Genomic DNA, 72,089 nt, shown 5'->3' on the forward strand with positions numbered 1-72,089 from the left:
ATAATCTGTCATTCGAAACAGTAACATTTATATTTTTATTTGTGTACATTCAAAATGACTTCAAAATGTCATGCCTTTGGAAAATAAAGAAAACAACATGATGCGCTGCTTTAGCGCGTCTCAGTCTCCTTGAACATCTTTCTGGCGCACACCACAAATGAACCAAACTAGAGTGAATAGCCTTCTGACGCGCCTACTTTTCAAAGTCAACATTTAGATTATTTGAAGTAAAATGCATTATATAGTCACATAAGAATAAAACACAGCGTGGTTCATGATATAAATAAATAAATAAATAAATAAACGTGACTTTACAGTTCGGAAATAGGAAAATAGCAAACCCCTGGCACTTGAGAACTCCTGGTCTACACAGAAGAAAGCCCTGTCTAGTGTTTCCCCAGTACGGGTTGTGTCGAGCCATGTTAGTCTGGTTATTTGATGAAAAAAAAAGATGAAATGTAGTTGCAATAAACGCGTTAAGAATCACAACGCGAGGACTCTTATTCTGCAGTGCAGAACTGAGGAAGAACTGATGACGGGACAGTTTGATGTTCGGCTGACAAATCAAAGGAAAGGGGCGTTTCATTCCCGCCTACATGTAAAATTCGAATATTCCAGCTCTTTATACATTTTTCTACCTCAGAACGAAAAACGAAAAATCAAGCTGAATTCTTGTTTTTCGTTGTTTTGGAAAAAATGAAAATCGAAAAAGGAACTGTTTTCTAATTTTTCTACTTTCAATATTAAATAAAAAAAGACTGAACGAATGATACACGGATTCACGTGACCCATTCACCTTTCATATTTCACTTCCAAAATATTCAAACTGTTTAAAAATACAACCTATAATATTCAACAGGCAATTTTCGGTCCATTTTATTTCGCTTTGCAAATTTGCTTCCACAAATTCAGTGGTTCAAATTCAACAGTAGATTCCACACTGACATGCTGGAAAAGCAGTTGAATTTCGTCAACAACATTTTTTCACAGACGAAACCGAGACGATAACTAAATAAAAACTAGTTTTGAATGACAAAAACTATGATGAAATCTATTGACATTTTCGTCAGCGAGTGAAACTAGACGAAAATGTTTGGTAGGGACGATTTGGGAAGCGATCCAGTCAGAACTGATGTTCTGCATTTGTGGTAGATGCGCACATTTGTACTGTAACGTGCTGATCTACCCAGCGGGACACGAGTTGGCATGCGCTGCATGTCTCATAAAACATTATACAATGTGAACATCTGGGAGAATGAGTAGAGCAGACATGTAGAAGAGTGATGACGCAAACTAAGAGCTCTATTCGGTACGGTTTTCTGTGCGCACACACCCGACCTGAAGCGTGCACCCCACTAACACAGAACGTTTAGGGAACGTTAGTTTATGGTTCTCTAAAGGTTAGTTCAAACCAATGTTTATTTAAACCAGCTCCATTTAAGTTTTTGACGTAGCATATAAAAGGTTTGCAGTCACTTGATTTAGATTCACTCAAAAATTATTGGTCTTGAAATCTAAGATAAACTGCATAGCAAGAGAATATATTTATTTTTAGGCTGATATCAATTTAGCTAAAAACAATACTTTTGTGCTTGATTTCGTTTTTTTAACTGTATTAGGTGAAAATACTTCAAACAAGAATCTATCAATAGAACAATTTTCACAACTAAGAAAATTCACTACAAATCCAACTGTTACACCCCCACGCCAGTAGGGGGAAGTGCCTCTGCTTTCAGGTGACCGATTGAAGTCCTGTCCTGACTTCCGTGTTGTGCTATTTACATACACCAAAGTCCTTCTGGATACACAGAACTTGCCTGGGAACCCGTCTTCTTTCCGTGGCTTTCAGGTAAATGGACGCTCGAGATAAACTGGTGTGTTTGAGCACAGGTATATTGGAGCCCTTAACGTTACAGACACGTTTTAGTGTCCTGATTTTCCTGATTGGCTGGAAGAAATGGATAAGTCTACGTAGAACCCAGTAGACCGTTCACTGTCAGGAAGTCTTGGAAAAACAACCAACGACCAACAACAACTTCACATTCTCACGAAAAAGTAAGTGAAATACGTTACAGTTTCATGATGTTGTGGTTGTAACGCAAGAGTTTGGGGTTTAACCTTAAGCACTTTCCCTCGTAGGGCTTTGTTATATTCCGGTACTGCGCATGCTCATATGACTGTTCTGGGTCCTGTATCTGTAATAATGGATATGGCTCCAGCTAATGGCTTTAATTCACCATGTGTTCTATTAATACATCCATGGTATTATCTTATGATACAGCCAAGGGATGTATGAATGCTGTAAAGCCTGTTACATGGATGTAACGTCATTAGCGTTTCCCAAAACTGCCGGGGCTATCTGTTCAAGCTAAATAATGGAGCTAGGCAGCTAACGTTAACGTTAACGTAATATCTTATATGTCCCTAAGAGCCGATGTGGGTTTAGGGTTTAACACTTACCTTACGATACATCCAAGGGCTGTATGCTGTAAAGCCTGTAATGGAGATATTGTAATGGATGTATTAACCTGTTAAGCTGCAACCCCACTTTTGAAAAATCCCCAGAAATGACATACCCAAACTGAAACAGATACAGTTCATGAACCCTTTGCATTAAAAGCACAAGTATGATCTCATTTGAAAGCTGACACCTGGCAGTTTATTGTAAATGTAGAATTAATTATTGTCATAATGACAAAAATTGTTATAAATAGCTTCAAAGTTTTGTAAAATTATTAGAAATTAATTTTTATGGAACATCCTCATGAAAATAAAATTGAAGTTGGCACTGGAGCAATCTAGAAATGCACTACAGCTAAAGCCATATGTCTAAACATTCTATGTTTAAAATCTGAAGATAATAAGTCCAAAACTCTGTATTTAGTGAAATGTTTTTCAAGACCATGTCATGTGACTTTATTTTGATTTGACGCTAAAATGCTACTGATGTTTATTGTCATCTTCTAACCATCTATCCAGTATATTGTCTCTATTGTTTTGTGGTGCAGACGATCCCCATTCAGTCTCAGTTTCCCCCTGCACACATTCACACCTCTCCAGCCTGGTTATGGCTCGAAATATGCATTTCTTTTGTCTGCATTATAGCTACTAACGACTGGCTATTGACAGGCTATTCATAGGGTTTCAGTCCCTAATTTCTTTTCTCAAAGTTTACCACACATTTTAAACTGTATCAAATGCATTTCTTGAATAAAGACACATTTCAGGTAGCATTAAAAAAATAATACAAGTATAACTTCTAGGTAGCAGGTGCACCTAGGGCTAGCTAGCATGTTAGCTTAGCACACCATCAATACACGACAATTTATGAGATTAAAACCATGTTTGTGCTCTAAACTTACTTTTTAACGCACGTTGAGTATTTTAAATAATCTTCTGTGATCTAATTTGGCTTCAGATAAAAAAAATCAGACAGAAAATATACTATTGGATAGTGTTCTGCACAATGATAGTCTATATAGATTAGCATTACATTATAAATATAATCTATTATTATGAAAATACCTGGCATGGCTTGAAAAACACAGGTAACTCAAATATCAGTGCAATCATGTTTATTGTCTTCAAAACATCTGTATCTGCATGTTACAGCGCGATCTCTTGTTAGCTTTGTGTGTATCAGTCAGGTATCAGTGACGTCCTGGAATGTCACATGATCATGGCTCTTCTTCATGTTCCATATATGGACTATTATTGTGCATATAGCGCCCTCAGGCTATTGGTATGAATTAAAAAACACAGTATCGGAATACCAAATGCTCATAAAGATTACATCGACGCATTTGGGTATAAATTCAATAAATATTATTCCTGTCTATAGAAATATGATGTAAATCTATGAGAATCTATCAATATTTCTCCAAATCTGCACAGTTTTGAGCTAAAGCCCTGAAGGACGTTGTTTTGTGTATCGCTGTCATGACGACAGCACGGAGTTTTTTATGAATGAAAGCGGCTGACGCGCATAATTCATATTAAAGGTATCGACTCATTTTTTCATTTCATAACTCCTGACACAAATTAAGACATAACTGTCACTATGAGTTTCTCAGAATACAATAGTGGTCAAATACTGAAACTTGAGTATTATATCTTTTTAACTATGTATAGTTTGTCAAGGTATAACATTAAATCTGATAGTAATTTTGAATTAAATAAATAAATAACGCTTCAGTGCGCGGGCGCACTGGCAACGGTTAACAGGTTAAGAGAAGCTCTGTTCATGAAACTGCAGGTTAACCTACTAGCTAGCTAGTAACACGACTGATCGTCACCGCTGAGGGAGCAGCACTGGCACGCACACACAAACACAATTGCATACATACCCATTCACTCTCCATTCCCGTCCTCACCTGTGGTTTTGCCATCGGCAACGCGGGTGCACACTCCGGTCCAATGGCTCACGGACATTTCTCCACACCACATTTCCCTTCCGTCCAGTAGCATACCCGATCATTTCACACACACACACACACATCGTCCGTGTCTTGTGTTTTGTTTGCGTGTCTTCAATCATTTGTTTGTTTGTTGTATGGGAGTAGTCGGGCTTTCGGCGGGTTAACCAAGCAGACGAAGAGCGGATACTTATGACATAATAGTGGCGTTTAAAATGGATTGCCGGTGAAACCATTGTCTTGTGATTAGGGGGGATTATATGTGAATTAAGTGTTTTGTATTTATGTGTTTCGGTGTTGTTAATAATGATGTATTATTACAATGTATTTATTTGATAATTACCAGTGAGAAATATTGTTTAATGTTGATTGATGAACATTTTGGTGGGTATAATGTAACTGGTAAGAATTTAAATATATATCTTTACCTCTCAATGGGTGTTTCCAAAGAAGGCGGAGTCTGGCCTATAAAAAGGGAGGCCAGACTCACAATCAGGACTTGTTAACCAAGTCAGAGCGAGAGTGCAACTGCGGTGCCTCAAGCAAACCTTTTTACTGTGGATACGTTTTGGAGAGTTTTTCGTCTTTATTTTTATTTTATTTATTTTTGGTACTTTTTAGGTTTTTGTGTGGTCACCTTGCACGAGAGTGCTCTGCGAGTAAGCCTTCATTTTGTTTACATCCTCACGGACCCAAGTTACCTTTATTCCCTTCCCCGGAAGCGAGCAGTGGCACTCGCTTCATCACAACGACAAAGATTACATCTCCTTGGTTGTCTAAATACATCCATCGTTTATTTAGATAAGCAGATTAGTTATAAGTTAGTGGTCTATTATCCCCCCTCCCTCTTTCTGATTCATGTAATTGTGTTACAGTTGCTTGCTTTTTTATTGTGTTAGGATATGTATTGTTTAAAACGTTGTGTGGTGTTATGATTTGTATGTGTTTATGTGATGCAGTGGCTATATTTTGAGTCCAAGACAAATTTCTAATCAGTGATTCTCAATTTTCAAAAAATAATAAAATAATTATGTATGCTATTTATGTTCATTGTCCATTTTTTATTTTAGATTTAATCCTGCAATACAGGATTTGTTTCTACACGACAGTTTCACACATATGGCCCTTTTGGCCTTCCATATTAACACCTAGAGTCTAACACCTGTTGCCAACCCTTGACCTAAACCAAGTCTTCGCGATCCTGATGCGTCAGTATTAAACTTTGCAAGTTACAACCTATAATTAGAACTGTCTGGAATGAAAGTAGGCTATACATTTTTAAATGATAATAACATGGGCTAATTGAGAATATCACGGAATGTTCAATAGTATTTATTAATTAATGGGCTGTATAAGAATATTTAAGTAAACTTGGGGTTGGTAAGATGCTTTTTTAACGTTTTTGAAAGAAGTCTCTTATTCTTAAGGCAAATACATTTATTTGATCAAAAATACATTAAAAGCAGTAATGTGAAATATCATTACAATAAAAAGTAAAATTCTACCTGCAAAACCTTTTGAATGGCAGTGTAGGCTATATACAAAACTGAGAACAAATTTCCAAAAGCGTACTCTCAAAACCTTTTTTTTGAAAACATAAATAGCCTAGGACATAAAGTAAGCCATAACCTTTTGACCACCGCTTTTTTTTTTCTTTTTTTTTCTTTTTTATTGCTGGATACTAATTTTTAAGACTGCATGTACAAAGAGCTTTTTCTATCCAATAAAATATTTTGAGCATAGCTAGAAAAAAAAGTAGTTTCACTATGTACATTTATGTTTAAAGACAACTTGTCCAGCCATGAAAATCACAATTTTAACATTCTGTGATATTTCCATGACCATGGGAAGCTGTACAAATACATTTAAAATCAAGGATACAGAAATAAAAAAAGGGAACTCGGTCCCTTACTCAACAGTCAGAAAAGAAATAGCCTTACAGTGAATATTATGTTCCCTCAGTTATCAAATGATAAGCTGCTGCTGCTGGTATTAACAAATATAAAAACACATGTGCAGTACTAAACAATACTAGCTTATTTCTAATGAATAATCAGCTCAATGCTTTTCAAATATTAACATGCATAGTCCCTGAAGCACATGAAGGCTTACTAATGCTACAAAAAGTTCTGGTAAATCCACTGTCTTGATGATCTTGGTCTTTCACTTCTCAGCCAACAGTAAACTCATCAGAGTCCTGGGATTGAAAGTTTCTCCTCCGGGCATCTTTTTAAACCTGAGCATACGTCACATCACTAGATCCAGCATCTGAAAATATATCAGTGAATTCAAAATGCACATTTATAATTTTTATATACAGGTTTTAAATTACTTTCTTAGATTCTCAATAATGCATGTACATTTTCAGTGGTTGTTTTTATTTTGACACTCACTTTAATCCGTTTCCAGCTTCAGTTTAGAGTAAATGTCGTCACTCTCAGTGTTATTGCCTAGAAGATGCCAACAGTTCATATCACTAGTGCTTACTGTATGTCCGTCAGTGGTATAAAATATGGCATTATAACATGCTAATTAACACATATTATTTAGTGTTCTATTATAATTTTACAGAGAGGATCATTTTATTTTAAAATAAAATGACCAAATTACCTCAAAATAAACAATTTGCATGCAATGTCCTTTTTGGATCAGATCTGTTTCACAGTGCACAGCAACAAAACCACATCATAAAATCATAAGAGCAGAGACTTTTATTTCCATTTACCGTTGTTTGCTTTCTTTTTCTTCTGTTTCTTTGTAGATTTGAGTTCAATCTCAGCATATGTGATCTCAGGCGGCACACTTACAACAGTCTACAATGAACAACAGAGAAAGAAATAAGACACTTGGTTTAACTCGATTTGCTCTAAAAAATGACTGTGATACAAAAAAAAGATGGATTTGATTTCCAATTTATTTAGAAAAGAATACTGACCTCATCATAATGACATAAAACACCTTGACATCATTAATTACCTGTGCTTATTTCTTTATTAGTATTTGTATCAACAGAGTCATAAATATGTGAAGTTCCTGTAATAAATGAATACATGAATTAATTTTCAATAATACATACATTTTAAAATAGTATTATCTTATATATGAAATCGTATAAATTCAGTTCCACAGAAAAATACAATTTCATGCTGACACAAAAAATAAATAAATAAAGCACTAGTGTCAGGGTTCTGTCTGGGTTATATTCTGGTTGGTGACAGAGCTCTGACATTCCCAGTTTGTCCTGTGTTTGTTTAGTTTGGTTTATTGTGAGCACATGGCTTGTCTTGTATTCCTTGTGCCATCGTTACCTGATAATTGATTAATCTTCCCCACCTGCTTTGTTCATTACCCTCTTTTGTTTGCTCCCTATTTAGTCTCCCTGTGTTTGCAGTCCTGTGCTGGTTTGTTGTCCATGTTTCCCTTGTGTTTCCTGTTCCCGCCTGAGATCTCTCTTGTTTCCCCCCACAGGGTAGTTTTTGTTTGTAGTTTTGGTTTTGCCTTTTATTTACTTAATAAACATCCTTATTTCCGCACTTGTATCCTCGCTTCACTTTTGACAATTCCGTGACAGAACGAACCAGCCAACATGAGGATACAGCGGAGTGAGGTTTCTCTACCTGGAGGAGAGTCAGGGTCTCATATGACCTTGTTTGAGTATTTTGCCATGTGTGCTCGAAGGACTGAGGAGGCCATAGCAGCCAGCTGTCAAGTTGGAAGAGGAAGGTCCAATACTGCTACTAGCAGCTCCCCTGAACCCCTTTCCGTCAGCACAACGGATACCTGTTCAGCTAACACTCCTTTCTACAAAAAATCATTTGAGGGAACCCGCCTAGCCATATTCCCTGGGACCTGTGGAGGCCGCAGGAGAGGACATGGTCGATATGGACCCAGACTCCATTCCCCACTTCAACCTCTCTTCAGCCCTGAACCAGTGCTGTCTAGTGGCTCCGAACCCGTGATGTCCAGCGGTCCCGAGTCTGAGTCGGGGGACTCAAGTCCGGTGGTCCGGGAGGACCCGACTTCGGGGGTCTCAAGTCCGGTGGTCCGGGAGGACCCGACTTCGGGGGTCTCAAGTCCGGTGGTCCGGGAGGACCCGACTTCGGGGGTCTCAAGTCCGGTGGTCCGGGAGGATCCGACTTCGGTGGTCCCAAGCCCGGTGGTCCGGGAGGACCCGACTTTGAGGGTCTAAAGTCCGGTGGTCCGGGCGATTCTGACTTAGGTGGTCCCAAGCCCGGTGGTCCGGGAGGACCCGACTTCGAGGGTCTCAAGTCTGGTGGTCCAGGAGAATCAGACTTCGGGGGTCTCAAGTCCGGTGGTCCGGGAGGATCCAACTTCGGTGGTCCTAAGCCCGGTGGTCCCAGAACTGTCAACTTTCCCTTTCTCAGACACTGAGGCTGTTCCCGTCAGTCCAGCATTCGCCAAGAGGGTGATTGTCACCTTTTATGCAGCCATTGTCCTGCGTGCCTGGGCAGCACACACCTCAAAGATGGCTGCCTCCAGTTCTGTTGGCAGAAACCTTCTTAGTCTCCCTGTGTTTGCAGTCCTGTGCTGGTTCGTTGTCCATGTTACCCTGCTGTTTCCTGTTCCTGCCTGAGATCTCTCTTGTTTTCCCCCACGGGGTAGTTTTTGTTTGTAGTTTTTGTTTAGCCTTTTATTTACTTAGTAAACATCCTTATTTCCGCACTTGTATCCTCGCTTCACTTTTGACCATTCCGTGACAACTAGACATAATATTTCATACAGAAAATAAAATATATTTTGTTATGCAGTTTTTGGTCAAATAAAACCAAATGACAAGTTCAATATATTATTATGTAAGACCCAAAATATCAGCTCAAACTTTAGAAGAGTGAAATATTATCTAGTTGTGAAATATGTCCTGTTAGTTAAAAGTTACACCTAAGTGTCTTTTATCTCAGCTTGTAAAGATGTATGTATTAATGGGTAATGAGTAAAGACTGACCAGACAGCAGCGTCATGTCTCCGGCTTCACTCTGGTTCTGCTGTTGACTGACAGGAGACGGAGACTCAGATCTTACACCTAGTCAGACACAAAATATGTGTGTATAATCTCTTTCATATATACATGTTTAAGAATGACAAAGTGTTTAGTTTTTATTTCTTTTTCACATTATGGTTGTGTCCAAAACATTAATTTGCCTCACTGCCTGCTGTCTTCATAGGCAGAAAATAAAACCTGATAAATGACTAATTTGGAGAGTTTTACACATGCAGTAACTCTGTATATCAAACAACTAGTGGACAAGATGGAGGACTTGCAGTTTCAATGAGTTTCAATATAGATTACATAAATATTTATCAATGCTTTTCAGTATTGAAGTAACAAATTATGGTTTCCCTGACCAGCTGAAATCTGCCCAGAAACCTTCTGAAACCAGCAAACATACCAGCTTTACCAGGTTTGGAAACCAGCGAGGACCAGAAAACAAGCTTAGACTGATGTTTGGCAGCTCACAAGCGTTATGAACAAAGCTAGTGTCTGAAAATCTGTCACTGAATTTTAATATGTCAGATGATGAACCTTTGTTGTTTCTGTAGCGCCACAGGAGGACAATGAAGACAATAATCAAAACTGCAACAGTCAGTCCTGCAGTCACTCCAATTATCACGAGATTGAGACCATTAGATCCTGAGTCTGGAGAAACTGATCCTGAAACTGAAACTGAGATATATATACACATATATATTTAACATCTGCGTGTAAATTGTACAGGAACATTTCACCTATGTTTATAGTTTTACTCTCACCTCTGACTGAGATCCAGCTCTTGGGAGACTCTCCTCTCGCTGGGTGTTTGCAGTAGTAGAAACCCTCATGTGACTTTGAGACAGTAGGGATGATCATCTCTGTAGTTTGATTCTGGATGAGTGATCCATCTTTATAGAAATCAGCACTGAGGTTTGATAGGGTTGTATATTTATATAAACAGTGTAGATTCAGATTATCTCCTTCAGGCACAGGATGAACAGGACTCTCCAGAATCACACCAGCTACAGAAACACAGGAGACATTTCAACAACGTGATGAAATAATACAATTTAAAAATGTATATATTAATATGAGGATGTTTGGAGTTGTTTTGTAAGCTTTGATTATAAACTGCCAGTGAAATGAATAAAAACAGAAACCCAGACTCACAGTGTACAGTGATATTAACAGGATGATAGGGCTCTCCAGATTCAGACTGACACCAGTAAACTCCAGTGTCTGATGGGACAGTGGAGTTGATTGTACATGTAGATCCTGTTTGTGATCCCCAAACTGATGATGAACAATCTTCCAGCCGCCCGCTGTCTGTGTATCTTCTCACTGTCCATCCATCAGAGTTACTCTGGTCCTCACAGCTCAGAGAGAGAGAGTCAGATGTGAAGTGTTGAGTTCTGCTGGGACTGATGATCAGAGACACTGGAGGAGAAACGCCTGACAAGACAATTACAGCTATCATTTGGAAACTGTCTTTATTAAAGATCATTTAAACTATATATGTGAACTCACCAGTGACCCACAGTGGTTGTGTGTTGCTGTATGTTGTGTTAACGGCTGTGTTATCTCTCTCTGCTCTGCACACATACACTCCTGTGTGTTTTAGATCAGCAGAACTGACGGTGTGTTTTCCTCCAGCTCCTCTGCTGCTGTCTGAGAGGAGGTCGTAATCATTCCTGCTCCCTGTAGAAAGTGAGAATGTGTAGATTTCACTTTACATTACATTTTTAACTAAACTTGAACCTGAATACACTGGTTTACATTGGTGTAACTCGAATTACTCATTGTGTTTAGGTTGTTTTATTCAGGGTTTGATCAACGGCTCTTATGTTGTTACAGAGCAGTGACTGTAAATGAGGGATTGGGATCTCAAAGTAGGTTTCACTGCTTGGTGCCCATGGAAGTGTTGCCCTTAATACCCAGTCTGTGTCTGGTTTCAGACATATTAAATTATATATATAACCAGTTAATTCAGATGAAGCACATCATAACTGACCTGAGACAGTTACAGTGAACCAGCTGAATGTCCAGCCTGTAGAGGAGCCGTTAACCTCACAGATCAGAGTCACTGGATCTCCTTCAGTCAACCACTTCTGAGGAGAAACACTTAAAACTGCTCTGGGAACTGAAATAGAGACATCGCTCATTAATAACATGTTAAACTTGTGTGTGTTTATGAAGAGATGATCAAACTCACCTGATACTGTCAGTGTAACTTCATCACTGTGCGTCAGACTCAGTAACAGAACTGAATGTGTGTTGCTGTCCTTCACTGAAAACACTGGTTGAACCGTCTTTATACCAGTTGTACCTCCAGCTAGTGACTCCTCCATCATCTATGTCACATCTATATGAGGAGTTCAAACCCACATCCTTTAGGTTAGTAGCCCTGAGCTCAACACAGGGTTTCACACCACCTGCATCCACACCAGCAGTCAGAGACACACATCACTTACCACAGGGTTACAAATGGTCATTGTTGTTCACATGACTTTGTTGTTGCAGGTCCAGCAACTCTAATCATTTTTATTAAATCTGTAGACAAATGTCAAAACATATTTTATAAATTGTGCATAAAAACGTTTTCATATGAGCGAATGTTTTTGTCACACCTCAGAACCGTCTGTTTGGTGTTACAACACATGAATCATTTATATAACTTATTTAAAAAGCTGTATTCATAATCATGACACTCATTTCATTGCTGGTGTCACAAGATGAAGAAGAGGGAAGACGGACTGAAGACGAGGTTATCAAATATAAACAGGTTTTTGATTACAAGGAGGCAAGCAGGAGTAACAGTGTGCAGAGGAGGATAAACCTAACAAACACTACCATACACGAACATCAGCCGACAACTAAAGACTGAACACAGAGGAACTAAATACACAGAGGTAACGGAAGAAATGACGAACAGCTGTGATGAATGAATGTCCATGGTAACTGATGAGTGGAGGGAGAAAACAAACAAAGGAAAACTGAAAGTCCATGAAAACGAGGCTAAAGGTGAATAAGTGCAGATGACTGTGACAGCTGGGGCCGGATCCACGAAAATCTTTTTAAAAAAGTTAAGAAAGTTCTTAAGATAAATTCCAAGAAGTTTGTAATCTTCCTTTGGGGATTTAAGACAGGTTGGAGGTTATCCTGACTTTAAGAAGTTATTTAAGATGATTTAATATATATATATATATTTTTTTTTTTTTTTTTTTTCTGGAATATGAATAGGATAATTATTAAATTATTAAACACTTTATTTTAAGGTGACGTAGTTACATGTTACTGCATGTGCTTTCTATAGTAATAACAGTAAATTATGTATAATTACATGCAAATGATTAATAATAATTACACTGTAACAATGACACCTTAAAATTTTGTCTTAAGAACAATCGTAAAAAGAAAGATAAGAACATTCTTAAGAAAAGTTTTTGGCAATACAAAATATTCTTATCTTTTTTTTTCTTAAGTTAGAAAATAGCAGCAGTTAAGAAGATTTTTATTTCTAAGATTGTTTTGTGAATCCGGCCACTGGTTTGTAACAGAATCACACATTTGTAATGAAATTTATTAATCAAATTCACTCACCTTGAGTGTGTCCAGAGTGGATGTTTGAAATCAGCACTGAAAACACAAAGTAAAAAAGAAAGAAAACTCATGAAAGATTGTGTATTTTAATTGTTATTTTATGTATAAGAGAAATCGACTACACTGGCAAGCCACCAAAGTGACAGTTCAGCCAAATACAGGAAAATCTGACAATTATTACACTGTGAACATGGAGCTGATCAACTTTCTATTATACTTTAAACATTTTATAAATGCATATTCTTTCTTTGCTTGTGAAACAGCATAATTTCACTCTCAGTCGTTTCTCAGCTTCACAACACAGAAATGTTTAATTTCTCTTTAAGTCTTTCTTCTAATTTGTCTAGATCTAGTGGCTCCTGAATGAGTGTTTCTGTAAAAACCTTTCTAGAGTCTGAAATCAGTGACAATAATAACAATGAACTCATATAAACTCTTACTAACTGCATACTAGTGAACATCTAAAGACTAACTAGTGAATATCTACCTAGTGCATAAAGGACAGCAAACTGTAAAAAAAACATGAAAAAAAAAATAAAAAAAAATCCAGGAACACAGACCTATTCACAATACAAGTGCAATTATTTTGAGAGAAATAATACTCACAGAGCAGAAGAGGAAGTTGACTGAGCTCCATACTGACTGAATAATGACAGACGGTTAAAGACAGACTGAGTTAACCCTCTGATGGTCTTCGTTTAGCAGTCACACTGGGGGCCTTCCCGGTCAGAAGTGACCGGACACCTAAAAATGAAACTTCCTCCATCCCAGTAAAAACCAATGCAATTTATTTTTGTTCTATAATATTTATTCTTTTTAATTTAGAATTTTGAGACAATTTGATTGAACTTATTAATATTTATGCAATATTTATAGTCCATTTTTTGCCATTGAAAATAATGTTTTTTTTAAAAAAAAACACAATAATTTCTATGCAGTATTTTCGGGTAAAATAGAGACTAGGCTTTCAGAGAAAAAAAAAAAAAAAAAAAAAAAAAAATTATTAAACATAAAATTAAATAAAACATGTTGTTGCATGGGTTTACCACTAGATGCCTGTATAGCTCTAAATGGAGATGTTTGTGAATTCTAGTTGTTTTTGGACCAAATTACTTACTTTTAAGATTTGGATTGAATGTATTTTTTTAGAAATTCTCAAATAATACTTTTTGCCAAGGTTTATAACATTTTATTAATTATTATTTTAATAATTTTAATAATTATTATATTAATTATATATACATATATTAATTATAATTATTAATTATGTTATGTTTTTCACTCTTGATGTTTTAGAGTTTCACCCCTTCATTGCTGAGCACTTTTTTTCTGCATCGTGGCCGATTTGTAGAGAATTTTTGTGTTTTTGTCAATTTCCCATTCATTTCCTATGGGGGTCATTTTGACCGAAGACCAAAATCGTGACTAATTTTTTTACGAACACTTAGCATGCTCGGATCATGAACTCAATTTTTTTGTGTGTTCACATACCTAATGCCAGAAAAGTCACCAAGTTTCGTAACATTCTGATGAAGCCGTGATTTTTAAAAATTCAAAACAGATTTTTGTAATCTGAATTTATTGGTGTGTATGTGTATAAACGTGTGTTTGTATGTGTGTGTGTGTGGGTGGGTGTGAATTTTTTGCACTCTTGATGTTGTAGAGTGTCACCCCTTTACTGCGGTGTACTTTTTTTTAGAATCGTGTCCGATTTGTAGATTGTACAGACAAAAATTCAGAGAATTTTTGTGTTTTTGTAAATTTCCCATTCATTTCCTATGGGTCGGTCATTTTTGACCGAAGACCAGGAGTGTGACTATTTTTTTTATGACCACTTAGCATGCTCGGATCATGACCTCAATTTTTGTTTGTATTCACATACCTAATGCCAGAAAAGTCACCAAGTATCATAACCTTCAGATGAAGCTGTGATTTTTAGAAATTCAAAACAGAAAATTATTCGGTCAGAAATGGCCGAGGACCATCAGAGGGTTAAAGCCTCAAGACTTCCTGATACATAGTCAGATCATTAGGAACATAATGACAGATGAAAGAAGACATACAAATGTACCTCATGTGTTTTACAGAAAACCTTTTGATAATCTTGTAACTCATTTTCAAAAATGTCACGCAAGTTTCCTACTGAAATGTTGTCAGGACTTAATCCATATCAAAGTGAACAGCATAAATTTGCCATTATGAGAAGTAATGTTCTTGTGTTTAATGGAAAAGGAATCATAACTTTGATGGATCTTTATTGTAATAATGGTATTCGATGTATTTATAACTTTATAAGTTAAGAAGCAGAAACTGGTGAACAGCTGTTGTTCCTCCCACACTGGTTAATGTCACTGATCTGAAAGAGAAGAAACCAAACCACAACTATGAGCTCATCTCGATCTATTTCTAATCTATCAGGCCTCTAACAATAAAGGTGTCGAGTTTGGCACTGATATATTTGTACATGTGAAAAGTTTTATATTCATACACCAAGACAAGGGGTAACGACTTTAATGCTTGTTCCTCTTAATTTAGTGAATTCAGCTTCTGTACGACTCAAATAACAATTTTGTTAGTACTTTTGAGAAAGTAACTTTTGAAAAAAAAAGAAAATAAATATAATTCTTGTCTTACTGTTCTCAGCATTTCAATTCTTGCCAAAGGTCATAAGTCTTATTGTCATTTGCACATTTTTCATATGGTGGAAACCGGAAGACTGAAATTTGTAAGACAGGCTATGAACGCAAACAAATGTAATAAGTTAGCTCAAATGGGAAATATTAATAATAACTCATAATTATCAGTTATGATTAATTATTAATATTTGGGTCAGTTAATTGGATTAACTTGAGGTAGGTAAATTAATATTACAATCAACAGAGGTGAGTAGTAACGAAGTACATTTACTTCGTTACATTTACTTGAGTATTTTTTGGGAAAATTTTTACTTTTAAGAGTAGATTTGAATGTGGGTACTTTTACTTTAACTCGAGTACATTTCTAATGAAAAAACTGTACTTTTACTTCGTTACGTTGGGCGACGTTCCTCTCGTTACTTTATTTTAACCCCCTGGGGTCGGCTATCTTTATCAGTGCAAAAAAGAATCAAAATACTAATATTAATTTTTATCTTATATGCTTGTGTTATACATCAATCGATCCTGTTAAGTGTGTATTATTTTTGTGTATACTCATAATAAAAACAAAGTGTTGTGCTTTTTGCCAAATAAAGAAAAATAAACATGATGCGAGTTCTGCCTCCTCTCCATCAGTGAAGTCCATTCTGAAATGCGTCCGAAAATTAACCATAACTCAGCGAATACTTCTCACACAGACACGTGAGATATGTTTTTATGAAGCTTGAATTCTCTTCTTTTAAGTGAAGTAATTAATATAAAAAACAAATGTTTTCAACTCATGTAATCCGTTTGAAAGCAGTACCGTTTTTCCCTTCTCCCTTCATTATCTCTAATGAGCTGAGGCCGCCCCGCCCCCGGCACTATTCACATGGTAAATAGTTTAGGTGATCTATGCTTCGCTCCCGCCCCCCGATCAATGCCTTGAAAACACGAAGTTTCATCAGATCAGATTCACTGATAGTTCATCGCGTTTAGAGAGGATGGCTCGCTTCTCCGGTAAAGACGCCCTTCAGATGATTCTGGACAGCGAGGAAGAATTCACCTTTTCCTCAGAGGAAGATTGTAACTCAGACGACGAACGGCAGCATTTTCAAGAGCGAATTGATCACGCCGAGGATAAAAGTTCGGAGTAAGTTGTTTACTGTTATATAATTGCTTTTGTGATAATATATAACTTTATATATATTTAATTTCTGAATTTTCAGTCTATATTTTCCCTAGTTTTGGCTAGCTTTTGACACCTTACAGGAACGATTGCCTTACAATATCCCTAACATTCGTGTAACTTATATGCTAAAGTGTAAACTTTTTTAAATGTGATATTGCTCTTTAAACATATTTGTATATTAAATATATTTCACTCAGTTTTGATTAGCTTATGACACTGAATCATGCTAAAATACTGCCTTATGCGTAATGTAGATCAGTGGTTCTCAACTCCAGTCCTCGGGACCCAGTGCTCTGCACATTTTGTATGTCTCCCTTATTTAACACACCTGAATCAGATCATCAGCTCATTAGGAGAGACTCCATGAACTGAACTGAGTGTGTCAGATAAGAGAGACAGTGGGTCCTGAGGACTGGAGTTGAGAACCACTGATGTAGATTGTTTGTGAATATCTGCTTATAGGTTATATAATGTGGTTTAGTGCAAATATATTTCAGCCTCCGGTAAAATATGTGATACTGTCTAAATACATTATATTTTTATATAAATGTTCTGGTTTTGGTTGGCCTATGACAGTATTTATCATGCTGCCTTATGCACAGATGTTTGTGAATACAGACTGTGTAAATGTTTTAGTGATGTGTCGTTCGCGAACGATCCGTTTATTGCGTGCGTCACTAAATGCGTGCAGTCTTTATGGCCCATCAATACTCGCGGTGACGCGGTCTATGGCTCATAAATAGATATTTCTCCGTCCTATCGCCCATCAACAGACATTGTGCGCCCATAACCATCAATTGCTCATCAGTTTACTTTGAATAATGTATGCTAAGAACATTTAGTTCCTCCACATAGAGGAATAACAATAAAGCAGATTGAAAAACAAAACCTTTGAATATCCTCTACTTCTTTGTTCAGGCTGCCTCACTTGATGGGCCGTTAGCCATTGGGGGAGTGTCTGTCACACCCCTGGTCTGAATCTCATTAATATTGATAGGCCATTACCACTCCCATGCATAAACCTCTTCTGACAAAAAAACTGTTTTACAAAGTGTAAATCAATGTATTGTTTTATGACAACGACTAGGCAGGATGATTTTCACATCATTTTGAAGCCAGAACTCGAAGCAACAACATTCATTAGTCAAAAGTCTTGTTGACACATATTTAGTATGTGTTTTGTGGTCTTATTTTAGCAACTTTCATTTTTATTTTTTTCAATAACCACGCATAAACATTATTCTCTTAAAAATTCAAACATATACATGTTGATCACATATTATGGTAGCCCTGTTTGTGCTATATAGAGTGAATTTACACCTTTGCCATTAAAGCTATAGTAGGTAATCCTGTTCAGAAACACTTTTTTTTATACTGGGTGAAATGGTCCTTCCATCCTGAGAGTAGTCAATACATTATGTGTTCAGAAAAAGGAATGAAAACAATCAGACCTCTGTAGCAGCTGCAGGACAGTAAAAACTCTGACCAATCACTGCCATTCGGTGCGAATGTAAAGAACCAATCAGATGCCTTCAGAGCCAGGAGGAGTGTCTTAGCAGTGTCAATCAAGTTCGCGTACGCGCTGATCGCCCCTCTCTTGCACAGCGCGTACCGTCATTCAAAATCAAGATTGCCGGTGTGCCGAGCAGCTGTGCTAATGGCGGACAAACAACCAAAACTGCCAATTTCTCGAGTGGAACCTGCTCATACAACAAAGACAGGTAAACGGAAAAAGACCGATGATGATAAACAAGCCCGTTGGAGCCCATTGACTCACACTGTGAGAAATGTCACGCACTGTGCAAAGCAACAATTGAAACCTGCTAACCTTATATCTAGCGACCTTATCCGTCGTCATCGGTGACCCTGCATGTTTACTAGCCTGCGGCAGGCTCCGCTGTGGTGGGAACTTTACATAACAAAATACATGTTTAACAGCTAGTAGGCCTAACGTTATATGTTATCAATCTTACACGAAATTCATCTTCATCACAGTGCAACTAATGGAAATGGAAAAACGTGTATCAATGCAACCTGTTTTTAGCTTTGCCTTATAGTTATAACTAGCTCGTTAGCGAATCAAAAAATATATATTTTAAACTTTACCAATATCGATATGATAGCTTAATAGTGAGTAGGCTACTAAAATACATCTTATTTGTTTATATTCATAATGATAAAGTTAGATTTTTTTATTACATGTGATTCTGACATGATGCTACATGCACTGCACTCCTTCCTCTCCGCTCGTCTCAGGTAAATAATGCGTCTTCCAGCTCAGCTGTCGGAGTCGCGCGTTCATGTGTTTTGGGGGCGTGGCTTTGGAAGGACCCCAGAAGGGAGAGGGTGGACTGAATGGAAATAATGAGCTGTCTTTAAAACAGTCGTTAGAGGTCTACATACACTCGATTTTTATACTTTCTTTTTCAGAATACTTACATTTTAATTATGTATTGATATATACATAAAGTTTAAACAAATATGAAAAATAAGTTTTTTAGACCATTCTTACCTACCCCAGCTTTAACATGTTTATAAATAACTGAAAAAAGCACAAATGTCAGAGCATGTCAGAACACCTCCAGGGCCCAGAAAACCCCTCAGACCCCAGAGGGTTAATGCAATTATGTGTTGTTAAATGCGTAGTTTATTCCAAGCGCGCTGTATCTTTTTTCTGGGCTTGAGCGATGCTCAATTCACAAATGAATCACTCTTTTGAGTCGATTCTGTTCAAAGACTTCATCAAACAAGTTGGCAGATCTGTCTAAATCGGTTTGCGAATCAGATTGAATGATCTGTTCAGTTCCTGCACGCACTGAATCGTCTGAAGCAATTTCAATTCACACTCGACTCGGAGTCGTAACAGGAAGATTTAACAACATCAAGAGCATTGGATGAAGTGGCCGTGGACCTACAGTACAGTCAAGTGAGAGCAAATCTGCTAAGTGAGCTCATTTATAGTTAAACACAAATAATAATAATAATCATAATCATAATCATAATTATTATTATTATTATAATTATTATTACATTTTAGGCTACATATTTAGAAGACGCTTTTGTCCAAAACTTACAAAAAAAGGAACAAAGCAATTCGTCAAATATCAGTCATAGTACAGGTTAGACAATAATACTAAAGTGCTAAGATTATCTTTTTTTTTTTTTTTTTAAGTGCTAAGATTATCATAACTAAACAAAAGATTTTGATGCACGTCATTCATATTAAATCGTATATTCCACCCCATACCCGCTACAATTGAGAATCAGTTTAAACATGCAGACACAGTTAAGACAATTTGATGTATTCCACTTAATACACAATAAAACAATATACAATAAGATTCGTTAGCAACGTACCTCCTGGTGTTCTTCTAAAATGAGGGCGAGCCACAAATCCATGAGTACAGTTTACAAACCTGTGGGAATGGATTGCGAAAGCGTGGGCACGGTTTATGAATTTGTGGATTGCAAAAACTGAAGGCACGGTTTACAAGTCTGAGAGCGCGGATTAGAAACTCGTGGGTACGGTTTATTAATCTGTGGGCACGATTTGTTAAACCAAGGGAACAGTTTGAGAATTCGTGAGTACGGTTTATAAACTGAGTGGACGGATTGCAAAACCGTCGCCACGGATTGTTTTTTTTTCTCCCCACAGGTGACTTCCCGGGCTCTGTATTAACCCTCTGGGGTCTGAGGTGTTTTTGGGGTCCTTGAGATGTTCTGACATGCCCTGACATTTGTGCTTTTTTCAGTTGCTTATAAACATAGTAATGGCAAAAAAAAATTACACACTATTTAGCACAAACAGGGCTACCATAATATGTGAGCAACAAGAATGTACATGTCTGCATTTTTGAGAGAATAATGTTTATGCGTGGTTATTGAAAAAACTAAAAACTAAAGTTTCTGAAATAAGACCACAAAACACACACTAAATATGTGCCAATAAGACTTTTGTCTAATGGATGTCATCGCCTAGTGTTTTTTCTTCAAAATTATGTGAAAATCACCCTGCCTAATCCTTCACATAACACAATACATTGATTTGAATTTTGCAAAGCACTTTCTGTTTGGAAAGGCCATATGCGGAGTGGGCGTCACAGATCATGCATATGTAGTGGTTCACACCTGAGGACCGCATACTTAATGAGCCATTCATTCAGGTGAGTCACTGAGCCACAAGAATGCAAGAGCAACAGTTGGAAGCATCTCAATTCTTTTTTATTTTTCCACATATTGTGCTTGCAATTTGGCCTATATATATCCAAGGAAAACATGTAATTGTGCCGTTAATTCTCATACTGTATTTTCAGTTTTGGAATATTTATCCTCTCCCCAAATTTGTCACTAATAAAACACAATAAAAATTATTTAAAGAAAAGGCTTATATTTACCTTTTAATAGTTTGTTTACATCTACCTTGTAAATATTTAAATAAACAACAATTCAAGTGTAATCTTTCTTTGTACAAACTAAAGTATACATTTTATCATACATATTTCAAAGTTAAGGATTTGATTGATTATTTGATTATTTTTGCCAAAAAAATTGGCAAATAAAAGCTTATTTGAGGTGGCAGATATTTTACAGTAAAAATGTATAATCTATCCAAAACTAATCAACGAAATGTTGTCTTTCATATGTCTGTAACATAGGTCTTTCATTTTTATTATAAGGAATATAAATGCTAATTTGCAGTTTAATACGTTGCTTATACAAATATATATATGTGCATACACACACACACATATACATGTGTATATATTTATACACAAAAATAAATTTTATTTATATTTTTTATATACATTTTTTTTTTCACAAATTGTGCTTGTAAATTGTATAATATCCAAGGTAAACATGTCTAGTAATTGTGCAGTAAATTCTCATACTGTATTTTCAGTTTTGGAATATTTATCCTCTCCCCAAATTTGTTACTAATAAAACACAATAAAAATTATTTAAAGAAAAAAAAATTATATTTACCTTTTAATAGTTTGTTTACATCTACCTTTTGAGGGACATTTTCCCTTATTATTATTATTCCTCACAGCGCTGCGAGACGGTGTAAACAAGTAATGATCTGAATAAACTTGTTTTCTTGAGCTGATATGGGGCTCGAGAAAACACAGCCCCTCACAGGTTTGCGCCGTGGATTCCCGCGAGTCAGACGCGGATACTGTGTTTGTTTTAGGCTCGCGCAGTCTTCACTCGGACGCGCGCTTCAATCCGTTGTGGAGACTCTCTTTTCGTTCCAGTGAAATTACAAAACAAAATACACACACACACATGTCTCTGCCTGATATACAACCACTGATAAACATAATCTGATTTGACAAAAAAAAAAAAAAAACTATGAGTGCAGATTCGAACTCAGAACCTCTGACACGCTAGGCAAATGTTCTACCACTAGACCACTTGAGTTCACGTATTTACTCACTTGAAAACTCGGTGTTTACTCGGCGTGATCAATTCACTCTTGAACATGCTGCCGTTCGTCTGAGTTACAATCTTCCTCATCATTCATGATGATCTCCAGTTCAAGCACCTTATGTTGTGATTGCTAGCCTATTTACTTTTTATGTATTAAATCCAGGAAATTTGTTAATGAAAATAATATTAAAATTAAGATACAATTAAAACAAAACGAAATTCGTTTTAAAGAATGGATTTGTGCTTTCTGTTTTGAAGTCTCTGTGAAAGTTTGAAAGTCTTTTAGTGCTGCTTCAGAGCGCTCGCGTCCATAATGGAGAACTGTCACGTAATATTGTTTTTTCCTCATAAATGCGAACATGTGTCAACTAATGCAAGTAAATTTAAAAAGACTTACCCGAAATATTATCCACGGCTGGATCAAGTCGCTCAACGTTCGTCGCTCAAAATACAAACGTTCGTCGTCAGAGTCCTGCTCTTCTTCTGAGCAAAATTTGAACTCGTGTCATCTTCCAACAGCACAGGAAAGTGAATAAATGAAACTTGCTGGTTTTAAGGCATTTCAGGGGGCGTTTACCTTATTTTCCATAGATCACCTCAGCTCATTATCTTATGAATAGCGCGCTCTGCGAGTGGGTGTGAACTCATTACCGATAATTAGGTGAGACGGGAGAAACTGTACTTCTCTTTAGTTTCTTACAGATTACATTGCAGGAGAATATTTGTTTTGAATGTGAATTGTTTTATTTAAAAGTAGAAATTTAAAGCTTTCTTTAGACGCATGTTTCATGGTTGTGTGATAAGTATTAGCTGAGTTTCAGTTCATTTTCCAGACTTGTTTCAAAAAGATTTTTGCGGAGACAGAGTGAGCTGAAAGCGCACCCTGTTTATTTTATTTATTTAAAAATAAAAACAAGGTTTTGATGTTAATGTGAGTGTACACAAAAAAAGAAGACCCTCTATAGTTTATAATCATGTATTTATTTTATTAATATGACCGTAAATGACGGACTTTTTTAAGTTTATGTTGCTTCTATGTGAAAAAAATCCAGCAAAACGCGGGGGCGCGTTTGCCGACCTCAGAGGGTTAAAGGAGAACTCGGTAACTCTAGCGAACTCTACTCACTTCTTCGCTGATTTTCCCTTTTGTTGTCGCATGTTTTCCCCACGAGCTCCCCCTACAGCTGTGGGGGGGCGTATATTTCACAACACGGTCGTAAAAAACTCACTTGCGGCGGCCTCCCCCCCCTCTCTACCGCTGCTCATGTGCGTTTGTTTTGATCGGAGCAAGCCAACTGTATCGTGTGGAGCTATCTCTACAGAGGTGGGTAGTCTGGTAATACATCATACATGCGTGTTTGTTTATGTCGAATTGCCGTAAAGCAATTTGTGTTTCGCGCTCGTTCTCATTCTCGTTCTCGCTTCTCACGAGACTTCCAATTTCTATCTTGCCGGGACGGTAGTCCCCAAGTTGCAAGGTTGGTTTTCCGCCTGGGAACGCTGGGGGGAGCGGGGAAAGTCACCAATATCACCAGAACAGGTTGTTTAACCATCCAAATGATTTCTAGACAGTTTTATTACGTTAAAAAAGTTACCAAGTTCTCCTTTAATCTGAGGTTTTATGTGGCTGAAATCGGTAAAAAAGAATCTGTTCGATCTGACAACATGCCTTCAATGCAGTTGACTGTTAAATGTTATGTGTTTCGTGAACAAACAGCGTTGTCGTTCATTGATCAGAGAGCTGTCCATTGTGCTGATTTTGTTCGAGATGATGTGCATCTCCTTCAAATGTGCCTTAAAGCCCAGACACACCGTGCCGATTTCAGCCATCAGGTGTCGTCGACGGTAGCTTTGGCGCCGATTGCACGTTAAGCATGTTGACTTGTGGTTAGGCCTACTGATGTTCAGTGATTTTAAAAGTAGCCTCAATTAGGCCTGCATGAAGTTGGAAATGATTTGCTGTTGCAAAGAATCGTTTATGAATGCACTTTTAACAAAGTTGTGGAAATAAAAGAATATTTACATTTGATCAGTTGTTATTGAAACTCATCATTGCCTGGAACACACAAAAGATGGCATTTACTTTAGAGGTGTGTGTGGGTTAGGGCAGGCGGACGGGATTTTGGGGAAGGGGGGGCTCGGCTGTCCTTACCTACTCTAAGGGGAGGCTCACATTCACCCAATTTGAAAACCCCTGTCTTAGGGTATTGAACAAATCTTTGAGGAGATTCAAGTTCAAAATGCTTACTATACCTATGATCGTTCAACAAATCAGATCTGAGGACTGGTTTGTAACGATATATCTTAAGGATGCATATTTTCATATTTCCATCATCCCACATCATAGGAGGTTCCTTAGATTCGCTTTTGGGGGAAAAGCTTATCAATATAGGTTTCTTCCTTTCGGCCTAGCCTTATCTAGGGCTGTCACGATGTTAGATTTTTCACACCATGGTTATTGTGGCCAAAAGAATTCACGATATCGATATATCGCGATATCTGTAGAATCTATGGGGGGGGGTTCCTGAAGAACTGAAAAGCTCTTAAACCTGTTGTTGCACTGGCGCCAATAAAGTCATGCAGATAGCAGATTTGAATAAAAAAATCAAGTGCAAATACAAATACAAAAATAAGATGAGTAAAGAAAACGGGGTTCTTAATTTTAATAATCACCCTTTATTAAATATATGAACACAGAAACCCCCTGTTAACAGTTAATGTCACGTTTCCCATTCCATGATGACTAGTAAAATAATAGCCGCGTCGCGTCTATGACAACTCGAGGTATTGCACACCGGACACGCACTTTCTCAGTTTATGGCCAGCAATATCATTATGTTTAAGGACATTATGGAATTGAGATAATGTCTGTACTATGTTATGATTATACTGTACAATTAAATACAATAGTTGCTGAGTCTGTGATCTGAACACTTTTTTCTGCGCTCTGTGTCGCGGCAGGATTTTGAACAAGGTCCTGAGCCGTTGCTGCACGCCGCGGACAGACGCCGAATAGAACCGCGCTGTGCTTCTCGTCCGGTGTGTGTACACTCATACAGAATGTGTTCGAATTTTAAAGACGTGGAGCTGCGCTTCTCGTCCGGTGTGCGACCACCTCTAAGGTGCTGTTTTCGTTGAAGCCGAATAACTCTGTTGTTAATACTGGCGAGCTCAGCTTACTTTTTTCGGGTGTGGACAGAGTGTTACACTCTAGCTGCGCAGGCGCGGACGAGCGCTGCGTCTAGAAAACGCCAATATCACCAATCCCGGTATATTGTATTGCTCTAAATTAACACGATGTTGATATTTCATGCTTTGAATATCACGATTATCGTCAGTACCGGTATATTGCAACACCCCTAGCCTTATCCCCTCGCACCTTCACTAAATGTATGGACGCGGCCCTTGCTCCATTGAGACTTCAGGGGGTCCGTATCTTAAATTATATAGATGACTGGCTCATTTTGGCTCAGTCGAAAGAACTGGCAATTCAACATTGCGATGTTGTTTTGTGTCATCTGAGGTGCTTGGGGTTGAGACTCAATGTGAAGAAAAGTTCCTTAACTCCTCTTCAGAGGACTACGTTCCTGGGAGTAGAGGTGGGACTCAGTCACGATGCGGGCACAATTGTCTCCTACTCGTATAAATACTATCTTAAACACAATGAAGAGTATTAGGTTAGGCCAGGCCATCATTGTCAAACACTTTCAAAGAGTTTTGGGCCTTATGGCTGCAGCTTCCACGGTAGTGCCTTTTGGTCTGCTACATATGAGGGCCTTGCAGTGGTGGCTCAGGACCAAGGGGTTTTCTCCACTGGGGAACCCCTTTCGCATGATCAGAGTTACGCGCAGATGCCTTCGTTCTCTTGTCATGTGGAAGAAACCATGGTTCCTGTCTCAAGGCCCGGTTCTGGGAGCACCATGTCAGAAAAAGACTTTGACTACGGATGCGTCCTTCACGTGCTGGGGTGCGGTTATGGAGGGCCGTTACACCCGAGGTACTTGGAAGGACCATCATCTCTCATGGCATATTTATCGCTTGTAGATGTTGGCTGTATTTTTTGCACTGAAGCACTTCCTTGTAGACCTCAGAGGCCATCATGTTCTTATTAGGACAGACAATATGTTGGTGGTCTCTTATCTCAACCGCCAAGGAGGCTTGAAATCACGCCCTCTTTCTAGACTGGCGCATCAGATTCTTCTTTGGTCCCAGGATAAATTACTCTCTGTTAGATCTATTTATATTCCTGGGGTTGATAATTTGGGAGCAGACATCCTGTCGAGGCAGGGGCTGAGGCCCGGGGGAATGGCGGCTTCACCCTGAAGTGGTTGAGCTCATATGGAGAGAGTTTGGCCGGGCGGAGGTTGACTTGTTCGCTTCTCATGAGAACTCTCATTGCCCGCTCTGGTACTCTCTCTCACATCCGGCTCCTTTGGGCTTGGATGCCATGGTACAGATGTGGCTGAGGTCACGTCTGTACGCTTTTCCCTGATCGCTCTGCTCCCTGGGGTTCTAGAAGGGGTCAGGAGGTACGGTGTGAGATTACTCCTTGTAGCTCCGTACTGGCCGGCCCGAATTTGGTTCTCGGACCTTATTAGTCTCTTGGAGAGTCCTCCCTGGCAAGTCCCTATTAGGAGAGATCTTCTTCTCAGGCCGGTGGTACAATATTTAATCCACGGCCGGAGTGATGGAGACTATGGGTCTGGCCCCTGAGGGGGATCAACCCATAAATAGGTTGCCCTTTCCACTGAGGTGGTCAGGTCATCCACTCTAGAATCCCACTCTACTAGGAACTAAAAATGTAAAGTTAGGGACGGCATTGAACCCAGTTAATTACTGCCCACTGGCTTCAGTACTGGTGTTCCATCCTGTTCTTTAACGGGATCTCCCGTTCATGCTTACGGCTTCTGTGGCGGCCCCGGTGCCCTCTGCAAGCCTCTAAGGGTGTGCACGTAGGGACATTCCCACTAAAACTCCATGTTCCTGTAGATTGGAGGATGAATCCTGTCATCCAGCCTATTGGCATCAGGCTGATGGGCTATCCCTGGCACCCATCATGTCCTGTGGATGAGATATATAAGTATATATAAGAATCTATTGAGTCTGCTTCCTGCTCGTCTTACTCCCTGGAAGAGTGGTGGTGCTGCCCTCTCTTACTTGCTAGCGTGGGAGCCACTCTACATTATTTTTGCCCCGGTACTGAGGTGCCTGTAGGCAATATCATGATTCTTCAGGTATTCCATCCTCCATCGCATGTGTCGGATGGTCAAGGTCTTAGCCTTGGAGGTTCCTATGTTAGGCCTCAGGCTGGGAAGAGTCTATCCATCTAGTTATGTATCAAGGGTTAGGAGCTATTCCCCTTTATCAATTAGACAGTTGGTTATCTGCAGAAACCTCTCATATCTGAAGTACGAGGTGCGCTTTTGCCTTCACCCCTCATCTAATACTTTCTACTGTCTGGGGTTCTCATCCATGAGGTCAGTTGAGCCTCGGGCTCCAGACCTCCCCTTCTTACACCAAATCTTATGACAAGCTAGGTTGGATCGGCCCTCTACTCATTCCTATCGTCCGTGAGTGTGCCATATGCTTCACATCAGGGCGTATTTCTCTCAGTGTGGCGGCGTGGGTATTCGTTCCCCAAAGTGTCGAGACTATCGATGCAGCGGGAGTTCCCTTACAAAAGGGAACGTCTCGGGTTACTATTGTAGGGAACGAGACGCTGAGTAGGGCTACTCCCTAAGTAGGGAACGAGACGCTGCATCCCTCGGCCACACTTTTCGCGCTCCTGAGAACGATTTGCTTTGACCAATCAGAAGCTAACATTTCCTGGTTCCTGTGACCCTTTATAGATTGGATTACTTAATAGTATTTTAGATACTTCAGACGCTTCATGCCGAAGGCATTCCCCAAAGCGTTGAGTATCGATGCAGCATCTCGTTCCCTACTCAGGGAACGAGGGTTACAATAGAAACCCGAGACGTTCTTTTCTCTCCATATAAATATAATCATTTCTGTAGATTACAGTAGTTTTAGGCTGAAAAATCCAAACTATTGAGAGATTAAAACATGATTCATTATAGTCAGAGGTCACGATTCTTCTGCTTTTATTGTGACACAGCAAGACAAAGCATAAGATCCAGAATATAAAGCTGTGTTTCTTTATTAAAAAAGTAAACAAACATAAAATATGAAATATTTCAGCAATACAAATCAGGAGACTTACACTAAAATAAGGAATAGCTTACAAATGACAGTGTGTTCGTGTAGTTATAATGTGAAACATGCAAATATCACACAAGCCTTACATTGTAAAAAATTGCAATGTATTAAAGCAGGACAAAATAAAATAAAAATTAAACTTTCACTTATAAATAAAAATTGAAAAGCTACTGAAATGTAAGCTAATATATATAAAACTTTATAAACAGATAGTCACTGTCTTGTCAGGCTTTATTTTAATTAAAGCAATATATAAAGAGGAAAATAAGTTGTCAAATGGGATTGTGGGAAGTAAACTGTGAGTGGGACAGGGATGTACTTGTGATACTAAAGCTTAAAGGTTTGGTCTATATTAACAATAATATTTTATTGGTCAAAAACAGCAAAAACCAAACGTGTTAACAGGATAACATCTATGTACCTTGTTAAAGTCAATCTGAAACCAAAATGCACCCTTTCTTAGCTATTCCAAAGTTAAAACTGCTTTTACCATCAATTCCTGGTGGATAAATTATACATGTTAAAAACATGTTGACTTTAACATGTAACATGACTTTAACAACTGTAACATGACAAACGAAGTGACTTCTGTATAAGACACAAACACAGCAATAATAAAGGTGATTCATTCCTGCATTTAAATTTAACCAAATTTGACAGTTCAGTATTTGTAAAGCAGATTTCACGACAGTGTTTTTAAAGCAACTTTACAAAGATCAAACCCTCATTGAGCAAAGCCAAATGTGACATCACATAACATTAATGATTATTTTGACTGATTTGTTGGTCAGTTAAAAATAATGATAATAATGACTTCTAATAAATCACTCAGGTGTTTTCCCTCTCATTCTGCAGCATTTGTAAATCAGCACGACCGTCACTATCAGATATGGACAAGCTGCCAGTACAGAACTGAGTATGTGGAGGTCATAGATCTGAGAGTCTGAATGAGACCCTGAAAAAGAGACACACAAGCACTTTATCATGCACTATATCACTATAACGAGGGCATATGCAGAAATAAATCAGCTCACAGTTTCATTGACTCTCACCTCTGACTGAGATCCAGCTCTTGGGAGACTCTCCTCTCGCTGGGTGTTTGCAGTAGTAGAAACCCTCATGTGACTTTGAGACAGTAGGGATGATCATCTCTGTAGTTTGATTCTGGATGAGTGATCCATCTTTATAGAAATCAGCACTGAGGTTTGATAGGGTTGTATATTTATATAAACAGCGTAGAGTCAGATTATCTCCTTCAGTCACAGGATGAACAGGACTCTCCAGAATCACACCAGCTACAGAAACACAGGAGACATTTCAACAACGTGATGAAATAATCAAATAAAAAAATGTATATATTAATACGAGGATGTTTGGAGTTGTTTAGTAAGCTTTGATTATAAACTGCCAGTGAAATGAATAAAAACAGAAACCCAGACTCACAGTGTACAGTGATATTAACAGGATGATAGGGCTCTCCAGATTCAGACTGACACCAGTAAACTCCAGTGTCTGATGGGACAGTGGAGTTGATTGTACATGTAGATCCTGTTTGTGATCCCCACACTGATGATGAACAATCTTCCAGCCGCCCGCTGTCTGTGTATCTTCTCACTGTCCATCCATCAGAGTTACTCTGGTCCTCACAGCTCAGAGAGAGAGAGACAGATGTGAAGTGTTGAGTTCTGCTGGGCCTGATGATCAGAGACACTGGAGGAGAAACGCCTGACAAGACAATTACAGCTATCATTTGGAAACTGTCTTTATTAAAGATGATTTAAACTATATATGTGAACTCACCAGTGACCCACAGTGGTTGTGTGTTGCTGTATGTTGTGTTAACGGCTGTGTTATCTCTCTCTGCTCTGCACACATACACTCCTGTGTGTTTTAGATCAGCAGAACTGACGGTGTGTTTTCCTCCAGCTCCTCTGCTGCTGTCTGAGAGGAGGTCGTAATCATTCCTGCTCCCTGTAGAAAGTGAGAATGTGTAGATTTCACTTTAAATTACATTTTTAACTAAACTTGAACCTGAATACACTGGTTTACATTGGTGTAACTCGAATTACTCATTGTGTTTAGGTTGTTTTATTCAGGGTTTGATCAATGGCTCTTATGTTGTTACAGAGCAGTGACTGTAAATGAGGGACTGGGATCTCAAAGTAGGTTTCACTGCTTGGTGCCCATGGAAGTGTTGCCCTTAATACCCAGTCTGTGTCTGGTTTCAGACATATTAAATTATATATATAACCAGTTAATTCAGATGAAGCACATCATAACTGACCTGAGACAGTTACAGTGAACCAGCTGAATGTCCAGCCTGTAGAGGAGCCGTTAACCTCACAGATCAGAGTCACTGGATCTCCTTCAGTCAACCACTTCTGAGGAGAAACACTTAAAACTGCTCTGGGAACTGAAATAGAGACATCACTCATTAATAACATGTTAAACTTGTGTGTGTTTATGAAGAGATGATCAAACTCACCTGATACTGGCAGTGTTACTCTATCACTGCGTTGTGATCTGCGTGATCCTTCAGTCTCTGTCCCATAACAGGAGTATTTACCTGCGTCAGACTCAGTAACAGAACTGAATGTGTGTTGCTGTCCTTCACTGAAAACACTGGTTGAACCGTCTTTATACCAGTTGTAGCTCCAGCTAGTGACTCCTCCATCATCTATGTCACATCTGAGAGTGACTGTCTCTCCTCTGAATACATGATGATGATCAGGTGTAATGGTCACTCTGGGTTTTGGTGTTTCTGTAGAACAACAACAATAAACATTGAAAATAATGTGATAAATAATATAATAAAATAAATACAAATAATAAAATGTGCTGTTTTTTATTGTACGAGCAGTTACAAAACACTAAATCAAGTTAAAGGAGCTGTATGTAAGAAATGTATTTCAATTAATCATAAAGTGGCCCTGATATGTCACTAGACATTAAGAAATCATGTTCATTTCAAATACTTATATCACTGACAACGGTAGTCCGGCCAGGATATTGTCATTTAAAAAGTGAAGTTGCAGCCCTCAACTGATGTTGATGTTGTCATCTGTTGTTTTGGCCTGAAGCGCCACCCTCCACCTATCTACCAATCACGAAGTCAGTAGTGTTTCAGCATCGGGGTTGCCAGCTCAGCTCTAGTTACCACAGCTACGTAGCAGCCTACGTTCCTGCTGGATCCTGCAGCCTATCTGGCAACCTCGAGTCAGGGGGAGGGGGAGGGGGAGGGGGAGGGGATACACCAATCTACAGTAATTTGAAAGTGATTGCAGTACCAGTTTTGGCCACAATCTTACATACGGCTCCTTTAAACTGAAGTGTTGTTCTCTATGTTTATTTAGTGTCTTATAAATCATTTTCATATAGTGTTCTCAGAGCAGTTCATTATGAGAGGAAAAACACTTGCCATGTATTGTCACTGCTACTGGTTCACTGTAATGTGTGTTATATCCTCCTCTTCTTGCTCTGCATCTGTACTCTCCTCCATCAGAGACTTTCACAGAATAAATTGTTTTAGTTTCATCTTCAGGAGATTCAGTGTTTGAGTCTTTACTCCAGAGAAACTCCCATCCATCCCATGACTGATCCAGCTCACATCTCAGAGTAACTGAGTCTCCAGTGAACACTGGACTCTGTGGCCGTACAGTCAGAGTTGGTTTGGGAACATCTGTCAATATAAAGTCAGTGGGAGCATGAGATGTGAACGTTTTTCAGCAGATCTCATTCTCTCACTGGTAAATTATTCATATATTTTGATTTCATAGACAATGTAAGAAAAAAGGTCAACATTATGGGACAATGCAAAAACTTAAAAGACAATAGAGGTTCAAAGCCACAATCTTTGTGTTAATAATCCAGAGCTCGACTCACAGTGCCACACCACCACCATCTACACCAGCAGTCAAAGAAACACACCATTCAACAAAGTTGTGTGCAGGTGCAGCAGTTCACATGAATATTTAAAATGATACAGTAGCTGATAGTGCTGGATAAACTGGTATAGTTTCTGACCAGTAGGTGGTGCTGTAACCAAACCTGCATCTGCTCAGATAAATGGACCTGCAAAGATATATTCAATATATCAATTCAAAGATAATCTTTGGTTTTGGAGGATATTTGGTCAATGATATAAAGAGATATTTGTTCAATGTTGCACATGATGGATAAAAAGGGCTGTTTTTGGAGTTATAGTGATTTCTTCACCCAATTCAATTTTAATTGTGAGAAAGTTATTATAAGTATTCTTTTACTGATGATTAGAATGGTAAAAGTTATATCTTCTATTTCCCCTTCTACCTAAACGTAAAAATGTGCATTTTAAAATGATGTGTGATATTTATCCAGCTAAGGAATTTCTAAGATTAAAATTTAATGTGGATTCAAACACTTGCCAAATTTGTAATAATAATATTGAAACTTTTGATCATTAATTTTTAAAATGAATTGTAATTCATTTAAAATGTAATTTGGTTAAAACCTTTTGGACTAAGGTATTTACTTGGTTAATATAAAACAAAAAATAAAAAAAATTCCATCTATTACTTGGGATATGGTGAAAGTTGGAATACATTGTTGATAACTAGCCTACTCATGTTAAAATATTTTATTCACAAATGCAAAGTTTTGAAAACAGCACCAACCACAAATATACTGAGGCCTTAAAATTATGAGAAGTTATAAAGCCAGGAAATGAAATTTTGTCTTAAAATTTGAATTTGTTCAACCCTACAGTGTATATGTATGTATGTAGCCGTCAAGGGGGCGAAAGCAGAGTATAAAAGAGAGATTGAGGACCACTTCACCCACAACGACCCACAACGACTCTGACTCTTTACTAACCTTAAACTAACAGTCTACTAATACTCAAATGAAAGTTAGTTGACATGTAGGTGCTGTTTCACTCAGTCCACAGAATGTCTAAAATCTGTAAGCGATTGTAGTGAAGTGCCGCTGTTGGGTAGCGTCCTCTCTGCGTGTGTTGACTCCGCCCTAGATGTGGGCAGGTAATCAGCGTCTCATTCCTACAGGTATATTAAGGTGGCTGTTTTACCACCGGACATGGTGTCAATGTGCGACCGCCTCTTTAGTGCGTCATTATTCTGCCGTCGGTATGGTGTTCTGGCTGGAGGTGAGTGCGACGGCTGTTTGTGATTGTTGCTCGAACCTACCGGACTTTAAACGGTTAACAGTGTTACTCTTGTCAGGTGCTGGGCTGTTTGCGGATAAGCACACGTTGTGCTGAGGGTTTGCAGCCATTGGCAATGCGCGCCGTTTGCCGGATACCAACGCATGTTATATATATTGCACTAAGCGTTGCCGGTGTATTGCTGCTTGGCTTCCTGGTAGGTCTCTTTCTGGCTCTTGTAGCCGTATTTATTTTAAGTAATGTATAGTTATGGGGTTTATCTGTGTATTCCAGCTCGTCTTTGTAAACTTTGTTCATCTGTTGCTGCCGGACGAATGACGTGATACATGTTTGGTATGTGCGATCATTGTATAACAATGATGAGTTAATACTATGTATATTTTAACTTACATTCTGGCTTTTGCAGGTGAATTAATCTGCCTGTATAAGGGCACTTGAAGACTGTGCTGCTCGGATTAGGACTTTCATCGCTGCTGTTTTGTTCCTACTATGTTGTGTTTTATTGCACACCGCTCAACAGCAATGTTGTGTTTTATTGCGCACCGCTCAACAGCGCCCCCTTGAACGGGGTCTGAAAACTTGGTCCATATATCAAACACGCTTGCATGAATTAATATGAAACTCGGTACACATGTAGATCTCATCGGGCCGAACAACTTTCCCTCGGTCAAGTTTTACGCCAGCCCAACAAGAGGTCGGCTATTATGGGTTGTTTGGAAAACGTTTGCTGTGGAATTTGAAATACTCCTCCTAGAGAGCATGATCTTGATGAAACTGATCTTGATGAAACTTCAGCAGTGTGTTCGTGGTAAGAGGCCGATCAGATGGATGCGACTATTGTGAGTCAAAGTTATAGCGCCACCAACTGGCAGCAGGAAGTGTGTCACTTTCAAAATGCTTTTGACAAAAGTTAGTTTTACCTACAGTTACAAAAATCAGTACGTATATTAGTCTCATCGAGCCGGACAACTTTCTAATTTACAGTCATTAGCTCCGACCAACAGGAAGTCAGATATTTTGGTTTCCTAAGTGGTTTATTTTATTCACACCAAACTTTTTCAACACGATGAAACTACATTAAAGATGCTAAATTGTGAACGGATATTAAATATCTCAAACGGTTTTGCTCTAGTGAGGGATTAAAGTAATGTCCAAAAAAGAAACACTAAAAGCCTCATATCTTCTAAAAATTTAATTATACACCATTTATTTCTATATAAAAGTATACAAATATCACAACTAAACCCATTTTATTCTTTTTTTTTTCAATTTAAGAATTATAAGTTTAAAAACAGTAATAGTAAAAAAAAAAAAAAAAATCAAGTCATACATAGGGCTATTCTGCCCTCTTGTGTTTAAAATCAGGTAGGCCAATTGTATCTATATAAAAATATACTAGGTATGTGACAGTGAGAAAATTTCCCCACCGGTTAATCAACGTGTGACAACGCTGGGGGCTTTTGAATCGCTAACTTAAAAACGAAAGTAAAATATGTTCGTCCACACGGACATTGATAATGGTGCAGAGCGAGCGTTTTCAATGAATTCCTATGGAAGTATGAATGAACTAAAAAACGTTGACTCTGTTCTGCCCGTTCCTCGCCGTGGACGCGCACCGTTATGAATGCCCGTACGGCCGTGAGCATTTTAGTTTAATTTTAAAATTAGCGCCTTTCGGGGGCGGATTGCTTGAATTTATTTTACAAAAGCACAATGTTGTGTTTTATTGCGACTGTACACAAATATAAGTTAACACTTTGCAGTTTGAATGATGTCCTGTATGAACAAAATGACGGAGTATGTTTTTATGTGTCCACTGTTCGATCGCGCGCGCCACACACACATACATACACACACACACACACACACACACACACACACACACACACACACACACACACACACACACACACACACACACACACACACACACACACACACACACACACACACACACACACACACACACACACATTCCAGCATTGCAATCTTGACATCACAGCCTGTTCATTATAGCCTTAATAAAATATAATAATAAAATAGTCAACCTAACATATAAAAATTACACTGCTCTGTTTAGTCAGTAGTACAATTCATACATTCACAGTAATCACCGCACCACTGTGATGTTTCCAAGCACATTTTTGCGCGTGTGAAGAGGATGATTTTTTCCGTCGATATTGGAACATGAGTGAAGTACAAAGCCTATAATAAAGAATAGTTTAGCATCCAAATACATCGCAAATGTTGAAACATTTTGATTCTAATGAGAGAGTTACGTGAGCATAACACTGCTTACATTCGTTTTCATTTTTATTTTATTTCGTTGTGGCTTGTTTATAGTTTTTTTTTTTTTCTTGTTCCGTTCTGAATATCATTAAATTTAAAGGATTTGTTGTGGAATATTTTTAGTGTATCATGAAATCAGAATAATTCTCTCGTTTTAATGATTCCCTAGTCATTTATTTTATTTTATGTTTTTCATTGTTCTAATCAGGTCAGGCAAGTAAAATTCTCTGTCTTGTCCCTTAAATTTTTATACAGTATATATATATATATGTACACATATACACACATACACACACACACACATATACATATCTATATATATATCCAGGGCTTGACATTAACTTTTTTCCTCACTAGCCAATGTGGCTAGTGGTTTTCCAAAGTTACTAGCCACACAGCATTTTTACTAGCCACATTTTTGTTGTTGTGAAATTACCTGATAAAAGTGGACTATGGCGTGCTAAAATTTACTTGAACTAGATTTACAACCCTTTTAAATGTAAAACCAAACTTACATCCACCCAAATCAAGACTACATAAATATATAACAATACAGATCATTATCATTAGCTCTGATAAGGTTGTGTGTAAAGCTCCTTTTTTAAAATAAAACCATGTATTATGTATTATATGTTGCCACATTGCTACACCGGCATACGAGATAACTCCAGCAGGGCAGCTAGCTGTCTCTTCGATTCTTTGTTGTAGGTCACTAGCGACAATACTCATTAGGGCTGTCAAAATTGCTCAAAAATGACCTTCGAATATTCCCTCTAAAAAAAAACACATAGCTTATCTTCGAACTATTCGAACATCTGGTTGCACATTTTGTCAATGACGCGCATTACGTCAATAACAGGACAAATTAATACAAAGAGACATAACTACTTGTATAGGTAGTTTATTTAAGTTTAAACATATTTGACAACATATTACCTACACGAAAACAAGTAAATCAACTAATGGCCAAGACCGCAGACCTCACTCACTCTCGCTCGCTCACTCGCAGGCACTCTTTCTCTCTCTCGCCCTCCCTCAAGATGCGTTCACACCAAACGCGAATAGAGCGTCTGGCGCGAGTGTAAAGACGCGTTTACGCGTGTCTGGAGGTCTTGCGGCATGAATGAGGCGTCACGCGCTCTGTGCAGTTTAAATGAACAACAACAATAAGCAAATGTTGAGTGCTGATCAAGAGTTTTGTACAAGCAATTTAAGGTCGCGACTCTTATATAGCAGGCTTCATTCAGTGATTGAAACAAATATTATTAACATTAATTGAAGTTTTACAGTAGCCTATATAGAACCGACATTGAACGCTCCGAGCGAGCTGTGCTGTGGTAAACATGGAACTTTTCCTTGACATGAAACGGTAAATAATCAAACCAGTGGAAGCCTGCAGTGCATGAAACTGCTGTATCTACCTTATTCATGCAATATCTATTCAGTCAGTACAGTAGCCTACACTTCAGAAATGTTTCTGTTTAACGTTAAATAAAATGATCCCTCAGGCAGCGCGCCCACTCGCAAAGCAGACAGCCGCGCCTCTGCTACCGCGGGCATTTTTCCACATTCGAATATTAATTTTCACCTTCGAAATTCTGTTTTTTAAAACTATTCGAATATATATTCGAATTTAGAATATTCGTTGACAGCCCTATGGGATTTGTAGTGTCGTAGTGTCACACTTATTTCAGATGCCTTTTGAAAAGACTACAATTATTCAACCCGCCAAAGTGGCTAGTTGGAGTGACTGCGTTACCCGCCACGAGCAAAATCCACCCGCATTTGGCGGGTTGGCGGGTGTTAATGTCAAGCCCTGTATATATCTATATCTATATATATCTATATATATATATATATATATATATATATAGCATATATATATAAATATAGCTGCGAGCAGCGATGACGGGCCCAAGACGGTGTATATATATGTACACATATACACACACACACACACATATATATATATATATATATAGCATATATATATATATATATATATATATATATATATATATATATATATATAGCTGCGAGCAGCGATGACGGGCCCAAGACGGTGTATATATATGTACACATATACACACATACACACACACACACACACACATATATATATATATATATATATATATAGCTGCGAGCAGCGATGACGGGCCCAAGACGGTGTATATATATGTACACATATACACACATACACACACACACACACACACACATATATATATATATATATATATATATATAGCTGCGAGCAGCGATGACGGGCCCAAGATGGTGGCGCCGCCACCCCGGTGCCTTTCGTTCACATAATGTTTGCAAAACGGAATGTTCCCTTAGGGAGTTATTTCTGTCATCAAACCTACTGCTCTTCGCCACATTTGGCGTAGTCGACTCTCTTCCTCCTTTGCTCTCTCTCTCTCTTCTTGCTTTGTCTCCCTGTCTTTTCCAAGTCTTCCTCTGTCATCAAACCTACTGCTTGCCACACACTTATAGTTGATTTTTTTTTAATAAAAATAAAAACAAAAATCTGGCTACTACAAAAAATACTACTTTTTAGGGTGTTATTTGGTAATGGAAAATCCAAAAATCAGCCAACTTTGAGACTAGGTTTGAAGATCATGTGAGATCATTTTGGTTTAAAAATGTATCTTAATGTGAAGAACCAAATCGCTCATTAATAACATGTTAAACTAGTTTGTTTTTATGAAGAGATGATCAAACTCACCTGATACTGTCAGTGTAACTTCATCACTGTGATGTGATCTGTGTGATCCTTCAGTCTCTGTCCCATAACAGGAGTATTTACCTGCGTCAGACTCAGTAACAGAACTGAATGTGTGTTGCTGTCGTTCACTGAAAACACTGGTTGAACCGTCTTTATACCAGTTGTACCTCCAGCTAGTGACTCCTCCATCATCTATGTCACATCTGAGAGTGACTGTCTCTCCTCTGAATACATGATGATGATCAGGTGTAATGGTCACTCTGGGTTTTGGTGTTTCTGTACAAAGACAACAATTAACATTGAAAATAATGTGATAAAATTAATAAAAACAATAAATTGTGCTGTTTTAGTGTGTGAACAGTTTTATTGTAAAACACATCATCAGGTTATATTGAAGTTTTGTTCTCCAGCTGTTACAGTAATTTATTCTGTCTTATCAAATTATTTGTGCAATATAAAAGCAAAATACTGCACAGTCAGAGTTGGTTTGGAAATATCTGTCAGTATAAAACTAGCAAAAAGCTTGAGTTGTGAAGGTTTTTTAGCAGACGATCTCGTCCTCTTATTGTTCAATCCACTGTCCCGAAGTGCAGCAGTTTACATGAAAAAGAGCTGCAGAGATAAATTACATTATGGTAACTTTGTTAGGGTGTAATATGATTATGGTTAACTTGAAAAATGATAATGGTGAAAATAAAAATCCAAGCAATAACTTTTGAGAGGCTTGGTATAACAATCAAAAGAACCAATTTTGTCACAAAAAAGGAGAAGCGAAGAGAAAAAATTGAATATATTTTACAATATTTGACTATTGAGATTTCAGAAATTTAAATAATCTTTTTCAATTTGAGATCAGGATAAGTATCTTGTTTTTTTAGTTTCCAAGGGTTCAAAGTTATAAGTGTGGCCCTGTCCCAAATGACACCCTAAGCACTTGCAGTCTTCCTACGAGTCCTCACTTCGAGGGCGCATATCGACCGCAAAGGGAAATTTCTGAAATTTAAAATGACAAATTGGACACCCGGCCTACGGTCTCTCATGGACTTAACAGACATGTGTACGTGGCAGCCATTGTAAGTCCACGAGACTAAAAGTGCATATGAAGTGTGTGTTGTATATGAAGTTGTATGGGGGCGGAGCCTGATTATTCCCAACACCTGAGGCCTCTGCCTATTTAACAGCTGCTGGTGCCACTTCACCTGGACCTTCAGGAACCAGTAGTGGTTTTGGAGTTTGTTTTTCTTCTGTACAGGATGGTGAGTTGGTTCTTTTGTGTTTGTTATTTTTCTTGGGAGTTAGGAAAGTTTTATCTCTGAGCTGCAGTTTAGATTAGTTAGCTCACCTGTCCTTATTTAACTTGTGTATGTTTACATTTTACTAACACAAAAATAACTAACACAAAAGTATCTTCTGGGTCGGCTTACTTGCCTATGTATTACTCCCTCTATTCTAATAAAACTAAACAAACTAAAACTCACCCTCCTGTACCGAAGAAAAACAAACTCTAAAACCACCAACAACTGTTTTCCTGACAGCTCTTAAAGGGATAGTTCACCCCAAAATTTTAATTCTGTCATTAATTACTAACCCTCATGTCGTTCCAAACCTGCTAGACCTTCGTTTATCTTCAGAACACAAATGAAGATATTTTTAATGAAATCTGAGAGCTTTCTGACCCCTTCAGAAACAGCAACGCAATGACCACTTTTTAATGCCCAGAATGGTAGTAAAGATATTGTTAGAATTGTCCATGTGACTACAGTTGTTCAACCTTAAGTTTATCAAGCGACGAGAATACTTTTTATGTGCAAAAAACAACCACATAAATAAGAGATCAGCGCTTTGGCCGTGAGCAGTGAGCAGCACGACTCATGCGTGTGATTCTGACTCACAGGAGCTGGCCAATGAAGAGGCGGCGTTCTGACGTAGGACCCGGAAGCGCTGCACTGTGTTTACTATGTGAACAGCGTTAGAGTCTGACACAGATGAGAAGAAATTGTTGAATAAAGTCATTATTTTTGTTTTGTTTTTGCACACAACAAGTATTCTCATCGCTTCATAACATTAAGGTTGAACCACATGGACTATTTTAATGATATCTTTACTACCTTTCAGGACCTTGAAAGTGGTCATTGCGTTGCTGTTTTTGGAGGGGTCAGAAAGCTCTCGGATTTCATCAAAAATATCTTATTTTGTGTTCCGAAGATGAACGAAGAAAATTGGAGCCACACATGTTTGCTTGACCTATAAAAATCTGAACACTTCTGTGTCATAATCAACCACTTCTGAGGTGAAACACTTAAAACTGCTCTGGGAACTGAAATAGAGACATCACTCATTAATAACATGTTAAACTTGTGTGTGTTTATGAAGAGATGATCAAACTCACCTGATACTGTCAGTGTAACTCCATCACTGTGATGTGATCTGCGTGATCCTTCAGTCTCTCTCCCATAACAGGAGTATTTACCTGCGTCAGACTCAGTAACAGAACTGAATGTGTGTTGCTGTCCTTCACTGAAAACACTGGTTGAACCGTCTTTATACCAGTTGTACCTCCAGCTAGTGACTCCTCCATCATCTATGTCACATCTGAGAGTGACTGTCTCTCCTCTGAGTACATGATGATGATCAGGTGTAATGGTCACTCTGGGTTTTGGTCTTTCTGTACAAAGACAACAATTAACATTGAAAATAATGTGATAAATAATATAATAAAATAAATACAAATAATAAAATGTGCTGTTTTTTATTGTACGAGCAGTTACAAAACACTAAATCAAGTTAAACTGAAGTGTTGTTCTCTATGTTTATTTAGTGTCTTATAAATCATTTTCATATAGTGTTCTCAGAGCAGTTCATTATGAGAGGTAAAACACTTGCCATGTATTGTCACTGCTACTGGTTCACTGTAATGTGTGTGATATCCTCCTCTTCTTGCTCTGCATCTGTACTCTCCTCCATCAGAGACTTTCACAGAATCAAGTGTTTTAGTTTCAGCTTCAGGAGATTCAGTGTTTGAGTCTTTACTCCAGAGAAACTCCCATCCATCCCATGACTGATCCAGCTCACATCTCAGAGTAACTGAGTCTCCAGTGAACACTGGACTCTGTGGCCGTACAGTCAGAGTTGGTTTGGGAACATCTGTCAATATAAAGTCAGTGGGAGCATGAGATGTGAACGGTTTCCAGCAGATCTCATTCTCTCACTGGTAAATTAGTGCATTTTTATTTCACAAACAATGTAATAGAGCCGCCGGCAGCAATCACTGGAGCAAACAAGGTGAACAATCACTCAGCGCAATGCAGAGAGTTAAAGGACAACAAAGGTGTGAAGCCCCCCCTATGAGGAGTTCAAACCCACATCCTTTAGGTTAGTAGCCCTGAGCTCAACACAGGGTTTCACACCACCTGCATCCACACCAGCAGCCAGAGACACACATCACTTACCACAGGGTTACAAATGGTCATTGTTGTTCACATGACTTTGTTGTTGCAGGTCCAGCAACTCTAATCATTTTTATTAAATCTGTAGACAAATGTCAAAACATATTTTATATTTCTAAATTCTGCATAAAAACGTTTTCATATGAGCGAATGTTTTTGTCACACCTCAGAACCGTCTGTCTGGTGTTACAACACATGAATCATTTATATAACTTATTTAAAAAGCTGTATTCATAATCATGACACTCATTTCATTGCTGGTGTCACAAGATGAAGAAGAGGGAAGACGGACTGAAGACGAGGTTATCAAATATAAACAGGTTTTTGATTAAAGGAGGCAAGCAGGAGTAACAGTGTGCAGAGGAGTATAAACCTAACAAACACTACCATACACGAACATCAGCCGACAACTAACGACTGAACACAGAGGAACTAAATACACAGAGGTAACGGAAGAAATGACCAACAGCTGTGATGAATGAATGTCCATGGTAACTGATGAGTGGAGGGAGAAAACAAACAAAGGAAAACGTGATGAATGAAAAAAAACAAAAGTCCATGAAAATCTGACCTGAAAACCTGAAACCGGATCCACAAAAATCTTTTTTTAAAAGTTAAGAAAGTTCTTAAGATAAATTCCAAGAAGTTTGTAATCTTCCTTTGGGGATTTAAGACAGGTTGGAGGTTATCCTGACTTTAAGAAGTTATTTAAGATGATTATATATATATATATATATATATATATATATATATATATATATTCAGGAATATGAATAGGATAATTATTAAATTATTAAACACTTTATTTTAAGGTGACATAGTTACATGTTACTGCATGTGCTTTCTATAGTAATAACAGTAAATTATGTATAATTACATGCAAATTATTCAGAATAATTACACTGTAACAATGGCACCTTAAAATTTTGTCTTAAGAACAATCGTAAGAAGAAAGATAAGAACATTCTTAAGAAAAGTTTTTGGCAATACAAAATATTCTTTTCTTTTTTTTCTTTTTTTTCTTAAGTTAGAAAATAGCAGCAGTTAAGAAGATTTTTATTCCTAAGATTGTTTTGTGAATCCGGCCCCTGGTTTGTAACAGAATCACACATTTGTAATGAAATTTATTAATCAAATTCACTCACCTTGAGTGTGTCCAGAGTGGATGTTTGAAATCAGCACTGAAACACAAAGTAAAAAAGAAAGAAAACTCATGAAAGATTGTGTATTTTAATTGTTATTTTATGTATAAGAGAAATCGACTACACTGTCAAGCCACCAAAGTGACAGTTCAGCCAAATATAGGAAAATCTGACAATTATTACACTGTGAACATGGAGCTGATCAACTTTCTATTATACTTTAAACATTTTACAAATGCATGTTCTTTCTTTGCTTGTGAAACAGCATAATTTCACTCTCAGACGTTTCTCAGCTTCACAACACAGAAATGTTTAATTTCTCTTTAAGTCTTTCTTCTAATTTGTCTAGATCTAGTGGCTCCTGAATGAGTGTTTCTGTAAAAACCTTTCTAGAGTCTGAAATCAGTGACAATAATAACAATTAACTCACATAAACTCTTACTAACTGCATACTAGTGAACATCTAAAGACTAACTAGTGAATATCTACCTAGTGCATCATGGACAGCAAACTGTAAAAAAATCCAGGAACACAGTCCTATTCACAATACAAGTGCAATTATTTTGAGAGAAATAATACTCACAGAGCAGAAGAGGAAGTTGACTGAGCTCCATACTGACTGAATAATGACAGACGGTTAAAGAAAGACTGAGTTAAAGCCTCAAGACTTCCTGATACATAGTCAGATCTTTAGGAACATAATGACAGATGAAAGAAGACATACAAATGTACCTCATGTGTTTTACAGAAAACCTTTTGATAATCTTGTAACACATTTTTAAAAATGTGACAGTTCCCTCCATCCACCCCACTCCCACCAAGATGGTCCCTTCCTATACCTCGCAGGGGGTCGGCTGCGCCCCTGCCTTCGTCTTCAGGCAGGATATGCAGATCCGGACCCTCGGATTGCAAGCTACGGACAGGGCCTACGCCAAAGAACTTGATTGCTTGTTGGGATGTTAATAAATGTTAATTGTTACAGTATTTATTTCTGGTAGAAATGTTGTCAGGACTTAATCCATATCAAAGTGAACAGCATAAATTTTCCATTATGAGAAGGAATGTTCTCGTGTTTAATGGAAAAGGACTCATAACTTTGATGGATCTTTATTGTAATAATGGTATTCGATGTATTTATAACTTTATAAGTTAAGAAACAGAAACTGGTGAACAGCTGCTGTTCCTCCCACACTGGATAATGTCACTGATCTGAAAGAGAAGAAACCAAACCACAACTATGAGCTCATCTCGATCTATTTCTAATCTATCAGGCCTCTAACAATAAAGGTGTCGAGTTTGGCACTGATATATACCTGTGACAAGTTTAGTATTCATACACCAAGACAAGGGATGTTACAATATTTATGCCTGTTCTTCTTAACCCTCTGGGGTCTGGGGTGTTTTTGGGGTCCTTGAGATGTTCTGACATGCCCTGACATTTGTGCTTTTTTCAGTTGCTTATAAACATATTAATGGCGTAAATTCACTCTATATAGCACAAACAGGACTACAATAATATGTGAGCCACATGTGTTTTCATTTTTGAGAGAATAATGTTTAAATGCATGGTTATCGAAAAAACTAAAAAGTTTCTGAAATAAGGCCACAAAACACATACTAAATATGTGGCAATAAGACTTTTGACTAATGGATGTCGTCGCCTAGGGTTTTTTCTTCAAAATGATGTGAAAATCATCCTGCCTAATCATTCACATAAAACGATACATTGATTTAAGTTTTTTGAAACACTTTTAGTTTGGAAAGCCAATATGCGGATGGGGCGTAAACGCTCCAACAGCATCATGCATATTTAGTAGTTCACACCTGATGTCCCTGCATACTTAATGAGCCATTCATTCAGGTGTGTCACCTATAGCTAACTTAAATATACAAGCTTCATAAAAATGATCATTCTAGAAGAAAATTTCAGATGGCATTTAGAGGCTTTTGCATCTGAACTCTTCATACACACACACACACACACACACACACACACATATATATATATAATATATACATATACACATACACACACACACATATATATATATGCATACACATACATACTTTATAATCTATTCAAAACTAGTCAACGTCTTTCAAAACTATACATTTCAAAGTATACATTTTATCATACGTATTTCAAAGTAAAGGATTCATTAGTTAGTTGATGACTTTATTTTTGACAAAACACATACTCCTCATCTCAGTATAGCAATAGAGTTTGCTAAAAGCTGTTCATTCAATACAGCAGTATTTGAAAATCGATAATATTTTGTAAAATTACATTTATATTTGCATTTATGTCAAAACCTAGACACTTTTAAACATCAAAAGGACATATTTATTAATATGTATTCGTGTCAAAATGACAAATAAACAGATTTTCCTATTCAATTTTGCATGGAAACGCTTCCAAGACGCTTGCGTGTCGCGTGAAAAATAGGCGTCGGTTCTATTTCTAGCATGTGTAACCCGTATTTAGTTAAGACTTTTATTTTGGCGGGCCCACTTCCTGCGGCTCCCGCGAACTTCCAACTTCCTTAAAGTTACGGGTTACGGAGTTCACTTCCTCTCTCTGTCTCCACTGTGGCTGTGGTATGGTCTGTTTGGCGTCCCCAAACAAACCTACAAAGTGCTTTAACCTTAGCGATTCAAGCTCTGAATACTCGGTGAGTCTTTTGCCATCCGTTAATTGACTGTAATATGTTTAGTTCAGCCGTATGCTTGCTCACTGAAGTATTATTTTGACTATAGTTGCTACCGCTTTCTAATCAGAGCCTCTGTATGATTTCGCTCTGTTTAGACGCGTTAGTCATTCCGATTTCAAAGGTAAACATTTGACCTGTTATATTATGAATGCATTGATTTAATAAGTTAGCAAGGTTGCTAGTTTAGAGCATTTTTGCTGTGTTGAGCGTGTTTTGTCACTGTTGTGACTACTGCTGAAATGGCTACATGTATTGGTGGTCATTGAAGCCTATTGATTTTAACGTAGCTACGTATTTTCCTTTTTGATATTGCGCAATACTTTTCATTTTTTTTCATATCAAACTCTGCTTTAGTGTTTTGGGTAATTTGGAGATTCATATTTTTTGTTTATTGGATTTTGAAGGTGCACTTTGTATTATTATTTTGAATGTTAATTTTGAGTATATGTTTTGATTTTGAAAATGATTACATTTAGATTAGTTCACTATGAAATTCAAGTTATGATGAAATATCATGGAACATGAGATTTAATTATTTTACTTTATTATACTTCTATGTAAGTATAATACAATTATTGTAGATGCATTTTGTAGATGTATTTATTTACTGAAATGCCTTGCATTAAGTGGGTATGGTTATGCATATATTGACTTACTTTAGTATTTGTTATGGTTACTTTCTTTTTGAATGGAATTTTTAATTTGTATTTTTGGCCTTCTTAGGTCAGGTTTTTTTTCTGGATCAACTAATTTCCATTCTCCAATTATTGACTCTTGAACTCTCGACCGTCCCAACTCAAGGACTCCGATCGAGATGGCGAGCTAAGAGAACTTGGACATATATGTGGTAGGATAAGCGAACCACACATCCATCGTGACTGAACTTTTCCCTATTTGGATTATCTATTGCTCAACCCGTAATTAACTGACATCTCACCGGACTCTGTCTCGACCGTGGAACACATTGCGTCGGGGTTGTTTTTTTTTCTTCCTCTTCTTTTCCTGTTTTCTTTTCCATTAGCTGGCAGTGCATTAATCTGCCATCGAACTGAACTTTAAGTAGAATTATGTCTTGTATGTGTCATTGAAGGTACTTTGTTTATGTTGTTTGTTTTGTTTATGTTGTTTATGTTTAGTTTGTTGTTTTGTTAATTACTGAATACACACACTCAAGCTAAAATCTATGACTCCGGTGTACTCATTCACAACCCAGGCTCCGTGACGATCCATCTTCTGTTGCCAGGTAGCATCCGCAGTTATTTGCCTAGCCCATATTTGTTACACATGCACACGTTTTCCACGCGGCTCGTGCCGCGCCTGAGATGCGCGTCTAACACAGGCAGTGTGCATACTCTAAACTGTTAACATGGGAGCCGAAATAAAAACGGACACACCATGCAGCTGAGTCGCTTACACCACGCATTAGAGTTCTCAACGGGCCTGAAAATGACAACCCGACCCGACCCGGCCCGTGGCTTTTAAAGCCCGGACCCGATGTAACCCGACACATAAACATGAATTATCTGCCCGAACCCGGCCCGCGGCCCGATGCTGCGTCGGATTTTTTTTCTCTCTCATACACGTATTATCATGACCAGCAGACGGGAAATCAAATCAGCCTTTAATGTTCACGCCTTTTAACAATACAAACAACTGAAACAATAAACTTTAAATATATAAATAGGCTGTAGTAGCGACGGTGAATTCACCTGCGGCAAGTTTACTTCTCACCAACTCCATCTTCTTCTCCAGGCTATAATAAAGGCGCGCACGCAGCGCGCGTCAGGTCTGCCCCCGCCCCTCTCCATGATGCACGTTACGCAGCAGCCAGACTTTCTTTACGGTGAACAGCAGCGATGATTAATAAATGTTTTTTTTTTTTTTTTTTACTGAGCGGATTAAGCCCGAGGTCCGACCCGACCCGAGTCATTTGATTATATTTTCGACCCAAACCCGGCCCGAACCCGCGGGTCCCGTCGGGTTTGTCGGGCCTACCCGACCCGTTGAGAACTCTACCACGCATCCAGTGTTTCACCGGCCTTATCCAGCGGATGTGGGCGTTTCACAGGTTTGTATGGATCGCCTCACATTTGCGTTTGTATAGCGCGGACTCCGGGGGCGGAGTCACATTACAACTAAATTAGCTGAGATGAGAACGACTGACATTCTCTCTCTTTACATACATATTATATAAACTGTGAATATTTGTTTTTTATAAACAAGCTACAAGTGCGGCACCCAGTGTCACTAGTAATGCTTCTGTTGGAAATAGTGGGACACAAGTGCCACTAAATGGAGTGTAATGGAAACTGTTAAAAGGAGTGACCAGGGCACAAATTAGTGGTTGATTTTCCTTTATCACCAGCCCAACAAACAATACTATTATACAATAATACTAATAATAAATGCAGCCTTGGTGAGCAGAAGATACTTATTTTAAAAACATAAAAAATCTTGCTGACCCCAAACTATTGAACGGTAGTGTAATTTACAATTTGGGGTGAACTAGTTAGTTTCTTAGTTTCATCTGTCCAAGTTGACAACATTATTTTAATGTAAACGTTCATTTGCCCGTAGCTTACCAGTAAAGACTGTATGTGTGAAAGGGGCTATTTAGACTATGTGGTTGTCATTTAGTCTTGCATGTGTGTTTTAGACAACTATGATGATGCCAGGAAAAAACTGCCTGAAGCAGAAATCTTCTCTGACATTCAGTCTGATACAGAGAGTGGGGCTAAAACACCTAGACGAATTATGTAAGCAAACATTTCTCTTTTCCAAATTTTTTTTATTCTGTTATGAGTTTTATTTTATTGTTATTATTATGTTTTTTTGTTTTTATTAATTTGGCAAATATCTCTTTAAGTAAATGGCAATGGTAACCTTGTGTCAATTTTTATTTTTCTATGAAAGGAAAAGCTTTAGACTTCAAAACTTTAAACTTTTGAGTGATGATGATAATGAAGGGCAAAATTTGAAAGCCCTGGAGCCTCCGCCTCGTATTAACCCACCAGCATTTCAAACATTTAGTCAGTCAACTCGAAGCCCCTCTTCAGCAAGACAGCAGCCTCCTCTCTGCCAGACAGCTAGTCAGCCACCAGCTAGTGACCAATCATCTTTAAGGCTACTCATAAGCAAATTATTACTCAATCATCATCCTAAGCTTAGCTTTTCATATCTCAATGTTCATACCAAATCAGTTTCCACACCTTACTTGCAAGAACAAAGTACAATATCTTACAATATTAATTGTGTTGCAAAGCCAGGTTTGATAAAACTTTAATTTTGTGTTTTCTGTATGAGGACAGCACAGTGATCACATTGTTCCTCTATTATTATGAATCTTGCAGATGCCATGAGGAACCCCGTGGCGACCCCATGCTGCCGCAGCGTTATTGGATGCCAACGCTGCATTCAACAATGGCTAGTTAATGAGTCCAGCTGCCCGAAATGTAGGGACGGCAGTTTTGCCGAGGTTCATTTTGAAGTGACAGGGATGGGAGATGTCATTAACATTTTAAGGGACACAATTCGGGAGTAAGTTTTGAAATTACTTTTTTTTTGGTTTCGGTTTTGTTCATACTTATTTAGAAATTGGTAACCTGTTTTAAGTAATGTTCAGCTATTTGTATGTATTTCGACCAGTTTTGGAGTGGAGTGGGGAATGATTTGATTATGGTTTGTGATAATACATGTTGGGATGAAAGGTACTGGATTGAGTTTGTTCATGTTTATTTGGTTTGTTGTATATGTGTTCATTGTTAAAATGTGACTTTGATGTCCACATAAAATAACCCCAAAAAGTGTTTGTGTCTACTTTTGGTCCTTGAGAAAAAAGTTTTGTTTATTACAGATGGCAGCAGGCTTTTAATGGTATACCTCTCTGTATGTTGCAATGGGACATAATATAGCTGCTTAATAACACTGAGACACATAAGGATTAAAAGATGGTTTCAGTTTGATAACAAGGCTGTTTTTATAGATGATCAGATGTCCCTGATTTAGTTGACCTGTGTGGTTATCCCATTGGTTATACACTGTCTAAACTTGATTTCTTTGTTTTTTTTTACACAGTGTTGATGAAGTCAAAATCTTTAACATACATAAAATATATACAAGTACACATACATGCGTACATGTACTCATGTACACAGTGTGATGGAGCATAGTGCAAAGGATGTTGGAATAAATAAGTATTATGTGCAAGTGTTATGTACTTGAGGTAGGTGGGTTTGGTATACAGTATATACAATATAACAATCTGAACAGTATGAACAGCTCTGAAATAGAAAATGATGAATACATAATAAGTAGTAAACAGGTGGCTGATTAGAGACAGAGTTACTGGGTTATAGCACAGGAATTGTTCCTGACACTGTGAGTCAGAGTCAGCTGTTCATCAGAGTGATGGCTTGTGGGAAGAAACTGTTCCTGAGTCTGTTGGTTTTGACGTACAGTGCTCTGTAGCGCCTACCAGAGGGGAGAAGCTGGAACAGGTTGTGTCCGGGGTGAGATGGATCTGCAGTGATGCTTCCTGCCCGTTTCCTCAGTAGCAGTTTGGAAATGTATAAGTCCTGAATGGAGGGCAGGTTGGCACCAATGATTTTTCTGCAGTCCTGACTGTCCGTTGTAGTCTGCTCCTGTCCTCTTTGGTGGCAGATCCAAACCAGACAGGGATGGAGGTGCAGAGAACAGACTGGATGATGGCTGTGTAGAAGTGGATCAGCAGCTCCTTAGGCAGGTTGAGCTTCCTGAGCTGGCACAGGAAGTACATCCTCTGCTGGGCCTTCTTGATGATGGTGTCCGTGTTGGGCTCCCACTTCAGGTCCTGGGATATAGTGGAACCCAGAAACCTGAAGGATTCCACAGCAGACACAAGGCTGTTGAGTATGGTGATGGGGGGCAGAGTGGGGGGACTCCTCCTGAAGTCCACGGTCATCGCCACAGTTTTGAGCGTGTTAAGCTCCAGGTTGTTCTGACCGCACCAGAGAGCCAGCTGATCTCCCGTCTGTAGGCCGACTCGTCACCGTCCCGGATGAGGCCGATGAGCGTTGTGTCGTCAGCGAACTTCAGGAGTTTGACAGATGGGTCTCCTGAGGTGCAGTCGTTGGTGTAGAGGGAGAAGGGGGCGCCAGTGCTGATAGTCCTGGTGCTGGATGTGATGTTTCCCAGCCTCACCTGCTGACTCCTGTCAGTCAGGAAGTTTGTGATCCACTGACAGGTGGAGGCTGGCACAGTGAGCTGGGTGAGTTTGGTGCTGAGGATGTCCGGGATGATGGTGTTGAACGCCGAGCTGAAGTCCACGAACAGGATCCTTGCATAAGTCCCTGGAGAGTCGAGGTGTTGCAGGATGTAATGCAGACCCAAGTTGACTGCATCATCTACTGACCTGCTAGCCCTGTAGGCAAACTGCAGGGGGTCAACAAATGCTTTTTAACATACTGATATTGCCACATGCACAACCAACACCACACTTTATGTAAAAAAGATTGGTGAACATTATTTATTATCTATAACTTCAGTAAAGCAGATGTAAAACACTACAAGGGGAATGTGTTGCTCTCAGGAGGAGGCTGTATTGGCACAATTACCTCCTGGCTCTGGCTAAATCTACATCTGTCCACTGCAGAGGCTATAACCACAACCTGGAGGAGGAACTAGTATAAATGTATAAAAGTATAATATAACCTTAACATTATAACATTTACAGTAGGTTTTAGTCTTCACTCACCCACTATGCTTGTAAATCATTTAAGGGCATATATGCAAGTGAAAGAGTTGCAATGCAGAGCCCTGCTTCACTGTACCGTTGTACATTATGATGTACATTTGTATTTAAAGACATAAGTTGACATCATCCAATTCCACAAAAGTAGTGCCACAATTCAAAGATGTGGCTTACCATAAACCCTGATGTAAATATCTGAAAGTGACAACAAGGCCCTTTTATGGTGCCGGAGGAAGGAGTGGTGTGCTGCTTTGTCCTGCCAGTCCAGCATTTATTTGAAGAGAGAGTGATGGTGGGTGACTGGGGCCAGTCTTGCTACTATCATCAGTCCTTAAACCCTGCACACAGTGCACAGGCTCACATCCTCCAGGTATTGGGGAAACTCTGGGAGGCCCTGACACGAGGACCAGGGAGAAAAACTAAATGATTTAACTTCACTTTTATTTTACTTTACACAAGTACCAAGAGTACAGAGCACTGCGTTTCCCTGGTGGTTCATCAAACAGAATTAAACCCAAAAAAGCACTAAAAGATCTGAAAGTCCCAGAGCTAGAGATCATTTTTGACTGAGTAAGGCTAGGTTTCACACACAAGTAGGTCTACATAACTAATGAGAACTACAAGCTGCATAAAAATATTTCATCTACTTTACTAACATAATAAGTATATTACACTGGAGAAAAATGCAAAGGAAAATAAAAAGTATACAACTTTATAGATTTGTTTTGGAAGAGTTTTGTTTTGACACAGAAGGGGTAACAGTAGGCTAGATGGTGGAAGCTGAGAGTTTTTAGCAGCTATAGTGCCATAGAAAGAGGAGCTGGAAGGCAGGTGAAGTTCTGCACACCCTTCAAACTCAGTGATTAGCTTCTGTTGGTAGCAGCGCTTGCCTTCTCTTTGATATAAACACAAGTCAAAAGGTCAAACCCTTGTTGCCTGTTGTCGCCACAGAAAGAGTCGGTGCACAGAAGGGGGTAGAGTGACCTCTGCTGGTTGAGCTTCCACATAGCAAGAAGGGCTATAAATATGTTACAAAACTAAAATGTGAATTAAATAATAGAAACTTATAAATAAATAGGCTACCTGCTATCCAAAGCTACATATAAAATGAGTTCACTTGTCTTAATCTGAAGTTACAGGTCACCAATGGTCTTACAAATGTTTAATTCTCCCTAACAGCCAGAGTTATTATTTTATTAGTTTTCATTTTTATTTCAGTTAACTAAAGTGTTTTTTTTCACACCCAGTGCTACTTTTATTTTGAAAGTGTTACCGGTTACTTTCGCTTCCAAAAAAGGAATAGACCACGTGACTTCCGTTTTTGGTTTATAAACGAAAAACGAATTGACTGAAGTTCAAAGACTCTCTTCATTCTTTGTTCAAAAAGGAGTAACGATAAAATGATCGCCAAAAACGAAAACCGGGCCGTTTTTAATTGGTTTTTCGTTTTTTGATTCTGACACCAAAAACGGTTATTTGGTTTTTCGTTTTGAAACAAAAAACAGAAAAACTGTATTTTCGTTTTATAACTACAAACGAATTACGGATTATCCAGCATAGACCACGTGACTATTCACCTTTCATATTTCACTTCCAAAATATTCAAACTGTTTAAAAATACAACCTATAATATTCAACAGGCAATTTTCGGTCCATTTTATTTCGCTTTGCAAATTTGCTTCCACAAATTTAGTGGTTCAAATTCAACAGTAGATTCAACATTGACATGCTGTAAAAGCAGTAGATTTTCGTCAACAACATTTTTTCACAGACGAAAACGAGACGATAACTAAATAAAAACTAGTTTTGAATGACAAAAACTATGATGAAATCTATTGACATTTTCGTCAGCGAGTGAAACTAGACGAAAATGTTTGGTAGGGATGATTTGGGAAGCGATCCAGTCTGAACTGATGTTCTGCATTTGTGGTAGATGCGCACATTTGTACTGTAACGTGCTGATCTACCCAGCGGGACACGAGTTGGCATGCGCTGCATGTCTCATAAAACGTTGTGAGACAATGTGAACAATGTGAACATCTGGGAGAATGAGTAGAGCAGACATGTAGATCTGAATAAGAGTGATGACGCAAACTAAGAGCTCTATTCGGTACGGTTTTCTGTGCACACACACCCGACCCGAAGCGTGCACCCCACTAACACAGAATGTTTAGGGAACGTTAGGGAACGTTAGTTTATGGTTCTCTAAAGGTTAGTTCAAACCAAACCAAAAACTAACGTTTAGGGAACCAACCAAAACGTTCCCTAAACGTTAAGGGAACCAACCAACTAAAACGTTCTCCTGTGGTTGCACTGTACCTCCACACAACGTTCCCGTTCGGTTGTTTTTGGTTGTTCTGAGTGCAGTTTTGAAATGTTTATTTAAACCAGCTCTTCCATTTAGGTTTTTGACGTAGCATATAAAAGGTTTGCAGTCACTTGATTTGGTTTTTTAACTGTACTAGGTGAAAATAGTTAAAACAAGAATCTATCAATAGAACGATTTTCACAACTAAGAAAATTCACTTTCATTTCACATTTCACTTCACTTTCAAGTTCAGTGTACAAATCCAACCGTTACACCCCCACGCCAGCAGGGGGAAGTGCCTCTGCTTTCAGGTGACCGATTGAAGTCCTGTCCTGACTTCCGTGTTGTGCTATTTACATACACCAAAGTCCTTCTGGATACACAGAACTTGCCTGGGAACCCGTCTTCTTTCCGTGGCTTTCAGGTAAATGGACGCTCGAGATAAATTGGTGTGTTTGAGAACAGGTATATTGGAGCCCTTAACGTTACAGACACGTTTTAGTGTCCTGATTTTCCTGATTGGCTGGAAGAAATGGATAAGTCTACGTAGAACCCAGTAGACCGTTCACTGTCAGGAAGTCTTGGAAAAACAACCAACGACCAACAACTTCACATTCTCACGAAAAAGTAAGTGAAATCCGTTAGTTTCATGATGTTGTGGTTGTAACGCAAGAGTTTGGGGTTTAACCTTAAGCACTTTCCCTCGTAGGGCTTTGTTATATTCCGGTACTGCGCATGCTCATATGACTGTTCTGGGTCCTGTATCTGTAATAATGGATATGGCTCCAGCTAATGGCTGTAATTCACCATGTGTTTTATTAATACATCCATGGTATTATCTTATGATACAGCCAAGGGATGGATGTATGTATGTATGTATGCTGTAAAGCCTGTTACATGGATGTAACGTCATTAGCGTTTCCCAAAACTGCCGGGGCTATCTGCTCAAGCTAAATAGAGCTAGGTAGCTAACGTTAACGTTAACGTAATATCTTATATGTCCCTAAGAGCCGATGTGGGTTTAGGGTTTAACACTTACCTTACAATACATCCGAGGGCTGTATGCTGTAAAGTCTGTAATGGAGATATTGTAATGGATGTATTAAGAGAAGCTCTGTTCATGAAACTGCAGGTTAACCTACTAGCTAGCTAGTAACACGACTGTGACAAATCTGTCTGATCGTCACCGCTGAGGGAGCAGCACTGGCACGCACACACAAACACGCTTGCATACATACCCATTCACTCTCCATTCCCGTCCTCACCTGTTGTTTTGCCATCGGCAACGCGGGTGCACACGCCGGTCCGATGGCTCACGGACATTTCTCCACACCACATTTCCCTTCCGTCCAGTAGCATACCTGATCATTTCACACACACACACACACACACACACACACATCGTCCGTGTCTTGTGTTTTGTTCGCGTGTCTTAGTTCATTTGTTTGTTTGTTGTATGGAAGTAGTCTGGCTTTCGGCGGGTAAACGCTGCGTCAGTCAAACCGAGCAGACGAAGAGCGGATACTTATGACATAATAGTAGGGTCGCGCCGGCGCAGTGCCGCCAAAGCCGGTGAAACCATTGTCTTGTGATTAGGGGGGATTATATGTGAATTAAGTGTTTTGTATTTATGTGTTTCGGTGTTGTTAATAATGATGTATTATTACAATGTATTTATTTGATAATTACCAGTGAGAAATATTGTTTAATGTTGATTGATGAACTTTTTGGTTGGTATAATGTAACTTGTAAGAATTTAACCCTCTGGAGTCTGAGGGGTTTTCTGGGCCCTGGAGGTGTTCTGACATGCTCTGACATTTGTTTTTTTTTCAGTTATTTATAAACATGTTAATGGCAAAGGTGTAAATTCACTCTATATAGCACAAACAGGGCTACCATCATATCTGATCAACATGCTTGTAAATCTTTGTGTTTTTAAGAGAATAATGTTTATGCGTGGTTATTTGAAAAAATACAAATGAAAGTTGCTGAAATAAGACCACAAAACATATAGTAAATATGTGTCCACAAGACTGTTGACTAATGGATGTTGTCGCCTAGAGTTTTTTCTTCAAAATGATGTGAAAATCATCCTGCCTAATCATTCTCATAAAACAATACATTGATTTTAACCTTGTAAAACAGTTTTTTTGTCAGAAAAGGTTTATGCATGGGAGGGGTAATGGCCCATCAATATTAATGAGATTCAGACCAGGGGTGTGACATACACTCCCCCAGTGGCTAATGGCCCATCAAGTGCCTGAACAAAGAAGAGGAGATTCAAAGGTTTTGTTTTTCAATCTGTTTTATTGTAATTCCTCTGTGTGGAGGAACTAGATGTTCTAAATTTGCAGGTATCTCACAGTAAATGCATATGCCCCGTTGATGGCGGGCTCTAAGCAAAATAAAGCAAAATAATGCAAAATGAGCAAAATAAACTAAAATAAAGGCAGATAGAAAATTGGTAAATATGTTTTAAATATGCTGCACGCCCTCCGAGTTGCAGATGAAGGTGATGCAGCTTCATTCCTTTTTTTTTTTAAAGTTGGAAACTATTATAACATAAATATTTCAAAGTATATTACCATTAGTCTATATGAATAACTGATGCGAATAATTGTAGACACGTGCTGTAGGCATATATTGCGTGTCAATGGGCCATTACGGAGATAGCACAACGCAAAGATTAACACATTTGCAATTCATCAGCTGGACATATTTACACATTTCAGCACATACACACATTTGCAATAGATATTTGCAAGCACTCTTCGTTGATGATAATGAGGCAGCATAAACACTAGTCAAAATATAATCTAAACATACATAATATTTTCTAAATTAATTTCAAAATTCTAACTTTCATACAGGCCATGATCTAAGATCATGCACAATCGCGAGACAAATGGAGTGGGCAGACAAGATTTAGACCATTTCATTAGGTTTATTTTTTGTATAAAACCTTTCTATAAAGTGAATTTCGTTTTGTATTAATTGTATCTTAATTTTAATCGTTGTTTCATCAACAAATTGCCTGTATTTAATACATAAGAATTAAAAATAGCAGGCAATAGAGCTCCGTGTCGGCATGCGAACTGGAGCTCGTCGGGAAATGCCGTCCTTTTCCTTTTTTTATGCCTAGAGAGTTAACAGTAGTGATAATTACGGCTGTATATATACCTCCCGATGCTAATGTTAGCACTGCTCTCTCGCTGCTGTCAAACAGCATAAACAAACAACAGGAGTCTCACCCTGACGGAGTACACATTATCGCGGGTGATTTTAATCAAGCAAATCTGAAGTCCATTTTGCCTAAATTTTATCAGCACGTAAAATGTCCTACTAGAGGGGTTAATACATTAGACCATGTTTACACAAACATTAAACATGCATATAAGACCACACAGCTTCCACACTTAGGACACTCGGATCACCTCTCCCTGCTCCTTATCCCTGCATATAAATCTCTTATAAGAAGCACAACCCCACTGATAAAGACGATCACTATCTGGCCAGAAGATGCACTTCATAAGCTAATAGACTGTTTCTCATACACTGATTGGAGTGTCTTTGAAGATCACGACTTGCAAGTTTATACAGAGGCTGTATTATCATACATCAAGTACTGCACGGGGAATGTCACGGTGGAAAAACGCATCCGGGTATTCCCCAATCAGAAGCCCTGGATGACCAGTCAAGTCAAATTACTGCTCAAAAATCGCAATAAAGCCTTCAAATCAGGAAATTAAGCACTATACAGCACGGCCAGAGCTGATCTGAAGAGAGGGATAAGGAAAGCCAAAGCTGACTACAGGAGGAAAATAGAAAGCCATCTCTCAAATAACAACCCGCGGCAGGTATGGCAGGGCATTCAGCAGATTACCAACTTCAGGGGACAGACCAGCATAGCTGTGGACTCAAGCATTGCACTGGTGGAAGAGCTAAATACCTTCTTTGCACGCTTTGAGACCCCTCCCCAACAGTCTGCAGTTACATCACATCAGCTTCAACCAGCCCCCAGATTCCAACTGCTGACTGTGCAGGTACAGGAAGTGAAAGAGATGCTCAGCAGGGTGAACCCCAGGAAAGCAGCAGGACCAGACGGTGTACTTGGGAAGGTACTCAAGGCCTGTGCTGACCAGCTCTCACAGGTGTTCACAAGCATCTTCAACCTTTCCCTGACACAGGCTACTATTCCAGCCTGCCTAAAGTCGACTACTATCACCCCGGTACCCAAAAAATCAAATATAACCAGCCTCAATGACTACCGCCCAGTGGCACTTACACCTATCGTCACCAAATGTCTGGAACGGTTGGTCTTGGGTCACATTAAAGGTTGCCTCCCTCCCTCGTTTGACCCCCATCAATTCGCTTACAAGGCAAATAGGTCAACTGAAGACGCCATAGCCATCACCCTACACACAGCACTAAGCCACCTGGAGCACAGAGGGAGCTATGTTAGGTTGCTCTTTATTGATTATAGCTCGGCTTTCAACACTATCATCCCCGATATCCTGGTCAGCAAACTGACGGATCTAGGACTCCACCCACTCACCTGCTCCTGGATTAAAGACTTTCTTACAAACAGACCACAGTCAGTAAAACTTGGACACAACCTCTCCGCCACTAGATCTCTGAGCACGGGCTCCCCACAAGGGTGTGTGTTGAGCCCACTACTCTATACCCTCTACACTGCCGACTGTAGACCCGTCCAGCCCAGTAATACCATACTGAAGTTCGCGGATGACACAACGGTGGTGGGGTTGATCTCTGAGGGTGATGAGTCAGCCTACAGGGATGAGGTTTTGGAAGTGTCCAAGTGGTGTCTGGCAAACAACTTGACTCTCAACACCTCAAAAACAAAAGAAATCATTCTGGACTTCAGGAGACACCGGGCAGACCTGAGCCCTCTCTGCATTAAAGGAGATTGCGTAGAGAGGGTCTACGCTTTCACCTTTTTGGGCACCATAATATCTGCCGACCTCTCATGGTCAGGAAACACTACTGCTGTCTTCAAAAAAGCACAGCAACGTCTGCACTTCCTGAGAGTGCTCAGGAGGAACAACGTCGGGAAGGAGCTGCTAGTGACCTTCTACCGCTCCACCGTCGAGAGCATCTTAACTTACTGCATTACGGTGTGGTTTTCCCACTGCACAGAGTCAGAACGGAAGAAGCTCCAGAGAGTGGTAAACACTGCAGAGAGGATCATTGGCTGCACCCTTCCCTCTCTAAAGGACATTTACTTATACCGTTGCCTTAGCAGAGCAAAGGCCATCACTAAAGACTTCTCCCATCCAGCCTACCCCCTGTTTGACCTGCTGCCCTCAGGCAGGCGCTACAGGTCTATCAGGACTAGAACAAACAGACTCAGAAACAGCTTTTTTCCGCAAGCCATCACCATACTGAACACACACGGTCACTGACTGTTTTCCCCCCACATGTACACACACACATACTTTCACAATATATGGTATATGTGCAATAACATTACATATAATTAATTTACAAATATTCTATTTTATCTTGTGTGTTTTTATTATTTATAATTTTGTCTGCAAAATTTTAGATTATGTGTGTACTAGGTGAAATTGCTGCTAAAATTTCGTTGTTCATTTAATGTGCAATGACAATAAAACTTCTGAATCTGAATCTGAATCTTATAAATGAACCCAAACTCATAAGCTTTGCCTAAAATACCAGAGAAATATATGGAAAGCTCAAAATGTGTTATTTTGAACAAAACTATTAAAAACGAAAGAAAACAGACTGCATGAAGCCTCTCTCCTACTTTATACAGCATAGCTAGACCATTTAAATATAAATTACTCTGAATGACAAGTATGGAAATGGTCCAACCAGTAAAATATGTAGCCTACGTTTATATAAAATAGCTTGTCAACTTATGCAAGTGTAACGGGCGTGCTTTGTCTTTAACAGTTTTATGTTATATCGGATGCACGTCCATTAACCCTTGTATGTTCTGCGTTGTGTTCTTGTTGAGTGAAGAAAGGACCCGGACCACGGCCAACTGCTGGTTGCTCTTTTAATGAAGGCGGAACAGAGGATTTGTCTGTACAAATCACAAAAATATTCATAAGGCTGTTATACATGCAGTCTCCTCCACACAGATCTCAAGCTCCTCCTCTCAGCTGGCCTAGCGCAGACTGCACATACATACATACATACATACATGACTGATAAAACTTTTAGTATTATCAACAAAAATACTTTTAAATAAAAATGTGAAAATGAATTAAATAAATTATAAAATGCTCAATGTAATTGACATGAATTTCTTTTACATTCTCAATAAAACCAATGTAAGTATGCCAGATGAATAATAATGAACATTATACACATACCTGTACAAATCACAAAAATATTCATAAGGCTGTTATACATGCAGTCTCCTCCACACAGATCTCAAGCTCCTGTTAGCAGATAAACACACAGAAAACCCTGTAGACTAGCACGTGGAAACGTGTCTAACTTTACTTTAAAGCTTGCAAAAAGTCTGTTTACAAGGTTTATATTCGATTGACACATTAACTGCATGTTCACAACCTCAAAACTAATATTTATACATGAATAAAACAAGGTTTGTATCGTCCAAAAACTGAAATAAGTGTTTAAAACTGACGTGCAAAATAATACATTACCTCCTCTCAGCTGGCCTAGCGCAGACTGAAAGAAGCGCATAAATGACGACACAAGGCCTGCGACCTCTTAAAGTGACGGTACAGGTATTAACACCATGGTCTGAATACAACATTCAGGCATAAATACTGGCAATAAAACAGATCTTAAACATAAAGAAAACAATGTTCCTCAGGATTTGGTGACATTTCAACCGTAAAAGTAAAGATATTATTTCAACCTGGTTACATTCACCCCTCCTGAAATTCACCAACATCCTGATAAAGTGGAGTCTCTGGACTGTAAGAAACACATAATACGTCTGCTACTGACACAATCTGGCCCAAATTTAAAAAAAAAATAGACCTAGTCTACAGTCAACTTAGAAGTCACCTCACATACAAGGTTCAGGGAAGAAAGAGGTTGATCAGGTCTCTGAATCCCCTTAGCTCAATGCGACGCCTGTTACGCCACACAACACTTGGCCCAAAAAACTTGTCCCACAGACATTTGCAAGTATCAATGTACATAACACAGTCCTAAAAAAAAATACTATAACATATACTACAATAACATTACCAACATATATCAAGTATGTTGACTCAACTCTGCAAAACAAAGAGAGATTGGGAACGGCTCCCAAACAAAATGTTCGAACCCCTCAGAAATGGTTTCTGAACCATGGATTCTATCAGTCTGTTCACTGATTTCACTACTCTCCCTGCACGTGTTCTAACATGACCATCAGCTGTGGTGTGTGTGTGCGGGTCAGTGTGAACCAATGCGTCAGCATGTGGTGAGTGTGAAATATCTGATCGTGGTGCAGGTGAAATGGTTGGGTAATCAGCAATGGCACCAACAGGACTGGGTACTGGACTAGGCTGGTCCAGCTCTTCTGAATCAGCTGACTCAGATTCAGGTGGGACTTCAGGTGACAAAACTGCAAGACTCTCACCCTCTCTGGAATCTGACAGGTTCTGTGCACTGTCATCTTGAGTCAATAACCCAGATTCTGAGGCTGTATCATCATCACAGTCACAGTCTTCCTGATCAGACTCCTCGCTGGCTAAAGACTGATCTTTTGCATGGGTATCCTGGCTCTCATCCATCCCAGAGAGTGGCAAGAAGTTGACCTCCAACAAAAGATTCCTGTGCACAACTCTTGTGTGTCCCTCTGCATCCTGTATTTTGTAGACATGGATATTGGGATTTGCACCAACAACTGTGTACACTCCATCCTCCCATTTGTCAGCCAACTTCCTCTTCCCTCGTTCTCCCTTATTTGCTACTAAAACACGATCTCCCACAAAGAGGTAGGTACCCTTGACACGTTTGTTGTATTGCCGGGCCTGGTGCTGTTGCTCAGTGGAAGAATGTTTCTGGGCGATTTCCATAGCACTTTTGAGGCAAGAAAGCAGGGACTTGGCATATGAGTCATAGTCAACAACCCCTGGGTCGTTCAAAACCCGCTTAAACAGAATATCCACCGGCAATCTAGGTACACGGCCAAACATCAAGAAGAAGGGAGCGTAACCCGTAGTCTCATGAACGGTGGCGTTATAGGCAAACGTGAGGGTCTGAATTTGTTGTGGCCACTGATGTTTTTCCTTAAGGGGAAGGGTACGGAGCATGTTACCCAAAGTGCGATTAAATCGCTCTGTTCCCCCATTGCCCATGGGGTGGTAGGCTGTTGTATGAGATTTTATAACACCGGACAAACGAAGGAGCTCTGCAATCAAGTTGCTCTCGAAATTGGTTCCCTGATCGGAATGTAGTCTCTCAGGGAAACCATAAACACAGAACACAGTGTCCCAGAGCTTTTTGGCGACTTGCTTTGCCGTCTGATTGGCACAAGGGAATGCATGGGCAAGTTTGGTGAAATGGTCGGTGACCACTAGGACATCCACAGAACGCTGCTTACTGTCCTCCGCCGACCAAAAATCCATGCACACTAACTCCATCGGGGCAGAGCTCTTGATGCTTTCTAGGGGCGCACGAGCAGCAGGTTCCGGCGACTTCCCAAACACACATCTCTGACAGCATCTGACATGTGCCCTCACATCCCTCTCCATATCAGGCCAGTAAAATCGCTGCCTTGCAAGTGAGAGAGTATGGTCCTGACCTTGATGACCTGCCAGATCGTGTATGCCCAACAATGCCTTTTCCCTAAGACTCAGAGGCAGCACATATTGAGATCTTCTCTGCTTGGACACGGGATCTCTCGTCACCCGATACAACATCCCATCATGAATTTCTAACTTGTCCCATTGCTTGAACAATCTGAGGACCTTCGAATCAGCGCCATGCCTTTCCCGCCTAGATGGTCGCTTCCTGGCTGCAACGAAAGGTAACACCTTAGAGATGCTTGGATCTTGCTCTTGACTCAGCTGCAGCTCCTGAGCGGAGAACATGGGCGTAACATCCTGACCACTCGACAGCTGTTGGACGTGTTGGGCCAGATAGAGTGCCCTGGATTCTGCTGCATCAATCCAATCACAGTGTGCCTGACAAAGAGCTCTAATCTCGGCTGAATCACACGCCACCTTGAATGTTGGATAGTCCCCTGATCTGTAGCAGCTGACCCTGAAAGCATCCTGCACAGACTCCTCCTCTACCCCATTCGCTTCCTGAATCAGAGTGGGATATGGTTCCTTCAGCAGCCTCTGACAAATGGGCTTCGCGAAGAGATCACGACTCAAGGCATCAGCTACCACATTCCTTTTCCCGGGCAGGTGTTTGAGATCAAAGGAGTAAGACGCAAGCTTAGAGACCCAGCGGATTTCACATGCATCAAGCTTTGGCTTTGTTAGAAGGTAAGTTAACGGATTATTATCCGTCCAAACTGTGAAGCTACGGCCTTTTAGCCAGTGGCTGAACTTTTCACAGACACTCCACTTCAGAGCCATGAACTCCAGTCTGTGAGCTGGATACTTCCGTTGTGACGCACTGAGGGTCTTGCTTGCAAAAGCAACTGGCCTGGCCTTGGACTCTCCTCGTGGCACTTGAGAGAGCACTGCTCCAAGTCCATCCAATGAAGCATCGACTGACAGAATAAATGGCTCATCAAAGTTTGGATGGGCCAGCACAACACATTCCAACAGCATGGTCTTCAACCGGTCAAAAGCGGTTCCACATTCCACCGACCAGTCTGCAGGAGTAAGCTTGCGATAGGCACCTAGAGGCTTCTTATCTCTAGCTGACCGTCCCCGTCTCTTTTGTCCAGCCGTAAGTGCGAACAAGGGCTTCGCAATGGAGGAACAGTTTGGGATGAAATGCTGGTAGTAAAAGACCATGCCAAGGAAAGATTTTATTCTCCGGAGAGAAGGCGTGCACTCATCTTCCTCCATGAGGTCTCGTACTGTCATCTTGGTGATGACCTCCACTTTGGCAGGATCGACGGCCACACCCTCACCATTAATCACATGTCCAAGGAATCCGACTTGTTCTCGAAGCAGATAGCACTTCTTCGGAGCCAGTTTCAAGTTATTCTCTCGCAACCTCTGGAATACTGTGCGGAGTCTGGACAGGGCCTCATCCTCTGACGATGCAAAGACAAGAAGATCGTCAAGATAACACAGGAGTTTTGTGAAGTTCATGTCCCCAAAGATCCCAATCATCATTCTCATGAAGGACGCTGGACTGTTACACAGTCCCTGTGGCATGCGATTATATTCATGCAGTCCAAGGGGGGTTGTGAAAGCTGTGTACTTCTTGTCGTCTTCGTGCATTGGGATGTTGAAAAAGCCAGAGGTGAGGTCCATCGTACTAAAGAGGCAATTGCCCCCAAGAGCAGCCAGAGAGTCAGACTGATGCGGCAAGGGATGGGCGTCCTTTAAGGTTCGGGCATTCAGCCACCTGAAATCCGTGCAGATCCGCAACCCACCGTCTTTCTTCCACACCATCACTAGTGGTGAAGCATACTCGCTTGAGGACTTCCTGATAATCCCCTTTTCCTCCATATCATTGAGAACCTGCCTCAACTTCTGATAGTGGGCAGGAGGGACTCTCCTGTACGGCAAGCGAAAAGGGCGATCGTCGGTGAGATGAATGCGGTGTGTGTATCCCTTGACCTCACCACAGTCCAATGAATGCTTGGAGAAGATGTCATGATATTCAATTAATAGCTGTGTGAGCCTAGACTTACAGTCTTTACTGACCTGACATGCATCTATGTCAACATCACTTAGGCCCAACTCTGACAGGCTTTTGGCCAGCTGATCAGCTAAATAGGCACTGGGCGATGTGTCAGGTTGCTGTTGCAGTATGTCATTTACTTGTTTCTCCGTATGAGATTGCTGTATCTCAATGTCAGGTTGTTTGTTGCCTGCGTCTGTTTGTTTCTCTGAAGCCACATGTAAACCCTGAGAAGCAGCTAGATCCTCGATTGCCAAGCATGGAAACACATCAGCCAATTTGCAATTTCTCTTCAGTGTGACAGCTTTGTCAGATGGGTTAACAACTGTCATTGGCACCCATCTATCACCCCAGAGAGGTGTGACAAGACGGCCCACTAGAACACCTCGTGGCATGGCTTTGGAGTTGGTTGGCTCTACGACAACGGTGCTTCCAGGTGACATCGGCACACTAGCAGGGAGTCTACCCCAAACCAAGTGTTCATGCCTGGGTAGAAGTATCACTGCTTGGGTGAGCTTGACGGTGCCTATTTTGTCAGGAACCTCACTCCCTCTCCAGCGCTCGACATTGGTGAACATCGACAAGAACTGTTCAACATCTGGATCAGACTGATGCTCAGGTCTGGAAGCCATGCTCCAATAGTCATTATCACCCTTCAGAACACGAATCACGTGTTTGATGACATTGGAGCCCAAGATGAGATCATCATGCTGACCAGGCACAACCAAGGTAGGTACAACACAGCGAGCACCATAAATCTGCATCTCCAAGTCATAAAAACCCTCAGGTCGAGTCTGCAGACCACCACAGCCAATCAAAACGATATTTTCTTCAGGATGCTGCTTCTCGGGCAAAACACCAGCAGAACTGAGTTTCTCTACCGCATGTTCGCTGATGCTACATGCCATAGAGCCAGAGTCCAACATGCCTTTAAGCTGCACACTGTGATTGACAAGGGCAGTAGCATAAAACAACTCACTGAATGCTTCGATCTTCTGTGTGGCTTGAATGACTATTTGGGTCCCTTTAGGTGCTTTGGCACAGTAGTCCTCATATAAGCGAGCTGGGTCGTGTGTATCAGAGAGGGATTTATCCACAATACCCACACCTCCCCTCCCAGGGTGTGAGTTTTCTAGTTTAACTGTTGGTCCTGTCCACCAGCGCTGTTGGCAGGTTGAGAGCGGCGCTGGTTGGTCTGATCAGGGCAGTCCCTCTTCCAGTGGCCAGGCGATAAGCACTTCAAACACCTGTTCTCTCGCCTGCAGTGAGACAATGTGGAATGATCAGAAGCCCTACAAACCCTGCACACCTTTTGAGAAGAGTGAGGCACTGCGGCTTGAGCTCTGGGGTTAGCTGGCACTTGTGTATGCTGTGTAACCAGTCGGTCCAACAAGTTCACCAAACTCCTCATGCAGACATTGTCAACACTCGCAGTAGTCATGGGCACCGGAGATGGCACCGACGGTACAGTGGTGTTTGGGGCTGGTGTATTATCAGCCATAGGCACATGACACTGGGAATGGACTTTGTGCTCTGCTGTGCTCAGCTTAAGTGGCCTACCAGTTGCAGCTTGAGCTTTCTGTCCCTGCATGTGCTCATCAAGCCTCTCTTGGATCTCACATGCCGACCATTTCTCCGCAGACTTGAACTTGAAAACACTTGCAAGAGACTGGTCTGGGCAGTGTTTGATAAACATCATACTGACTTCATGGCCTGGGTCATCAATGCTTCAGCCTTGCCTTTTCAGATACTCATCCGCTACATCAACTGTTTTGTTTAGCCTTATCCAATATTCCATAGCATCTTCACCTGGCATGGGCAATGTATTGTAGAAATCTGCTAAAGGCATGCTTGAGTAAGTCAGTTCGCTAAAGTGTTGTTTCAAGATATCAAAAATCACATGGGGATTTGCAGCATGGTCAATAGATGTGTTGTTACGCAGCTTTATCCTCACCACATCCCCTGCTTTTCCCATAAGCTTTGCCAGGACTTCCTGTGAATGCTCATGAACTGGAATAGCTCGCTTCTTTAAATACAGAGTCATAAGATTTTCCCACTCATGAACTGTGAATTTGTCTGAGCTATCACCTCTGAATATAGGAGGCTCTCTTACATCTGACTGCATGACAACCTTGACGTTAGGCAATGTCATCTCTGAGGGCTGTACAGGAGTGGTGTTGTGTGTGCACCTGTCAGATTGTAGCTTAGCTGTAATGGACTCACCTAGCTTCTCAGCTAACTGTGTAATGAGTGAGCCTAAGTCTGGATTCTGCTCGACTTGGCTAGGCATGGCTCGATCTACATAACGTGTAGAGGTAAGCTGTGGGGTGTGTAACGCTGTGACACTAGGCCCTGGTGTTCTGGATTCTAAGGGTCGAAAGAACAAACCCCTCCCCACACCAAACTGGTCCTCGATAGAGTCACGCTCAGCATCGTTAACTTCACCCTCAACAAAATATGTGTAACCCTCTGCCATATTTCAGTCACTCCATACACAGAAAGAAAAAAATATGAGAGTAAAAAAAAATAGCCAATAAAATAAAATCTTAATGGTTAAACCGGAAGAGCACCAAAAAAACAGATCTAGATAATCACATCAATCAGCAATCAATTGCACATCAGTAAAGCACTTTCTTAAATGCTGTTATATTGAAGAAGACAAAAAAAAATAAACATCAGGTTGCAGTCCAAGGGAATACCTGACCACGGTAAAAGGCGAGTGAATGCAGCTTCCCACGGCGAACGAGCTGATGTCGATCTTCAGACCAATCCTTGAAGAGTCACGGCACCATTGTAACGGGCGTGCTTTGTCTTTAACAGTTTTATGTTATATCGGATGCACGTCCATTAACCCTTGTATGTTCTGCGTTGTGTTCTTGTTGAGTGAAGAAAGGACCCGGACCACGGCCAACTGCTGGTTGCTCTTTTAATGAAGGCGGAACAGAGGATTTGTCTGTACAAATCACAAAAATATTCATAAGGCTGTTATACATGCAGTCTCCTCCACACAGATCTCAAGCTCCTCCTCTCAGCTGGCCTAGCGCAGACTGCACATACATACATACATACATACATGACTGATAAAACTTTTAGTATTATCAACAAAAATACTTTTAAATAAAAATGTGAAAATGAATTAAATAAATTATAAAATGCTCAATGTAATTGACATGAATTTCTTTTACATTCTCAATAAAACCAATGTAAGTATGCCAGATGAATAATAATGAACATTATACACATACCTGTACAAATCACAAAAATATTCATAAGGCTGTTATACATGCAGTCTCCTCCACACAGATCTCAAGCTCCTGTTAGCAGATAAACACACAGAAAACCCTGTAGACTAGCACGTGGAAACGTGTCTAACTTTACTTTAAAGCTTGCAAAAAGTCTGTTTACAAGGTTTATATTCGATTGACACATTAACTGCAGACTGAAAGAAGCGCATAAATGACGACACAAGGCCTGCGACCTCTTAAAGTGACGGTACAGGTATTAACACCATGGTCTGAATACAACATTCAGGCATAAATACTGGCAATAAAACAGATCTTAAACATAAAGAAAACAATGTTCCTCAGGATTTGGTGACATTTCAACCGTAAAAGTAAAGATATCATTTCAACCTGGTTACACAAGTAAATTTAAAAAGACTTACTCATCCGAAATATTATCCACGGCTGGATCAAGTCGCTCTTCAAAATACAAACGTTCGTCGTCAGAGTCCCGCTCTTCTTCTGAGGAAAAAGTGAACTCCTCATCACTGTCCAGGACTAGCTGAAGGGCTTCTTCACCAGTGAACCGTGTCATCTTCCAACGGCGCAGCAAAGTAAATGAATGAAACTTGCTGGATTGAAGGCATTTCAGGCGTTTACCTTATTTTGCATAGATCACCTCAGCACATTAGCTTATGAATAGCGCGCTCTGCGAGTGGGTGTGAACTCATTACAGTTAATTAGATGAGACGAGAGAAACTGTACTTCTCTTTAGTTTCATACAGATTACATTGCAGGAGAATATTTGTTTTGAATGTGAATTGTTTTATTTAAAAGTAGAAATTTAAAGCTTTCTTTAGATGCATGTTTCATGGTTGTGTGATATGTATTAGCTGAGTTTCAGTTCATTTTCCAGACTTGTTTCAGAAAGATTTTTTGCGGAGACAGAGTGAGCTGAAAGCGCACCCTGTTTATTTTATTTATTTAAAAATAAAAACAAGGTTTTGATGTTAATGTGAGTGTACACAAAAAAAGAAGACCCTCTATAGTTTATAATCATGTATTTATTTTATTTATATGACCATAAATGACGGATTTTTTTAAGTTTATGTTGCTGCTAAGTGAAAAAAATCCAGCAAAACGCGCGGGCGCCTGTGCCGACCTCAGAGGGTTAAATATATATCTTTACCTCTCAATGGGTGTTTTCCAAAGAAGGCAGAGTCTGGCCTATAAAAAGGAAGGCCAGACTCACAATCAGGACTTGTTAACCAAGTCAGAGCGAGAGTGCAACTGCGGTGCCTCAAGCAAACCTTTTTACTGTGGATACGTTTTGGAGAGTTTTTCGTCTTTATTTTTATTTAATTTATTTTTGGTACTTTGTAGGTTTTTGTGTGCACCTGTACACATATTTCACTGTGGACTGTCTTTTTTTGGCACTGTAAATAAATTACACCTTGCACGAGAGTGCTCTGCGAGTAAGCCATCATTTTGTTTACATCCTCACGGACCCAAGTTACCTTTATTCCCTTCCCCGGAAGCGAGCAGTGGCACTCGCTTCATCACAACGACAAAGATTACATCTCCTTGGTTGTCTAAATACATCCATCGTTTATTTAGATAAGCAGATTAGTTATAAGTAAGTGGTCTATTATCCCCCCTCCCTCTTTCTGATTCATGTAATTGTGTTACAGTTGCTTGCTTTTTTATTGTGTTAGGATATGTATTGTTTAAAACGTTGTGTGGTGTTATGATTTGTATGTGTTTATGTGATGCAGTGGCTATATTTTGAGTCCAAGACAAATTTCTAATCAGTGATTCTCAATTTTCAAAAAATAATAAAATAATTATGTATGCTATTTATGTTCATTGTCCATTTTTTATTTTAGATTTAATCCTGCAATACAGGATTTGTTTCTTCTTTGTGCTTGTGCAAGATAGTTTCCAATGTGCCAGCATGTAATTACGTGTTTACACGACAGTTTCACACATCAACCCTTTTGGCCTTCCATATTAACACCTAGAGTCTAAGGCCGGCTACACACTGGCTGCGTGGCGTGAGCGTGGCGTTTCTGAAGCGTGTCAGATGCGTGGCGGCTGCGTCGCGTTTTCTGTGTCTTTGCACACCAGAAGCGTGTCTGACGCGGCGCTGCTGCTGCTAGGTGACATATTGGTGACATGGGGAGAGAGTTGTGGAAGGCCTATACTTCATGTTAAACATAAATATATAGCAGCAAAGACAACGTCGGCAGTGTTGACGGCAATATAGACTATAGAATATTTCGTTCTGTATTGACAGGTGCAGTATTTGAAAATCGATAATATTTTTTTAAATTGCATTTATATTTGCATTTATGTCAAACCCTAGACACTTTCAAACATCAAAATGACATTTATTAATATGTATTCGTGTCAAAATGTCATATAAACATCTTTTCCTATTCAATTTTGCCTGGAAACGCTTCCAAGACGCTTGCGTGTCGCGTGAAAAATAGGCGTCGGTTCTATTTCTAGCAGGCACGCGTTTCAAGCCGCGCGTGTCACGCAGGCAGTGTGCAAGCTCTAGCCTGTTAACATGGGAGCCGAAATAAAAACGGACACGCCACGCAGCTGAGACGCTTACGCCACGCAGCCAGTGTGTAGCCGGCCTAACACCTGTTGCCGACCCTTGACCTAAACCAAGTCTTCGCGATCCTGATGCGTCAGTATTAAACTTTGCAAGTTACAACCTATAATTAGAACTGTCTGGAATGAAAGTAGGCTATACATTTTTAAATGATAATAACATGGGCTAATTGAGAATATCTCGGAATGTTCAATAGTATTTATTAATTAATGGGCTGTATAAGAATATTTAAGTAAACTTGGGGTTGGTAAGATGCTTTTTTAACGTTTTTGAAAGAAGTCTCTTATTCTTCAGGCAAATACATTTATTTGATCAAAAATACATTAAAAGCAGTAATGTGAAATATCATTACAATAAAAAGTAAAATTCTACCTGCAAAACCTTTTGAATGGCAGTGTAGGCTATATACAAAACTGAGAACAAATTTCCAAAAGCGTACTCTCAAAACCTTTTTTTGAAAACATAAATAGCCTAGGACATAAAGTAAGCCATAACCTTTTGACCACCGCTTTTTTTAAAAAAAATTTAATTTTTTTATTGCTGGATACTAATTTTTAAGACTGCATGTACAAAGAGCTTTTTCTATCCAATAAAATATTTTGAGCATAGCTAGAAAAAAAAGTAGTTTCACTATGTACATTTATGTTTAAAGACAACTTGTCCAGCCATGAAAATCACAATTTTAACATTCTGTGATATTTCCATGACCATGGGAAGCTGTACAAATACATTTAAAATCAAGGATACAGAAATAAAAAAAGGGAACTCGGTCCCTTACTCAACAGTCAGAAAAGAAATAGCCTTACAGTGAATATTATGTTCCCTCAGTTATCAAATGATAAGCTGCTGCTGCTGGTATTAACAAATATAAAAACACATGTGCAGTACTAAACAATACTAGCTTATTTCTAATGAATAATCAGCTCAATGCTTTTCAAATATTAACATGCATAGTCCCTGAAGCACATGAAGGCTTACTAATGCTACAAAAAGTTCTGGTAAATCCACTGTCTTGATGATCTTGGTCTTTCACTTCTCAGCCAACAGTAAACTCATCAGAGTCCTGGGATTGAAAGTTTCTCCTCCGGGCATCTTTTTAAACCTGAGCATACGTCACATCACTAGATCCAGCATCTGAAAATATATCAGTGAATTCAAAATGCACATTTATCATTTTTATATACAGGTTTTAAATTACTTTCTTAGATTCTCAATAATGCATGTACATTTTCAGTGGTTGTTTTTATTTTGACACTCACTTTAATCCGTTTCCAGCTTCAGTTTAGAGTAAATGTCGTCACTCTCAGTGTTATTGCCTAGAAGATGCCAACAGTTCATATCACTAGTGCTTACTGTATGTCCGTCAGTGGTATAAAATATGGCATTATAACATGCTAATTAACACATATTATTTAGTGTTCTATTATAATTTTACAGAGAGGATCATTTTATTTTAAAATAAAATGACCAAATTACCTCAAAATAAACAATTTGCATGCAA

General features: G+C 39.3%; 2 protein-coding genes and 2 long non-coding RNA genes across 4 annotated transcripts in view; all 4 read right to left on the bottom strand.

The window, feature by feature from the left end:
- Positions 1-6,097: 6,097 nt before the first annotated feature.
- Positions 6,098-7,295, bottom strand: LOC311306059. The gene is made up of 3 exons (XR_014630126.1): positions 7,141-7,295; positions 6,809-6,865; positions 6,098-6,683 (listed from the first exon to the last, which is right to left on the bottom strand). It is a non-coding gene; the product is annotated as an uncharacterized lncRNA (long non-coding RNA).
- Positions 7,296-7,308: 13 nt separating this feature from the next.
- Positions 7,309-41,217, bottom strand: LOC311305178 (sialoadhesin-like; the record flags this gene model as incomplete). Its single annotated transcript, XM_084432725.1, has 18 exons — positions 7,309-7,448; positions 9,379-9,456; positions 9,958-10,071; positions 10,185-10,427; positions 10,576-10,857; positions 10,933-11,103; positions 11,417-11,545; positions 11,618-11,756; positions 26,664-26,754; positions 29,290-29,416; positions 29,514-29,756; positions 29,905-30,186; positions 30,262-30,432; positions 30,746-31,222; positions 31,880-32,140; positions 38,640-38,915; positions 40,228-40,264; positions 41,110-41,217. The coding sequence occupies 18 exons, from the start codon at positions 41,215-41,217 to the stop codon at positions 7,384-7,386; spliced, it is 3,294 nt and encodes a 1,097-aa protein (XP_084288851.1). The 3' UTR covers positions 7,309-7,383.
- A 332-nt stretch (positions 41,218-41,549) lies between these two features.
- LOC311306090 lies at positions 41,550-43,840 on the bottom strand. Its single transcript, XR_014630135.1, has 3 exons — positions 43,811-43,840; positions 43,231-43,266; positions 41,550-41,783 (listed from the first exon to the last, which is right to left on the bottom strand). It is a non-coding gene; the product is annotated as an uncharacterized lncRNA (long non-coding RNA).
- Positions 43,841-71,204: 27,364 nt separating this feature from the next.
- The window catches only part of LOC311305189 (Fc receptor-like protein 5), a gene marked incomplete at its 5' end in the record, with an annotated part of 17,658 nt that continues 16,773 nt past the window's right edge, over positions 71,205-72,089 (bottom strand). Inside the window, 2 exons of the mRNA XM_084432747.1 lie at positions 71,205-71,722; positions 71,848-71,904. Of these exons, the coding sequence (XP_084288873.1) occupies positions 71,849-71,904 (56 nt within the window). The 3' untranslated portion in view covers positions 71,205-71,722; position 71,848. The remainder of the gene's footprint in view (positions 71,723-71,847; positions 71,905-72,089) is intronic.

Source organism: Rutilus rutilus (assembly GCF_951802725.1).
Source record: "Rutilus rutilus genome assembly, chromosome: 1".
NCBI lineage: Eukaryota > Metazoa > Chordata > Actinopteri > Cypriniformes > Leuciscidae > Rutilus > Rutilus rutilus.